At 45.9% G+C, this 71,201-nt stretch overlaps 2 protein-coding genes across 2 annotated transcripts; both read right to left on the bottom strand.

Moving 5' to 3' along the window:
* Positions 1-38,158: 38,158 nt before the first annotated feature.
* Positions 38,159-46,157, bottom strand: GZF1 (GDNF inducible zinc finger protein 1). Its single transcript, XM_054383630.1, has 5 exons — positions 44,806-46,157; positions 43,565-43,659; positions 42,108-42,275; positions 39,756-39,913; positions 38,159-38,736 (listed from the first exon to the last, which is right to left on the bottom strand). The coding sequence occupies exons 1-5, from the start codon at positions 46,155-46,157 to the stop codon at positions 38,401-38,403; spliced, it is 2,109 nt and encodes a 702-aa protein (XP_054239605.1). The 3' UTR covers positions 38,159-38,400.
* Positions 46,158-50,305: 4,148 nt separating this feature from the next.
* Positions 50,306-59,097, bottom strand: LOC128968805 (GDNF-inducible zinc finger protein 1-like). Its single transcript, XM_054383387.1, has 6 exons — positions 57,788-59,097; positions 55,942-56,865; positions 54,257-54,351; positions 53,384-53,551; positions 52,181-52,338; positions 50,306-50,551 (listed from the first exon to the last, which is right to left on the bottom strand). Exons 1-6 carry the CDS (start codon positions 59,095-59,097, stop codon positions 50,306-50,308), a joined length of 2,901 nt encoding a protein of 966 aa, XP_054239362.1.
* Positions 59,098-71,201: the final 12,104 nt, after the last annotated feature.

Here is a 71,201-nt window from a genome sequence, read left to right as displayed (position 1 = left end):
AGGGCAGGTCACACAGGAACAGGTTGAGGTGGGTTTTGAAGATCTCTAGAGAAGGAGGCTCCACAACCTCTCTGGGCAGCCTGCTCCAGGGCTCCAGCACCCTTAAAGTGAGGAATATTCTCCTTGTGTTTAAGTGAAAACTTTGGTCTTATAGTTTGTATCCATTGACTACTGCCCTATCACAGGACACCACTAAAAAGAGCCTGGCCCCTTCCTCTTGACACTCACCCTTTAGGTATTTGTAAACATTAATAAGATCTCCTCACAGTCTTCTCCTTGCTAAACAGCCCCAGATCCCTCAGCCTTTCCGAATCGTAGAATCACAGAACTGTCAAGGTTGGAAGGGACCTCAAGGAGCATTCAGTTCCAACCCTACTGCCGTGGGCAGGGACACCTCACACTACAGCAGGTTGCTTACAGCCACCTCCAGCCTGGCTGCAAAAACCTCCAGGGATGAGGCTTCCACCACCTCCCTGGGCAACCTGTGCCAGTGTCTCACCACCCTCGTGGTGCAAAACTTCTTCCTAACATCCAGTCTGAATTTCCCCACTTCTTGTTTTGCTCCATTCCCCACAGCCCTATTGCTACCTGACGCCCTAAAAAGTCCCTCCCCAGCTTTCTTGTAGCCCCCTTCAGATACTGGAAGGTCACAAGAAGGTCTCCTTGGAGCCTTCTCTTCTCCAGACTGAACAGCCCCAACTCTTCCAGTGTGTCCTCATAGGGGAGGTGCTCCAGCCCTCTGCTCATCCTGGTGGCCCTTCTCTGGACACCTTCCAGCACTTCCAGATCCTCCTTGTAACAGAGGCTCCAGAACTGGATGCAGTACTCCAGGTGTGGTCTCACCAGAGCAGAGTCGAAGGGGAGAATCACCTACCTCAGCCTGCTGGCTATGCTATCAGAGAGATGTTGCAGTCCCTTCATCATCCTCATAACCTCCACAGGACTCTCTCCAGTGTATCTCTGTTCCTCTTGAGCTGAGAAGCTCAGAAATGGACATAGTACTCCAGATGTGGTCTTCCCCTATTTTTAACTTCTGCTGCTTCATTTCTGACTTACCTGCTTGGTCATGTACCAAGTGAGCAGTATCACCCCAGAGATTTATAGCACAAAATACCTCTTTTTTCCTTTATCATTTTTTAAACAGTAGAAGGTAGAACAACATCCCCTATGCTAAGAGTGGTTTAGACCACATAACTTAGTCCTTCTGTCTATGTTTCTTCAAATCCTAAATTTCCTAAGGATCCCCCAGCATAAAAAGGACATCAGTCTGCTTGGAGTGGCTCAAGAGGAGGCCACAAAGATGGTCAGAGGGCTGGAGAACCTCTCCTATGGGGACAAGCTGAAAGAGTTTGAGCTATTCAGCCTGGAGAAGAGAAGGCTCTGGAGAGACCTTATAGCAGCCTTCCAGTGCCTAAAGCTGGGAAGGGGCTTTTGATAAGGGTTTGCAGTGATAGGATGAGAGGGAATGGATTGAAGCTTGAGGAGGGCAGATTGAGATTGGAGGTTAGAAAGAAATTCTTTCCAGGGAGGGTAGTGAGACAGTGGAACAGGAAGGTTGTGGATGCCTCCTCTCTGGAGGTGTTCAAAGCCAGGTTGGATGAGGCCTTGAGCAACCTGAGCTGGTTGAAAGTGTCCCTGCCCATAGCAGGGGCATTGGAACTGGATGATCTTTAAGGTGCCTTCCAATCCAACCCATTCTATGAATCTATGTTTTGTTGCATGTGAAGTACAGCTAACAATCCTCATCTATTTTCAGCTAATGATGGATCTGGGTATTAATGATCCCTAAATAATCAGGACACCCTGTTAAGCACCTCTTTTAAAAAGCTTTATCTATTCTTAGCATAATTGTGGGTTTGGTTTTTTGTTTTAAATTGAAGTTGCTCTCTCTTTGGAATTTCCTCATTTCACCCTCAAAGCAAGCAACCAAACATTCAGAGCACTCCAAAGACCTATGAATATCTCTCCACACAAACTGCTGCTGCTGCTGATGTCCAGGCTAATTTAAATTCTGCCTTTTTTATTTTTTTTCCCCCTCTTAGGAAAACTTCTGAAATTAGAATCTTGTCAGTTGATTGGCAATTGGCATGAAGCCAGGATATAATTCTCTGGTACACGCCATTAAACCTCACAGTGAGGATTAATTAGTACTGCAAAAGCACTTTGGAAATGAAATGTGCTGTATACTAAATAATTATTATTTTTATTATTATAACATTGTCAGAAAATTAGCTAGTGGCTCAGAGATGGCTTACAAGACCTCCCACTGAAAATTACAGTAAATGGCCTATTTCTGAGAGATCATCCAAATAAAAATTGCCCCCTCCTGTAGACGTCTAAAGCTACTTCTGGGAGGGAGCACAGGAGATCAGCACTGGTCATCCAGATGGGTCTGGATGGGACATCAGCAAAAAGACAGAAATTTACAAAATAATTCATCATAGGATCATGGAATGGCTTGAGCTGGACAAGACCTTGGGGATCATCTAACCCAACCTCCCTGCCATGGACAGAGAAGCCTCTCATCTAGCCCAGCTTACTCAAGGCCCTATCCAGCCTGGCCTTGAACATCTCCAGGGAGGGGGCACTCACAACCTCCCTGGACAATCCATTCCAGAGTCTTGCCACCCTTGTAGTGAGGAAGTTCTTCCTAAACTCCAATCTAAACCTATTCTCCTTCAATTTAAATCCATTTCTCCTTGCCCTATCAGTGGACACCCTTATGAAAAGTTCCTCTCCAGCCTTCTTGTAGGTTTCCTTCAGCTATTGGAAGGCAGCTCTAAGGTCCCCCCAGATTCTTCTCTTCTCTAGGCTGAACAACCCCAGTTCTCTTAGCCTATCCTCACAGCAGAGTTGTTCCAGTCCCTGGATCATCTTCCATCACTCACAAGAATCTGCTATAAAATATTGTTTCCCTTTATCTGCTGTAACCTTAGATATGCATAGATCGAGAACAGGTTGTATAAGAAGCAGCTGAGGGAACTGGGGGTGTTCAGCCTGGAGAAAAGGAGGCTGAGGGGAGACCTTCTAGTTCTCTACAATTCCTTGAAAGGAGGTTGGAGTGAGGTGGATTTTTTTTTTTTTTCCCCAAGTAACAAGTGATAGGACAAGAGGAAATAATAGAATCATAGAATGGTGGAAGTTGCACCAGAGGAAGTTTAGGTTGGATATCAGGAAAAATTTCTTTCCTGTAAGAGTGGTCAGGCACTGGAACAGGCTGTCCAGGACAGTCACCATCAGACACCAGATGGAGTCACCATCCCTGAAGTTGTTCAAAAAATGTGTAGACACCACCACCTCCCTGTTCCACTCATTGAGACCCCTTCCAGTCAAGAAGGTTCTTCTAACAGCCAACCTAAACTCTCCCCTGGTGCAACTTGAGGCCATTTCCTCTCATCCTGTCACTTGGTGCTAGGGAAAAGGAACTGACACCCACCTGGCTCCAACATCCTTTCAGGGAGTTGTAGAGCAATGAGGTCTCCTCTCAGACTCCTCTTCCCCAGACTAAACCACCCCAATTTCTGCAGCCATTCCTGCTCAGCCCAGTTCTCCAGACACTTTGCCAGCTTTGTTGCCTTTCTCTGGACACATTCTAGCACCTCAATGCCTTTCTTGGAGACAGGGTCCCAAAACTGAACCCAGTACTCAAGCTGTGGCCTCACCAGTTCTGAATCCAGGGTGGCAATCACTTCCTTGGTCCTGCTTGTCAAGGAGCAGCAGTGCAGTTATTTTCAGCCAGTTCCCTGGTTGAAGAGGAGGAGTTGCACATGCAACAGAAAAGTCTGTGGTAGGAGATAGATGGGAAGCCCATTCAGCACATTTTGTGGAAGAAAATATGGGGCACTCATCCATCAAAAGTCACACAAAACACAGCTCTGGATCTATGACTGTGCAGGAAATCTGTTAGTGGTGATGGATAGTAAGGGAGCACAGGAAAGTTCAGCTGGAATGTCACTTTATATATTATTTCCTTTTAGTTTGGAGGACCAGCAGGCAGGCTGCTGCTCTTTGAAGGCTCCTACTTCTAGTCCACGTTTAACCTTGGTGAGAAATGCACACAGCCTCTGGCTTGCACTTTTCCTGCCCTTGAGAAATGGAAAGATTCCTCACCACTGCCTTTACTTTGAGCTCAACAGAGAGGGCTAGACCCACAAGAGAATTTCTAGAATAATTTGGAGTAGAACAAACTTTCAGCTGGTCATTAATCGCTGAGTTCCTCCATACTGTCAGTGATAATTAACCTAACCACGCCAAAAAGAAGACTCTTAACCTTGCCCATCTCCTCCCTCCTCATTAAAATTGCTTGTTACAGTTAATTTCTATCAATGTTTTATGCAATATTTAGCCTGCATATTTCCTCTATACCTTTAAAACATCTCTTCTTCAACCCTCATTTGCTAATGGGAATAATTGATCCTTGTCCTCTTCTGAGCATTCCTTCATGCATTTGTGACAGCCCTGTTTCTTCCCTGATTATTTGTTTAATTTGAGGTTCAAAGAGCAGAACTGGTGGAATATCCTGACAGGGAACATTAAGTTCAAACACTGTGGAAATCCTGATTGAAAGCTCAGTCCTTACAAGGTGCTGCATGACTTCTACAAAGGAAAAAAAAAAAATTCTCTCAGCTCTTGCAGGAGCCTGGAAAGATTTGAAAATGTTCTGCAACAAAGATGTTTTTGTTACCTTTGGATAGTTTTAATAGTAACATTTAATATTTTTAATTAATAATTTCATTCATTATATATTTATATTTATTTATGTTGATATATTGACATGGTTTAATGTATTTTATTAATATTATTGTATTAATAATTACTAATCATTAATAATATTTATTTTATTAATATTTGTTATTAATATAGTAATATTATATCTTTTCTATGTATTTATATGGATATATTTTTATATTTTTAAAATATTTTAATACATTTATATATTTTTATATTTTTTTAAATATATTTATCTCTGTTTACATATATTTGTACATGTACACATAATAATTCTGTTCTGCATCAGGGTGTGTTTTTTCAGCTTAGCCCTAAATATCTGTCTAGAAAATTTGGAGGGCATGGAATGGTAGAATTGTATTGATTGGAAAAATCCTTTTAAGATCATCAAGTCCAACCATTCTCTTAACTCTACCAAGTCTGGTGCTCAACCACGTCCCTCAGCATCCTTAGCATCTAATAACATCAGAGTACTAGATGCAGATAAATGAATGACACCTGCAATGATTTATAACTCTAATAATGAAATAAAAATAAAACTCTTTTAGCCTCATTAAGCCAGGCAATATTTTCATTTACAAAGCTTTCAAGAAAGGTATTTCCACAGAATCACAGAATATTAGGGACTGGAAGGGACCTCAAAAGCTCATCCAGTCTAATCTCCCTGCCAGAGCAGGATCACCTGGAGCAGATCACACAGGAACACATCCAGGTGGGTTTTGAATATCTCCAGAGGAGGAGACTCCACACAACCATATCCCCAAGCACCACATCCAAACCACCTTTAAACACATCCAGGGTTGGTGACTCCACCACCTCCGTGGGCAACACGTTCCAATTCCTGACCACTCTTGCTGGGAAAAAAATGTTTCCCAATGTCCAATCTCAACCTACCCAGTCGCAGCCTGAGGCCATTCCCTCTTGGTCCATCACTAATTACCTATGAGAAGAGACCAGCAGCAGCCTCTCCACAACCTCCTTTCAGGTAGTTGTAGACAGGAATGAGGTCTCCCCTCAGCCTCCTCTCTTTCACACTAACCATCCCCAGCTCCTTCAGTCTCTCTTCATCAGATTTATTCTCCAGGTCCTTCCTGGCCAGCTTCCTTGCCCTCCTCTGCCCTGGCTCCAGCACCTCCACATCTCTCTTGTCTCGAGGTGCCCAAAACTGGACATAACACTCAAGATGTGGCCTCACCAGAGCTGAGTACAAGGGGACAATCCCCTCCCTGCTCCTGCTGGACACAGCATTTCTAATACAATCCAGGATGGAAATAATGGCAAATGTATCATGCTGATGGTCTGCATCCTTCTAAAATAACAAGGGGTGATGCATCCTTCTAAAATAACAAAGTTTGGTGAGCATGGTGATCTTGGGTTGATGGTTGGACTTGATAATCATAAAATCACAAAATGTTAGGGGTTGGAAGGAAACTCTAGAGATCATCCAGTCCAACCTCCCTGCCAAAGCAGGATCACCTGGGGCAGGTCACACACATCCAGGCAGGTTTTGAATGCTTCCAGAGGAGTCTCCACAACCCTCTGGGCAGACTCACCAGAGTAGAGTAAAGCAGCAGGATCATCAGCAGAATCACTTCTCCCTATCTGCTGGCCACAATTCCTCATGAAGCTGCTTTTTGGGGGTTTTAATAAATAATTGCATTTTCCTGGGGTATCTATTTCCATTATTATTATTACTGTTGAAGGTAAATCACTCCCTATCTACACACCATGACTTATTACCAGGATGCTTAAAGGAAAGAGTCAAAAAGCTGAGCTGCTATGCAATGGATCAAATATATTTCCAATATTTTTCAGTAGATTGATTTTTGCCTGTGGAATTGGACAGCATAATTTAGGAGGGTATGCCTGTTAATCTGACTTTGGAAAGAAGCAGGAAAAAAAATCTCTCATGATTCCCTCCTCCTATAAACTAAATCATAACCATGAATTTCTGAGAGGTGTTGTTTCAAATGATGAATTCTTCTACCAGCCATCTACTTAGGAAATCCTGTGAAATCCTCCTAACAAAGCTAATGTGCAGATTTAATAGGGTAGTAAACTTTACAGGGCAAAAGCATTAAAAAAAATAAAACAAAATTTACAAGACAGATATAATTTGATCTTATTTCTCTCTAACACAGTTAACCACACAGCATCTGTCTTGGCAGCCTGGTTAACAATCTCCAGTCATTGCACCATACATAATAAAACTAAAGATGTGAAAAGCAGCCTAATTAAAAGGCTTGCACTCTTCCTAAGCTGGCTGAGTTCTTCCTTTTCAGCACTGATTTATTTCCCACAAGTTCCCAGGATTGAAAGGAAAGCAAACAGTCCTGGAAATCACCTAAAAGGTCATTCCTTCTGAGGGTAGATTAACAAAAATGATCCATATGAACGAGATTAAGATAAAATTCACATAACTCTCTTTTCCTTGAACCACAGAATCACAGAATTAACCAGGCTGGAAAAGACCTCAGAGATCATCAAGTCCAACCTATCACCCAACACCATCTAATCAACTAACCCATGGCACTAAGTGCCTCATCCAGGCTTCCAGGGACGGTGACTCCACCACCTCCCTGGGCAGCACATTCCAATGGCCAATCTCTCTTTCTGTGAAGAATTTCTTCCTAACATCCAGCCCAAATTTCCCCTGGTGCAGCTTGAGACTTCTGTCACTGCTTGCCTGGGAGAAGAGACCAACCCCCACCTGGCTACAGCCTCCCTTCAGGCAGTTGTAGATGGCACACAGCTTGCACAAGCAAATGGTGTATCCCATCCAGGTGAACCTTGTGTGGTTCAATAAGAGCAAGGGCAAGGTCCTGCACCTGGGCTGGGACAATCCTCACTATAAATACAGGCTAGGGGATGAGGTGATAGAAAGCAGCCCTACAGAAAAAGATTTAAGAGTTCTGGTGGTTGAGAAGATGGACATGAGTCAGCAATGGGCACTTGCAGCCCAGAAGGTAAATGGTATCCTGGGCTGCATCAAAAGAAGCCTGGTAAGCAGGTCAAGAGAGCTGATTCTGCCACTCTGCTCTCATGAGACCTCACCTGGAGTACTGCATCCAGCTCTGGAGCTTTCAACATGGGAAGGACATGGACCTGATGGAGCAGGTCCAGAAGAGGGCCACAGAAATGATCAGGGGGTTGGAGCAGCTCTGCTACAAGGACAGGCTGAGGGAGCTGTGGTTGTTCAGCCTGGAGAAGAGAAGGTTCTGGGGACACCTAATAGCAGCCTTCCAGTACCTGAAGGAGGCTACAAGAAGGCTGCAGAGACTGCTTGCAAAGGCCTGCAGTGATAGGATGAGGGGCAATGGTTCGATCGGATGTTAGGAACAAGTTCTTTAGCTTGAGGGTGGTGGAGCACTGGAACAGGTTGCCCAGGGGAGGTAGTTGAGGCCTCATCCCTGGAGATCTTCAAAATGAGGCTTGACAAGGCCCTGAGCAACCTGATCTAGCAGAGGATGTCTCTGCTGAGAGTATGACCTTTGGGGATCCCTTCCAAGCCAAACCATGCTATGATTCTATGATTTCAAACTCCTTCATACTACTATATAAATTCATTGGAGTGCAAGTCCAGAGAAAAGCCATTTCTCAGAGGTTCAGATGAATATTGGCAGTAAATTGATTACCCTCACACTTCAAGATTTGCCAGCAAAGCAAAAACAAAACAACAGAAAACACCTAGTTGAAGATGCTGACAGGTTTGATGGTTGTTGAGTTTTTGTCTTTTTTTTTCTTTCAGCAGCATTTTGGTCAGCCCTAATCTATACTGTTTGTTTTGCCTAGGACCGAGCTAGCGATTTTGTTATGAGGATGCAGTGATAGATCTGTCCATAATCACAAACTGACAGGGTTATCAGTCACAAAGTTGGACTGAGTCAAAATGAAATACACATCACTGAGCAAGACCTCTTGGAGGTTCCACTTTTGTGGTTTCATCATTCCTGAGATTAATTGACCATTTGTTGAAGTTTGTGTGAAAAACGAAACTCTCTCTGCTTTGCCTCTTTGCTCTCTATGCCAACAGCTTCTACCTTAATGGAACCAGGTAATTGGTGACTTCTATGCTTGGTTTTCTCCCTTCACTAATTTAATATTCTTAGGACATGAGCAAACTCAAGTGGAAGATGAAATCATTCCTGACAAACCTGGTGGAATTCTATGAACAGATGACAACATTAACAGATGAGGAGAGAGCACCTGATGTCATTGACCTGGACCTGAGCAAAGCCTTCCACACTGTCCCACACCACAGCCTGGGCTCCAAGATGGGGACACATGGGTTTGATGGGTGGACCACCAGATGGATAAAGAACTGGCTTGATGGCCACACCCAAAGAGTGGCTGTCAATGGCTCCATGTCCCAGTGGAGGCCAGGGACAAGAGGAGTCCCTCAGGGCTCAGTCCTGGGACCAGGCTTGTTCAACATCTTTGTTGGTGCCATGGACAGAGGCATTGAGTGCACCCTCAGCAAGGTTACTGATGACACCAAGCTGTGTGGTGCAGCAGACAGGCTGGAGGGAAGGGATCCATCCAGAGGGACCTGGACAGGCTGCAGAGGTGAGCACAAGCCAACCTCAGGAGGTTCAACAAGACCAAGGGCAGGGTCCTGCAGCTGGGTGGAGGCAATGCCAAACACAAATCCAGGCTGGGCAGGGACTGGCTGGAGAGCAGCCCTGAGGAGAGGGACTTGGGTGTGCTGGGGGATGAGAAGCTCAACAGGAGCCAGCAGTGAGCACTTGCAGCCCAGAAAGCCAAGCAGAGCCTGGGCTGCATCAGGAGAAGTGTGGCCAGCAGGGCCAGGGAGGTGATTCTCCCCCTCTGCTCAGCTCTGCTGAGACCACACCTGGAGTACTGCATCCAGTTCTGGAGCCTCTGTTACAAGAGGGCTATGGACATGCTGGAAGGTGTCCAGAGAAGGGCCACCAGGATGAGCAGAGGGCTGGAGCACTTCTCCTATGAGGACAGACTGAGAGAGTTGGGGCTGCTTACTCTGGAGAGGAAAAGGCTCCAAGAAGACCTTAATTGTGGCCTTCCAGTATCTGAAGGGGGCCTAAAAGAAGCTGGGGAGGGACTTTTTAGGCTCTCAGGTAGTGACAGGACTGGGGGGAACGGAATGAAGCTGGAAGTGGGGAGATTCAGACAGGACATGAGGAAGAAGTTGTTCCCCATGAGAGTGGTGAGAGCCTGGAATGGGTTGTGCAGGGAGGTGGTTGAGGCTCCATCCCTGGAGGTGTTTGCAGCCAGGCTGGATGAGGCTCTGGCCAGCCTGATGTAGTGTGAGGTGTCCCTGGCCATGGCAGGGGGTTGGAACTGGATGCTCCTTGTGGTCCCTTCCAACCCTGACTGATTTTATGATTCTAAGAGAGTCTAGAGGTCATGGAAAGAGGGGCTGGCCACTTGGGAGGAGTACAAGACAGTTGTCAGAGGATGTAGGGAGGCTACTAAGAAGGCTAAGGCCTCCTTGGAATTCAGCCTTGCAAGGGAGGGCAAGGACAACAAAAAACTGTCCTTCAAATTCTTTGCAGGCAAAATGAATACCAGAGGCACTGTAGGCCCAGTGCTGAACGGGATGGATGCCCTGGGGACAGGGGACACAGAGAAGGTGGAGTTACTGAATGCCTTCTTTGTCTCCATCTGTACTCAGGAGTCCCAGACCCCTGAGGGCACAGAGGAAGACATGACAAAGGGGCAGGTTTCCTTGGTCAGTGTGAACCGGGTTGATGAGGACTGGCTTAGGAAACAGTGAAGTAAACTGAACATCCATAAATCCATGGGTCCTGGTGGCATGCACCCGTGGGTGCTGAGGCAGCTGGCGAAGGTCCTTGCCAGACCACTCTCCATCATCTTGGGTAAGTCATGGCAGACAGGAGAGGTGCCTGGGGACTGCAGGAGGGCAAACTCCCTCCAGTCTTCAAAAAGGGTAAGAAGGAGGACCCAGGTAACTATAGATGGTCAGCCTCACCTCCTGGAAAGGTATTGGAGCAAATTATTCTCAGTGCTGGCCCATCTCGGTGTGTTCCTGTGTGATCTGGTGTAGGTGATCCTGCTCTGGCAGGGGGGTTGGACTGGGTAATCTCTTGAGGTCCCTTCCAGACCCTAACATTCAGTGATTCTTCATGGCTCTGAGGAATACATCCATTTATCACACACACACAAAAAAAAACCCTCCAGCTTTCTATCCCTGCCTTTTGCTAACAGGTCTCCAAGTTAATATGAAATTGCTGTCCAACCTGTTTTCTGACAACAGCAAACTATTAAAGGAGAAACTTTCTGTCTGAACTTGAGGACAATAAAGAAGACAATTATCTCTAATCTAGCCTCTCAAGCTTCTGCTTAGAACTATCTCCAGCCCCTGAGGACTGGTTGTTTTCTATTAACACTTTAAATCATCTGGGCATATCTCTTTAATTCAGAGGTTCTACACCACTTTAAATTGTCAAAAGGAAACTTCAGGTTTGGTTCTAACCCATTCTTAAACCACAATAAGAACCATCTGCCAGCATTTCAAGTACAATGACTATAATGGGGAAAGATGAGGCTGTATTAAAACCCTTCACCTTCACTAGAGTCCAAGGATTCAGATTCAAAACTGTAAACATTAAGAAAGCAAATAACTCAGGACCCTCAGCAGCACTTCTACTCCTCAGTACAAAAAAGGATTGATGCTTGTTTCACTCTAGAGGAAGACCTAACAGCTGCAAGACTGAAATACAGAGCACAGGTAGTTCTGGGAATGAGGGATGCTCACTAGAGTTGATGTCACCATCCCCCTCTACTTGACTACAGGCACAAGAAATATTTTTCTTTGATACTGAATGCAAAATGAAATGCAAAGTAACTATTTACTGCTACTGACTCACTCTTTGAATCAAATTGTGATGATAGGGAAGAGGTCTTAAACTAAACTAATCCTATAAGAAGGGTTATCAAAGACTGGAATAGGCTTCCCAAGGCAGGGGCTGATTCCCCATCCCTGGAGGTATTTGAAAGAGGCAGAGATGTGGTGCTGAGGGACATGGTTCAGCACCAGCCTTGGCAGAGTTGGATAATGGTTGGACTGGATGAGGTTGAAAGAGTGCAGTGCAGAGCCACAAAGATGCTGAAGGGAATGGAAAATCTCCTTTGTGAGGACAGGCTGAGGGAGCTGGGGCTCTGCAGTTTGGAGAAGAGGAGCCTGAGGGGTGACCTCATTCATTTTGATAAAGATGTGCAGGGCAGTGTCAGGAGGACAGAGCCAGGCTGTGCTCAGGGATGTCCAGTGGTAGGACAAGGGACAATGGGGGCAAGCTGGAGCAGAAGAGGTTCTGCAGGAACAGAAGGAAAAGCTTTCTTCACTGTGAGGGTGCCAGAGCCCTGGAGCAGGCTACCCAGAGAGGTTGTGGAGTCTCCTTCTCTGGAGACTTCCAAAACCCACCTGAATGTGTTCCTGTGCAGCCTGCTCTGCAGCCTGCTCATGTGGGATTCAATGATCTTTCAAGGTCCTTTCCAACCCCTAACATTTTGTGATTCTGTCATTCTCTGATCTTAAAGGTCTTTTCCAACCAAAATGATTCTAAAAGCCCCAAAGTGGGTGTTAATCTAGAAATAAAGTGTTCAGTATATATATGTTGATTTTTTTTTTTCAAGTGTCCTTTATGAGATTAGAAACAACCTCTGGTGAGTGCCAAGGAAACTCCATTGTTAATGTGCATGTCACAGGGAGAAAATTCATCATAATCATCATCCCACTTTCCAGCAACTCCTGCTGTGCTCTGGGATGATAGCAGGCAGAAGAAAAAAAGCTGTAAGTGAGAATAATCATGTCTTGAAATGAAGCATGTCAATAATTGGCTGAAAGGTAATAAAATTGAAGCCTTTTTGTTCTGCCTTTCTTGCATTTTGTCACAACACATCAAGCCTGAGCTTTCCACACAACACATCAAGCCAAGACAACAGACTAGCACTGAAAAGAACAAAGTGTACAAGCTTTCCTTAAAAATAATTGTTGTCTTCTATTGATTGTTAAGTAAAATGAGGATCCACCATCAAGGATTAGAGCTTAAACTCAGGGAGTGACCAATAATCACAGAATCACAGAAAGTTAGAGGCTAGAAAGGACCTCAAAATATCATCAAATCCAACCCCCCTGCCAAAAGCAGGATCACCCAGAGCAGTTTGCACAGGTGGGTTTTGAAATTCTCCAGAGAAGAAGACTCCACAACCTCTTCTGGGCAGCCTGCTCCAGGGCTCCATCAGCCTCACAGTAAAGTTTCTTCTCATGTTGAGGTGGAACTTTCTGTGTTCCAGCTTGTACCTGTTGTTCTTTGTCCTTTCACTGGCACCTTCATCTTGACACCCACCCCTCAGATATTGATAGACATTGATCAGATCCCTCTCAGCCTTCTCTTCTCCACACTAAACAGCCCCAGGGCTCTCAGTCTCTCTTCACAGGGAGATGCTCAAGTCCCCTAAGCATCCTCCTGGCTCTCCCTTGGACTCTCTCCAGCAGGTCTCTGTCTCTCTTGAACTGAGGAGCCCAAAACTGGACACAGGATTGCAGCTGTGGTCTCAGCAGGGCAGAGTTACAGGGGGAGGAGAACCTCCCTAGCCCTGCTGGTCACACTTTTCTTGATGCACCCCAGGATGCCATTGGCCCTTTCTGCCACAAGTTATTCATGTTGCCCCATGGAGAACTTACTGTCTTGTTTAAGTGAAACCTCCTTCATTCCAGTTTGTGCCTTGTCATAGAATCATGGAATGGTTTGGGTTGGAAGGGACCTTAAAGATCATATAGTTCCAACCCCCCTGCTATTTGCAGGGACACCTTCTATTAGGCCAGTGTCTTATCACTGGGCACCACTGAAAAGAGCCTGGCTTTACTAGAACATTCTAATCTAATTTTATTAGAGTATTCTAATATAATACCTTGCATCCCATAGACCTCCAAAATATTACCTGGTTTTCTTTGTAGTGAATTCAGAAATCCACACCTTCTGTCCCTTTATGCAGCTTTTTTCATGTTCTGCTTCACATCCCACAGGACTCCTTGAAAATATAAAATCCCCTTTTGAGACTCAGCATCAAAGTCCACCAGTCAGAAAGAGTTCCAACAGCAAATTCCATTTTGAAAATTACAAGGACTTGTTCTAAGAGATTTTTTTTTTTTCTAGAAAGGAAGTGGTTTTTTTATCAACTTTTTCTATCAAGATGCTGGCAATCACTGCACTGAGGTAAACATGACTGTTTAGGCCAGAGGGATTTGCAACCATGCACTTCAATCTTGGTGACAACCTCTACCATAAGCAATTTTTTGGAGACATCCCTCATGAGATGTCAGTCACATATGCCAACGGCTAACCATTTTTATGTGGGGGGAGTGTGTGATTTGTGGCTTGGATTTGCATGATTTTGCTCTTAATCTGTAGTGGAGGTTGTCAAACTGAAGCTGTAACTCAGAATTAGCTGAAGAGCTAAGATTCATTGTAAAAGCTGAGAAATCAATTTAAAGTGCCAGGCTCAGGAAAGCTGAAGTTTATCTTGCTAAATGTGAGTTGGGGAGGGAAATCTCTTCTTCTTCCTCTCTTTTCCTGTAGAAAAAGGGCTGGATGGACTCAAGCAACCAAAATTCTGGGCTGCATTAAAAGCAGCGTGGCCAGCAGATAAATTAAGGTGGTTCTGTCACTCTGCTCTCCTATGGTGGGACCCCAGCTGAAGTATTGTGTCCAGCTCTGAGACCTTCAAGAAAAAAGGAACATGGAGGGTTCAGAGGAGGGCCACAAAAATGATCAGAGGGCTGGAGCACTACAAGGACAGGCTGAGAGAGCTCTTCAGAATCAGAATCTCAGAATTATAGAATCATAGAATCAACCAGGTTGAAAGAGACCTCCAAGATCATCAAGACCAACCAATCACCCAACCCTAACTAATCAACTAGACCATGGCACTAAGTTCCCCATCCAGGCTTTTCTTAAACACCTCCAGGACTAAAGAATGCTCTGGGCAGACTTTAGTGTGGCCTTCCACTCCCTGGAGGGGACCTACAGGAAAGCTGAGGAGAGACTGTTTACAAGGGCTTGTAGTGATAGGACATGGGGCAATGGTTTGAAACTAGAGCAGGGTAGATTTAGACTGGACATCAGGGAGGAATTCTTTACTATGAGGGTGAAGGAACACTGGAACAAGCTGTCCAGGGAGATGGTGGATGCCCCATCCCTGGAGACATTCAAGGTCGAGCTTGATGGGGCTCCAAGGCAACCTGATCTAGGTGGGGATGTCCCTGCTGACTGCAAGGAGTTGGACTAGATGACTATTGTCTGTAGTATCAGGGAATAGAACAAGAGGAAATGGCCTCAAGTTGCACCAGAGAAGGTTTAGGGTGGATATTAGGAAAAATTTCTTCACTGCAAGAGTGGTCAGGCTTTGGCACAGGCTGCCCAGGGAGGTGGTGGAGTCAGCATCCCTGGAGGTGTTCAAGAAACCTGTGGCCTTGGCACTCTGGGACTTGTTTCAATGGCCATGGTGATGTTAGGTTGATGGTTGGATTCAATGATCTTAGAGGTCTTTTCCAACCAAAACAATTCAAAGTTTTTCAAATTTTGAAAAGTGAAACTCTTGTATTTTCCATGAGACTATATCTTAATTAGGAGAAGAATTCCCTTCTGTACTGTCTAACTTGGAAGACATTGCATTGTTTCTAAATAGACTCTGTTTTTATAAAGGTCATCAAAGCCCAACAAAGGACAAGCATGTCACTCTGCTTGGCTCTGTGAATGTTGTTGCTTTCTTCTCCTTTAACTTAATCATCAAACTTATTCATCTCATGAGACAGTAATTTTCCTTCAAGTGCCATTATCTTTCACGGTGTGTCTGTTGATTATGCAGAAACAGAAATAAGTCATCAGAAAATTACCAAAAAGAATTAACCACCACCAACGTGTAAACCCCAAAATTTCAATATGCTGCAGCCACACAATAATTAGATCCCTTCATGTCCACATGGATCCACCAAAGCTTCACAGAAAGCACCTGCATATGTGGACTGGGATGGGAAGCACCTTGCCACCAGGAAAACCAACAGAGGGGCTGATTCTGGTCACATTAACACCACCTACAGGTGAAGTCTAGATTCTGAGTAAGATTAAAACTTCAAGGCCAAGTTCCAGGTCCCCCACCTGGGTCACAACAACTCCATGGTAAGCTACAGGCTTGGGGATGTGTGGTTGGAAAGCTGCCACTTAGAGAGGGACTTGAAGGTATTGGTTGACTGTCAATTAAATATGTCAGCAGTGCCCAGGTGGGCAAGAAAGCCAATGGCGTCCTGGCTGGGATTAGAGACATGGTGGGCAGCAGGCACAGGGAGCTGACCATCTCCCTGTACTCAGCACTGGTGAGGCCACACCTTGAGTGCTTTGTTCAGTTCTGGTCCTTCCACTGCAAGAGGGACACTGAAATGCTTGGAGCATGTCCAGAGAAGGACACTGAGGCTGGTGAAGGGCCTGGAGCACCTGGCCTGTGAGGAGTGTCTGAGGGAGCTGAGGGTGTTCGGTCTGGAGAAGAGAAAGCTGAGGGGAGACCTCATTGCTCTCTACAACTCCTTGAAGGGAGCTTGGAGCAAGAAGGGGGCAGCCTCTTCTTAGTAGTAAGTGACAGGACCAGAGGAAAGGGTTTCAAGCTCTTCCAGGGGAGGTTCAGACTGGATATTAGGAAATATTTCTTCACTGAAAGGATTCTCAAACATTGGAATGGTCTGCCCAGGGCAATGCTGGAATCCCCATCCCTGGAATTGTTTAAGCAGCCTGTGGACGTGGCCCTTAGGGACATGGTTTAGTGTTGACCCTTCAATGCTGGGTGGAGGGTTGGACTGGATGAGCTTTGAGGTCTCTTCCAATCAGATGTTTTCTGTGATTCTGTGAATTTGCCTTATAAAAAGTTGCACAATTCTTTGATGATAGATTTAGGATTATTTAACAGTCCTGATTTTTTCAGCCTCATGATAACTTTAAGGCAGAATAGAGCCTCTTAGAAGTGACTGAGAGCGTTTGTTCTTGTGCATCCAACATACTTCATAGCTACATTGCACCAAAACAAAGGCACATAGAATCACAGAACTGTCAGGGTTGGAAAGAACCTCAAGGATCATCCAGTTTCAGCCCCGCCCCCACCACTAGATCAGGTTGCTCAGTGCCCCAACCAACATGGCCTTAAAAACCTCCAGGGATGGAGCTTCTATCACCTCCCTGGGCAACCTGTTCCAGTCTCTCACCACCCTCATGGTGAAGAACTTCTTCCTAACATCCAATCTGAATCCACCCACTTGTAGTTTTGCTCCATCCCCCCCAGTCCTATCACTCCCTGACACCCTAAAAAGTCCCTCCCCAGATTTCTTGTAGGCCCTGTTATCAATCTACCTTATACTAGCTAGAAAGGAGAAACAAGAAAACTACAAGTACAGCACATTCCAGTGTATAACAAGAATGTAGGAGGAGAAAAAAAAAAAAAAAAAGAAAAAATATAATTTATTTCACTTTAACTGTGTAGGGGTTTTTTTCTGCACTCTGAAATGACTACCAAGTTAGGGGGGAGGATTTAAATAGCATCAGAATTAATTCAAACTTTCAAAATCTAAAAAAAAAAAGTCAATCAAAATGTCAATGCAATCAATCCTCTCATGAACTTCCCTGATCACAAAGCTGCTTTTTCACTATCTGCTGCATCCAAGCACCTCTTTGAGTGAGTCAAATAATCATCAAGCACTAGGAAGATAACCTATATTAAACCTGAAAGGGCATTCAAAACAAATTGCATTTTTCACTGTGATCTAGATAAGGTTTTTCAGATAGGAAAATCAAAGTCTGACTTTTTGCTACTATTTTCTACAGACAAAAGCTCTAGTCTAATCAATTTAAATTAGCAAAATACCCTTGGTTATTATAACTTAATTCATTTGTGAAATCAGTATAAAACCCTTCATATTCTCCTTCCAGTATAAGCCTTGCTACACTTACTGGTGCATCTAATTCTTATTAGTGCTGCATTCTTCTTCTTAGAAGAATCTTCTTGACTGAAAAGTTTATCAAAGACTGGAACAGGCTCCCCAGAGAGGTGGTTGAATCCTCATCCCTGGAGGTGTTCAAAAGATGCAGAGATGTGTTGCTGAGGGACATGGTTTAGCAACAGACTTGGCAGAGACAGATAATGGCTGGACTCAATCATTTTGGAGGTCTTTTCCAAGCAAAATGATTCTATGATTCTGTTAATACAAATATTCTGAGAAAAGATCATAGAATCACAGCATGTTAGGGGTTAGAAGGGACCTCCATAGATCATTGGATCACAACTACCCACCCAAAGCAGGACCACCTAAGACAGGTCACATGAGAATGCATCCAAACAGGTTTTGAAAGGCTCCAGAGAAGGAGACTCCACAACCTCTCTGGGCAGGCTGCTCCAGGGCTCCATCAGCCTCACAGTAAAGAAGTTTCTTCTCATGTTGAGGTGGAACTTCCTGGGTTCCAGCTTGTATCTGTTGTTGCTGGCCCTATCACTGGGCACCATTAAAAAGAGCCTGGCCCCTTCATCTTGACACTCACCCCTCAGATATTTATAGACATCGATAAGGTCCCTTCTCAGCACTAAAGAGCCCCAGGTCTCTCAGGTTTCTGTTTACAGGAGAGATGTTCAAGCCCCTTTAATCATCCTTATAGCTCTCCACTGGACTTTCTCCAGTAGATCCTTGCCTCTCTAGAACTGGCAAATCACTTCAAACCCTTTCCAAAACAGACAATACCAACTTCTGCAGAGCTGTTAATTTTAAAACCCTCAACACATTCTTCTTTGACCTCCCCACCTGTTTGTAGCCTCCTAATGCATCCACCAAGTTGGGTTGGTCAGCAATGATTTCCACTTAGTAAATGCCCATGGGCTGTTTCTAGTCATCTTTTTGTCTTTCCTGCCTTCTGAAATGGTTTCTTAGCAGGATTTGCTGCATAACCATCCCAGGGACTTAGACTGCACAGCCTGTAGTTCCCTGAGGCCTCCTACTCTTGCTTTCTGTAAGTGCAGATGTAGCTTGAGCCCCTGGTTGAGGCTGTTACATATTAATGCAATTAGTCAAAGTTGTAGCACTGTAATTGTAATTATTTTCATATAAGGAAGTTACACAATGGGTGGTATAACTTGGGAACTGATTACATGATATAGGAAGAGGAGAAGGGTTTGGGGTTCTGCTACAGTTCACACTTCCTTTTATACAGCAATGAGGCCACAGCTTGGGTGCTGCGTTCTGTTTTGGGGCCCCTACTCCATGAGCAGGTCCAGAGGAGGGCAAGGAAGTTAGGGAAAGGCCTGGAGAGCAGGTCTGGTGAGGAGCAGCTGAGGGAACTGGTATAGCTTAATCTGGAGAGGAGGAGGATGAGGGAGACCTCATTGTTCTCCAACAGCTCTCTGAAAGGAGGTTGGAGTGAGGTGGGGGTTGGTCTCTTCTCTCTAGTAACAAATGATAGGATGTGAATAAATGGCCTCATGTTGCACCAGGGCAGGTTTAGGTTAGATATGAGAAGAAACTTGTTGACTGAAAGGATTCTCAAAGCCTGGCACAGGCTGCCCAGGGAGGTGGTTGAATTCTCATCCCTAGAGGTGTTTGAAAGGGGCAGAGATGTGGTGCTGAGGGGCATGGTTTAGCCCCAGCCTTGGTAGAGTTAGAGAATGGTTGGCCTTGATTCAATGACTTTCAGTTGGAGCTATACAGGCAGTACACATCAATTAGAATGGGTCCAACATATCCTGACAAAGCTGATCTACCATAGCCTCACTCAACAGAACTGTAAAATCAGAAAGGTTGGAAAAGACCTCTGAGATCATCAAGTCTAACCATAACCCAACTACCATGGCCATTAAACCATGTCCCAAAGTGCCATGTCCAAACATTTCCTGAACAGCTCCAGGGATGGTGACTCCATCACCTCCCTGGGCAGCCTGTTCCAATGCCTGACCACTTTCTGTAAAGGAAATTTCCCTGATTTTCCAATCTAAACCTCTCCTGAGTAGGTTCATTCACTGTTTTATCTGAACCATGCTTCCTTCCTACCTGCTAAAAGTGAGATGCTCTGATATCTTTATTTTATTTTGAGTAATGCAGAGATAGTCCAGCTATGAAAATGACCCACATTTGATTTCTGCTCAGAAACCATCAACAGAATCTCTCATTAAGGGTCTCTCTTCCCACCATATTCACCTAACCCATACCATGTAAAAATGAGCCAATCTGTCTCTGAATTCAGTCACTTATGATTAAGAAACAGAAACAAGGGACAGCTGATTTTCAAACTCACTTTCAACTACTCGTTTTCTCCAGACGAAACAACCCCAGGTCTGTGAGGTGCTCCTCACCAAGCCTGTTCTCCAGACCCTTCACAAGCTTCATTGTCTTTATAGATTTATAGAATACTTTGGGTTGGAAAGGACCTTAAAGATCATCCAGTTCCAACATCCCTGTTATGGTCAGGGACACGTTCCACCAGCCCAGGTTGCTCAAGGCCTTGTCCAACCTGACCTTGAACACCCCCAGGGAGGAGGCATCTGCAACCTCCCTGGACAACCTGTTCCAGTGTCTCACCACCCTCACTGGAAAAAAATCTCTTCCTAATCTCCAGTCTCAATCTCCCCTCTTCCAGCTCAAATCTGTTGCCCCTCATCCTGTCACTACAAGCCCTTGTCAAAAGTCCCTCATCAGCATTCTTGTAGGCCCTATCTATAGGATGGTGCAGAACCTCACAGGCTCACAGGATATCAGGGGTTGGAAGGGACCTCCAGAGAACATCAAGTCCAACCCCCCTGCCAGAGCAGGACCATGGAATCCAACACAGGTCACACAGGAACACAGCCAGATGGGGCTTGAAAGTCTCCAGAGAAGGAGACTCCACAACCTCTCTGGGCAGCCTGCTCCAGTGCTCTGTGACCCTCCCAGTGAAGAAGCTCCTCCTCAGTGAGGCAAAAAGTAGCATTTATTTGAAATTTCTTCCTGAATATCCTCAGAGGCAGTGTACCCACCTCAGCCTATGTCAAGAAGTGTGCAGCAGTTAAATCACTGAATATTTAACTGCATTCCCATTAGCAGCATTTTCAGCATTGGTTTCCTTTGGAATTTTACACATGGAGAATGCATACATAAATAACAATTCCTGTCACACGTGCAACTGCTGCAATTGTAATTTCTTTCAAGTTAGGCCTACATTTTTTTTTAAGGCATTTAATTATTTCTACTCTATTCCTACACTTCTTTTCTAAGAGTTACAGAAACACACAAACTGAAAAGCTTTTTTTTTTTTTTTTTTCTGTCTGTCTGATCTGAACACTTTACTCAGGTCAAAACTCTGCGTTTTTTAACCCTTCAGCAAGTTTTTTTGCAAGAGCTGGAGGATTTGGCTTAAAGGAGTAAAAAAAGGAATTATGCTAATTTCATATTTGCAGGGACAGTCATCTCTGAGAAATAATTTAGCTGAATCAAAATTACTGTTTGTGTGCAAAAGTGATTTAGAACAACCACAGGGAGCCAAAGTAACACAGCTACAATGCTAAAAAACATTATAACTTTACTCCATTCAACTGAAGGGGGCCTACAAAAAAGTTGGGGAGGAATTTTTGACAAGGGCTTGTAGTGATAGAGTGAGAGGGAATGGATTGAAACTTGAGGAGGGCAGATTGAGACTGGAGATGAGGAAGAAATTCTTTGCAGTGAGGGTGGTGAGACAGAGGAACAGGTTACCCATGGAGGTTGTGGATGCCCCCTCCCTGGAGGTGTTTGAGGCCAGGTTGGATGAGGCCTTGAGCAATCTGAGCTAGTGGAAGGTGTCCCTGCCCATGGCAGTGGGGTTGGAACTGGATGAACTTGAAGGTTCCTTCCAATCCAAGGCATTCTATGAATCTGTTAATGACATGGGGTTTAGCTGAAGGGACACACTTGGTGTAGTTTTAGGAAGGGAATGAGCTCAGCAGCATGCAAGGAGAATGCCTGGATGGGATGAGCTGTGCTAGTGAACATTGCAGCTTGGCCAACACGTTCTACCTGGGCCAGGCAACTTCAGCTTTTGGGCTACCTGAAAACTGGGAGTTTCCTCAAAACTCTCCTAAAAACTGCCACCAGCTTCAGGATTCAGCAGGTGCTGAATCCTCAACTCAAGAGAGTTTTGAGCAGAAAGAAAGGAGTACTATGAATCTATGCAGAAAGAAAGGATTATTGTGAATCTATCAATCTAGGAAAAGGCTCAAATTCATCTTATTATAAGGTGACTGAGAAAACACAGCTTTAAAACAGAAACTCAAGGCACTAGAATCCTGCTTTTCAATCTTTGTAGAGGAGTTTAAAGAGGTAGTGTCTTGCATTTGTGAAATCTTTGTGACTTCTGCAGATTTGGGGGATTTTTAATAAAATGAATTGCCCCTTGCTGCTCTTCTCCTAACACACAGACTAAATATGCTTGGCCCACATGCAGGTCAAGCACCTTAAACACCACAATTCCATTTTGACTTGCAGAGGACAATAAGCAGAGGCCTTTGGTCCACAGTCCAAATGCTTGATTTCCCTTTCCATATTGTACCAAGCCCTTATCTATAAAAATACAGGAGTTTTACTTTTCAAAGACAAGTGCCAATGTGCTGGATGTGATAAAAAAGGCACCAAAAAGACACAAACATTCCTCTAACACTCTGAATAGAAAGGATAAGAGGCAGAGAAGTAAAACTGAACTAGAAGTCTTTGTTTGAGGAGAATGCTGCAGTACTTACAGAAAATTACAGGAAGGTTATTAATTAAATTAATAAAATAAACATGTGGAAACTGCTCCACTAATAATGCATCCCAGGGAAAGGATCATTAAAAGTAAAGAAAGTAACATTCTAGCAATGCAAAATAGTTCTTCTGAGAGATTGATCTTATGCATATTGGTTCTCCAAGCAAAGAAAAATATTGATATAGCCCCACAGCTGTTTACCTTCTAATGAAGAAAAATGAGCACCATAATTTTTTATAACAAGTGTGCTCCACAACTGAACACATTTTTTTAACATAAATATTTATCCTGCCCTCTTATTCATATTTAACATTCTTTATTTCTTCTTTTCTTTTGTTTCCTCTCTTTGTGTGTTGTTTTTGTTTCTATCTCTGAATTCTCTTAATCTTTCCAGCTCTTTTTCACACATTCACAGATTGCATCAGGTTGGAAGGGACTCTCAAAACTCATCTTGTCCAAGCCCCCTGCAGGCAGCAGGGACACCTCCAACTGCATCAGGCTGCCCAGGGACACATCAAGGCTGATCCTGAATGTATCCAGGGATGGGACAGCGACCACATCCTTGGGCAACCAGTTCCAGTATTTCACCACTCTCATTGTGCAGAACTTCCTCCTGATGTCCAACCTAAATCTCCCCTGCTCCACTTTCAAACCATTGCCCCTCATCCTATCACTCCAAGCCCTTCTAAACAGTCCATTCCCTTCCTGTAGGTCCCCTTCAGATGTTGCAGCTGTGAAGTTTCCCTAGAACCTTCTCTTCTCCAGGCTGAACAGCCCCAATTCTCTCAGCCTGTCTTCATAGCAGAGGTGCTCCAACCCTCTGATTATCTTTGCAGCCCTCCTCTGCAGATCCATGTCTCTCTTGTGTTTGGGGTCCCAGAGTTGAACACAGTATTCCAGGTGAGGTCTCAACAGAGCAGAGTGGTAGAATCAGCTCTCTTTACCTGCTGTCCACACTTCTTTTATTGCAGCCCAGGATGCCATTGGCTTTTGTGAGCTGCAAGTGTCCATTGCTGGCTCATGACCACCTTCTCACTCACCAGCACCCCCAAGTCCATTTCTGCAGAGTTGCTCTCAATCTCATCATCCCCCAGCCTAAACTGATATTGAAGATGGCCTAAACCTAGTTGTAGGACCCTGCAATTTGCCTTATTGAACCTTGTGAGATTCTCCTCAGCCCACCTCTTCAGCCTGCCCATGTCTCTCTGGATTTCATCCCATGTTTTTGTATTTGTATTTCTCCCTGCCATGTTTTTTCCTGATCTATCCACTTGCTATACCTTCCTTCTCCCTTATTCTCCTTCTCCCTTATTCTCCCTCTCCCTTATTCCCCCTCTCCTGTCATGTTTCCATTCTATTTCCTGATCACTTGATCACATCTTTTCCAATCATACCATCAAGTGTAAGTTATTTCTGTCTACCCTTGCAGTTACTTCACCAAGGATTCCAGTAGTAAAAGATAGCTCAAAAATAACCAGTTGTAAACTAGATGTATACAAAACTGCAACACATCATCTCAACACATCATGTCCCTCCTGACTGGACAATGTGTCCTTTGAGGGTCCCTCCCAACCCAATGAAATCCATGTAAAGACTGAAGTAGGAAAACAAACTGGAAATGATGATAAAGTTCATGTTGTTAGATGTAGTAGGCAAATATCTCCTAGGTGTTTTGGGGATAGTATGTTTATGACCTGTAGTTAATTATGCAATGATTGTATTTTAATTCTAAAACCTCTCTGAACTTTCTAAATCATGGAACTATAGAATGGTTTGGGTTGAAAGGGAACTTAAAGATCTTCTAGTTCCAACCCCCCTGACATGGGGGGCACCTTCCACTAGACAGAAGGAAATCTTCAGTGCTGATGCTCCTTCATGAGCAGTATCTCACCCACGAATAAACAGAGACCTTCTTTTTAATTTTTTTTTTCCTGTGCTGTCAATCTGGCACCTGTCATAAGCTTTGAGTTGCCTTTAAAATACACAAAAAATACAAAGATTTCACTGTCAAAACAGGTTTGACCTGAGAGATGAATTGAGTGAGAGGTTTCAAAGACAGTGATAGTTCACTGCCTTCCAGAAATCTTTCTCTGTGCTGAAACTGAAAGACACTAAAACTGAAAGACACTAAAATATTTAACCAGATATTTCAGCAAAAAAAGAAACAGAAAAGCCTTTTTTTTTTTAATCTCAATCTCTTCCAAATATAAAGAAAGGTAAAATAACCCTACAGTATCCTGAATAGCACATTTTCTTCCAACCAGAGAATGGTGGGGGTGGAAGAGGCCCTCTGGAGATCGTTGAGGCCAAAGTAGGATCACCTAGGGCAGGTCACACAGGAATGCATCCAGGCAGGTCATGAAAGTTTCTGGGAAAGGAGACTCCACAATCTCTCTGGGCAGCCTGCTCCAGCACCTTTACAGAAAAGAAATGTTTCCTCATGTTGAGGTGGAACATCCTGGGCTCCAGTTTGTGTCCATTGCCCCTTGTCCTATCACAGGACACCACTGGAAAGAGCCTGGCCCCTTCTTCTTGACAGCCACCCTTCAGATATTTATAAACATCAATAAGATCTCCTCTCAGTCTTCTCTTCTCCAGGCTAAACAGCCCCAGGGCTCTCAGCCTTTCCTTCACCATCCTCATAGCCTCCATTGGACTCTCTCCAGTATGTTACTGTCCCTCTTGAATGGGGAACCCAGAACTGGACACAATACTTCAGATGTAGTCTTCCCTTAATGTTTAAATTCTACTACTTCATTTCTGTCAGAGTTCCTATACATATACTATACATGTATGAGTTACTCTCCTCAAGTAGAGTAACATCACTGGGGAGAGATTTACAGCACAAAAGAGCCCTTTTTTATTTAGCTTCATTTTTAAAAGCAGCATGGCTGTAATGCTATAAAATGATAAAAAGTTGTTTATTTCTTGTAACCAACCTAAAAGTGACTGAGCTGTGGAAATGCACATGCATGGAAAAGCCCCATTAATGAACCCGAATATCACATTACACATCATACAGCAAATTAGTGCAATGAACTGATGATTTAAGGACTTAACCTCATTATCATCATTTACCAATAGAGGAAAAAAACCATTTTCTTCTGTAGTCTTCTCTCTTGGTCTTTTGAACTCCACATGGGAAGTGTTCCTCTTTAATGAGGAAATCTATAGGCTCTGAATGATTATTAATATAATTTCTGATCTGCCTGGATAGATTAGAAACAGTTCAGCTGGGGTTTTGGCTTTGGTTTTGGTTTTGGTTTTGGGTTTTTTTCGGGTTTTTTTTTGTTTTGTTTTTTTTTTGTTTGTTTGTTTGTTTGTTTGTTTGTTTGTTTTCAGTGATAGGGCTTTAGAGTCTATAGAAAATGTAAATACATCCATTCAGCACAGGACAAAAATTCAGCACAGGTCAACAATTCAGCACAACACATTGCAATCTTGCCAGAAAGGAAGCAGAAGGAAATCTGGGTGTTCTCTTGAGCTCACTTCTGAGCAGCAGCCTGGTATATACCACGCTGACATTATCAGACAAAACCCAAGCAAAGCAGACAAAAAGTTGCATGAGCTCATGGCTGAGGGTTCCTGTTTTGATTCCACTGTTTTGTCAGGGTGCAAAGGAGAAGTGGAATTATAAAACCCTCTGGTAGAGGCTTAGTAACCATGAGAAAACTTCTTAAACCTTTTATTTGGGAGATTTGGACTGGAGATTAGGAAGAAATTCTTTACAGGGAAGCTGGTGAGACACTGGCACAGGTTGCCCAGGGAGGCTGTGGATGTCCCCTCCCTGGTGGTGTTCAAGGCCAAACTGGATAAGGCCTTGAGCAACCTGGTCTAGTGGTGACCCATGGCAAGGGGGTTGGAACTGGATCATCTTTAAGGTCCCTTCCAACCAAAACCATTCTATGATTCTATAATTTAACTTTTCTCTACCACAGTGTCATGAGGTCAGCTTAAAATATTTGGTTTCTTTTCCTCATATTCTAGCAAAACAATTCAAGAAAAGACAGCAAGCACTTCCACCCCAAGGGGTCTGGCCAACTCATGATCACAGTGCAGAGAGAAACAAACTTGCCTTGGCTTTACCTGATCCAAAGGCATGTCTACCAGCACATAACCCTGAGGAGGGCAGAATTTGACTGCATATTAGGAAGAAGTTCTTTACAATGAGGGTGGTGAGATACAGAACAGAGAGGTCATGGATGTCCCCTCCCTGGAGGTGTTCAAGACCAGGCTGGATGAGACCTTGAGCAACATGGGCTGGTGGTGACCCTTCCCATGGCAGGGGGTTGGAACTGGATGATCTTTAAGGTCCCTTCCAACTCAAACCATTCTATGAATCTATGAATATTTGTCATCTTGTACTCCTGCTAGTTGAATTTCTTCTCTTGGTTCACTTGCTTTACAGACACTTGCTGTTGAAATGGAATGAAAACTTGTGCTCAGCAATGTGTCCTCCTTTATTCTCAACTTCCAGCTTCACAATTAGGAATAGCATTTGCAAAATACCATAGGATCATAGAATGGTTTGAGTTGGAAGGGATCATGCAACAAAGTAATTCACATCAATGTCTTTCCATCAGAAGTGAGTGAATTGTTTTCTTTGGATAACCTCCTCACAAAAAAAAAAAAAAAAAAAAAAAAAAAAAAACCACCACCAAGCCATAAAAATAGAGCTGACTTTAAAGTATGCAGTGAAGCTAAAGAACAAACAAAAAGCCTCTTCAGCATTGCAGACCTTATAAGCTTAACTGGGCCTCCTATATACTTGGAGATATATTTAAATACACAAATATTTGGGGTGGGTTGACTTTGGCTGCCTGCCAAAAGACAGAGAGAACAAAAGAAGGTGGAAAAGCTTATGGGTTGAGAAAGGAAGCTGCTGAAGGGTCTGGAGAACAGGTCTGGTGAGGAGCAGCTGAGGGAACTGGGGTTGTTTAGTCTGGAGAAGAGGAGGTTTGAGGGGAGACCTTTTCACTCTCTGCAACTCCCTGAAAGGAGGTTGGAGCCAGGTGGGTGTTGATCTGTTCACTCTAGTGCCAAGTGATAGGAGAAGAGGAAACAGCTTCAAGTTCCACCAGAGGAGGTTTAGGTTGGATATGAGAAGAAACTTCTTATCTGAAAGGGTTTTCAAATATTGGAACATGCTGCCAAGGGAGGTGGTTGAATCCCCATCCTTGGAGGTATTGAAAAAAAACAGAGATGTGGTGCTGAGGGACATGGTTTAGCACCAGACTTGGTAGAGTTACAGAATGGTTGGATTCAATAATCTTAAAAGTCTTTTCCAACCCAAATGATTCTATTCTATTCAATGATCTATAACAAGAGAAAATAATGACTTTGATCTTCAATGATAAGCCTAAATCCTACTCATTACAATCTGAATTACTGCTCCATATTATAAAGCTGATGCAGCTATAACAGCCTTGAGTACTATACAAGATTTGCTTCGTGTCTTTCCCAAAGCTATCATTTTTTTGGAGTAGAAGTCCTGCCACAAAACAGCCAGCATAATTTTTCCCAAGTAGTGGCAAGAAAATAAATGTCAACATGATGAAATCGTTGTCTGACACAGTCAAATTCTGAGGAAACCAAAGACATCTCAATTAGATCAGCAGGGTGCCTCCTGAAGTACCTAGACACTGCTGTGAAACGTTTTCATCGAGTATTTAGACCCTGGGAAATGGTGTGAAATCATCAAGTCCCTTGATTTAGATCCCCAAAAGACATCCATATGGTAGTCACTTCTTCCTGCCACTAGTCTTGTCCAAATATACATTCCTTATGTCTGACTAAGAGACTGGAGTCTTGCAGTGGAAATCACCTTCAGTTAGCAATGTGCAAGAGTCACAGACTCTTCCAAACAAAAAGCCTCTTCAGCATTACAGACCTTATAAGCACAACTGGGCCTTCTATATACTTGCAGATATATTTAAATATGCATCTGGAATATCCATCCATGACCATCTGGAATATTGTGTCCACTTCTGGGCCCCTCAGTTCAAGAAGGACCTCGGAGAACTGCATGAAAGAGTCCAGCACAGAGCCACAAAGATGCTGAAGGCAGTGGAACATCTCCCTGTGAGGACAGGCTGAGGGAGCTGGGGCTCTGCAGCTCGGTGAAGAGGAGCCTGAGGGGTGACCTCATTCCTCTTGATAAAGATGTGCAGGGCAGTGTTGGGAGGGCAGAGCCAGGCCCTGCTCAGGGATTTCCATTGACAGAACAAGGGGCAATGGGAGTAAGATGGAGCAGAGGAGGTTCCACATAAACACCAGGAAAACCTTTTTAACTGTGAGGGTGCCAGAGCCCTGGAGCAGGCTGCCCAGAGAGGTTGTGGAGTCTCCTTCTCTGGAGATTTTCAAAACCCACCTGGATGCATTCCTGTGTGACCTGCTCTAGGTAATCCTGCTCTGGCAGCAGGGTGGGACTGGATGATCTTTCAAGGTGCCTTCCATCCCCTCACATTCTGTGAATGTGTGTGATTCTGTGATTCCAAAACCTTGGCAGGAACAGGACATACCAGCTTCTCTTTTGCTAAACACATTCCATCTGTGACTCCCTATTCTGTGGTGCATGGTAATTCAATTCCAGATGCTAATCACTTCCATGCAGGCTAAATGTAACATTCCTACAACCACCCACTTATAATATTTGTATAAAAATCAACCAGCTTCAGGAATCACTAATAGAATTTAAAACCCAGGGAGAAAAAAAAAAAAGGGGAAGGTTATTAATTTATCAGCTATATTTAAGTCCAACTTTATAGTCAGATCCATGAATTCATCAGCATATTTTTTGTTTCAGATCAGACAGTGCCTAGATGCTGCTATTACAAGAGGTTGACAGAGAGTGCCAGCTCCTAAGTTACTGAACATATTAATATGGGAGCTTTCCTGTTGGGTGGTGGTAAAATTACCCATCATTAAGAATTGAATAATTTATAAACATAATGCACTCTGATTGTATATTTCTTATTTTAATTAGCTGGAGTCATCACTTAACTTATTTCATTACAGCTAGAAACATGCTCACAGTATTGATTACATCATTTCCCTCTGAGGAAATAACTGGGGCCTTCATCAAGCCAAAAAAAAAAAATTAGCTCTGTGTTACTCATAAGCCCAGTATCAAAACCCAGTGACTTAACCCGTTTTGAGTTCTAATAGCGACTAAACCAATCATGATTTAACCCGTTACGAGTTCTAATAGTAACCAAAAATCATTATGAGTTAACCCATTTTGAGTTCTAAGAGTGACTTAACCTGCTATGAGTTCTAATAGTGGCTAAACCCATTATGATTTAATCCATTATGAGTTCTAATAGTGAACAAACCCATTATGAGTTCTGACAGTGACTAAAGCCATTATGACCTAGCCTATTTTGAGTTCTGATAGTGACTTAAGTCATTATGAGTTCCAATAGTGACTGAACCCATTAGGATTTAACCCATTATGAATTCTAATAGTGACTAAATCCATGATGATTTAACCCATTTTAGGTTCCAATAGTGACTTAACCCATTGTGACTTAATGTATTATGGCTTCTAACAGTGACTTAACCCATTATGAGTTCTAATAGTGAATAAACCCATTAGGATTTAATCCATAGTGAGCACTAATAGTCACTTAAGCCATTATGGGTTCTAACAGTGACTAAATCCATTATGAATTAAGCCACTGTGAGTTCTAATAGTGACTAAACTCATTATGGTTTAATCCATTATGAGTTCTAATAGTGAGAGAAAGAGAGAGAGAAAGAGAGAGTGAAAGAAAGAAAGAGAGAGTGAAAGAAAGAAAGAAAGAAAGAAAGAAAGAAAGAAAGAAAGAAAGAAAGAAAGAAAGAAAGAAAGAAAGAAAGAAAGAAAGAAAGAAAGAAAGAAAGAAAGAAAAGAAAGAAGGAAAAGAAAGAAGGAAAAGAAAGAAAGAAAAAGAAAGAGAAAGAAAGAAAGAAAGAAAGAAAGAAAGAAAGAAAGAAAGAAAGAAAGAAAGAAAGAAAGAAAGAAAGAAAGAAAGAAAGAAAGAAAGAAAGAAAGAAAGAAAGAAAGAAAAGAAAGAAAGAAAAGAAAGAAGGAAAAGAAAGAAGGAAAAGAAAGAAAGAAAAAGAAAGAGAAAGAAAGAAAGAAAGAAAGAAAGAAAGAAAGAAAGAAAGAAAGAAAGAAAGAAAGAAAGAAAGAAAGAAAGAAAGAAAGAAAGAAAGAAAGAAAGAAAGAAAGAAAGAAAGAAAGAAAGAAAGAAAGAAAGAAAGAAAGAAAGAAAGAAAGAAAGAAAGAAAGAAAGAAAGAAAGAAAGAAAGAAAGAAAGAAGGAAAGAAAAAGAAAGAAAGAAAAAGTCATTTATGCATCACTGAAAGTTTGATAAAAACACATCAACTGGAAAAATATCTTTTCTTGCATCAAACCTACATGAAATCTTCCATGCTCATTAGTTGATTTAAATGAGCAATCAGAAGTTAGGCAGTGTCAGTTAATTAGCCATTAAAAATAATCATTTGAGGAACTGTGGGTGAATTAGAAAAAAATAAAATGGAGCTGCAAAAAAAAAAAAAAAAAAGAGAGAGGTTAAAAGGAAAAAGTGACATTTTGTGACATTTAGTCCAAGGTACTTTAAGCAGTTCTGCAAGAATGGTAAAAATTATTGATGCTTTCATTTTCCTTGTGCCATGACCAAAACTCAACATGAAAATAGCAATAGTAAAAGCCTTTTGATAATGCACAGCTACAGTCTTGAAGAGGGCCTGCAAGAAAGCCAGGAAGGGACTTTTGACAAGAGCTTGGAGTGATAGGATTAGAGGAGGGCAGATTTAGACTGGAGATGAGGAAGAAATTCTTTCCAGTGAGGGTGGTGAGACACTGGAACAGGTTACCCAGGGAGGTCATGGATGCCCTCTCTCTGGAGGTGTTCAAGGCCAGGTTGGATTAGTCCTTGAGCAGCTTGGACTGGTGGAAGATATCCATGGCAGGGGTGTTGGAACTATATGAACTTTAAGGTCCCTTCCAACCCAAACCATTCTACCAATCTATGAATCTACTCAACCCTTGAGATACACTTTGCTAAAGTAATCACTCCAGGCTAGTCAACAATACACAGCAGCTACACCTCACTGTAACTGTCAACCACAGGAAGTTTTAAAACAGGGAAACAGTCAGAGACCACAAATCAGAAATAACAATGCTTAAAGTGATATGAAAGCAACAAGAATATGCACTTCAAAAGCTCCTCCACAGAGAGGAACTTTTCAATGAAACTAGAAGTTGTATCTTGCATCGTAGTTTGTGAGATGAGAAATCAGAAAAGGAGAATATTTTAGTCACCTGTTTAGCTTGTAAGAGGCACCATACAACTTCCTATAGGAGTAAGAATTCTGTGGCATGCCATGAGGATGATCAGATGGTGTTGGAGCACCTTTCCTATGAAGACAGACTGAGAGAGTTGGGGCTGTTCAGTCTGGAGAAGAAAAGGCTCTGAGGAGACCTTCTTGTAGCGTTCCAGTATCTGAAGGGGGCTACAACAAAGCTGGGGAGGGATTTTTTTCAGGATGTCAGGTAGTGGTAGGACTGGGGGGAATGGGGCAAAACTAGAAGTGGATAGATTCAGACTGGATGTTAGGAAGAAGTTATTCCCCAGGAGGGTGGTGAAAGACTGGAACAGGTTGCCCAGGGAGGGGGTGGAAGACTCATCCCTGGAGGTTTTTTCAGCCAGGCTGGATGTGGCTGTGAGCAACCTGCTGTAGTGTGAGGTGTCCCTGACCATGTCAGGGGGATTGGAACTGGATGATTCTTGAGGTCCCTTCCAACTCTGACAATTCTATGACTCTGTGAAAATTCTCTCCAGGAACATTTATTTTTCCCCTTAACCTTAGGGGAAAAAAAAAAAAGGGGGGGGGGGGGGGGGGGAAGGAAAGAAAAAGAAAAAAAGCCCGGGGCACAGTGTGTCAAGTTTCAGCCAAGAGCAAATATTTATGTCTCCATGCCACTTTAAAACATCTTGAAGTAATCAAGGGTGGATTCGGAAGGGGCTTGGCGCCATCTTGAGGAAATTTTAGTAAAAGCAACGTAAAGCCTGGAGATCGCAGAATCACAGAGTGTTAGAGGTTGGAAGGGACCGCGAAAGATCATCTACCCCAACCCCCCCCCCCCCCGCCAGAGCAGGATCACCTACCCCAGGTCACATCAGGTCCATTAGACAAGCACTCCGCTTGCCAGAAAAAGGGGGACTCGTTCTTCCTTTTTAGCACTTTTTCCCCCCTCATAATTTGGGTTGGAAAGGACCTTAAATATCATCCAGCTCCAATCCCCTGCCATGGGCAGGGACACCTTACCCTTAGCCTAGGTTGCTCAAGACCTCAGCCTACCTGGCCTTGAACACCTCCAGGGAGAGGGCATCTATGTCCTCCCTGTTCCAGTGCCTCACCACCCTCCCTGTCAAGAATTTCTTCCTAATCTCCAGTCTAAATCTGCCCTCCTCAAGCTTCAATCCATTTCCTCTCCTCCTATCACTACAGACCTTCTAGACTTTCTTGTAGGCCCCCTTCAGATACTGGAAGGCTGCTCTAAGGTCTCCCTGGAGCCTTCTCTTCTCCAGGCTGAACAGCCCCAACTCTCTCCGCCTGTCCCCATAGGGGAGGTTCTCCATCCCTCTTACCATCTTCATGGCCCTTCTCTGGACCAGCTCCAGCAACTCAATGGAACAACAGGATGAGCTGGAACACAGGAAGTTCCACCTCATCATGACCAGCATCTTCTTTACTGTGAGAGTGACAGAACCCTGGAGCAGGCTGCCCAGAGAGGTTGTGGAGTCTCCTTCTCTGGAGACATTAAAAACCTACCTGGATGCTTTCCTGTGGGGCCTGCCCTGCTTTGGTAAGGGGGTTGGACTCCATCATCTCTGGAGGTCCCTTCCAACACCTAACTTATAACCTTTCCAAATATTATATAGTTTTCCTTCACTACCATAGAAGAATTATTCACTGCAATATATTTTCACCCTGAACTTGTTTCCTTCCTTAAGAGTACTTTGGGAAGAACTAAAGCCTACTAGTACCAAGCCTACTATCACACCAAAGAAATGTAACTTAAATTCAAAGTGGATCAAAAATCAGCCACCCCAAGATGGTTAACGAGAGTTTGGTTACAAGCATTTAGCTTTTAACTAAACACAGACATTTGGGAGTGTGCCTGCAGTGTTAAAAGTAGAAGACTTCAACCCAAAAGCAAATATCTGATCTATAATATGCTTGACATGATGTGGCTTGTCATAGCTACATTGCCATCTGGAAGGCACATGGATATTACTATGAATTATTGGTTTAATCTACAGGAAAATAAAACTAAATTCTACACAATTAGCTGATGCAAGATGTTTAAAATACTTTCTTCTCAGCAGCATTCCTCAAATATAAACACTGCTCCCAGTTTCAAATGCTATCTTTGTTCAGTGCAATATGTTACTTGTCAGGATTTTGGGTAGTCTGTCATGCTTGAGGAATCCCCAAGGTTTTCACTATTTCACATCTTCTGTCCTCAAAAACCTGAGTCATCTTCACTCACCAGTTGTCCAACAGACTTTCTCGTTCAGAAGTGGCTGACACAATTTAACCAAGCAGAGAAGTCGCTGTCAAATGGCCTGATAAGCTCTCTCTCCTCTGAGAAAATAAGCTGCCACCACAGCATTTCCAACACTTGCTAAGCCAAGAAGTGAAAAAATTGAGGCTTGGAATCAGAAAAGCTTTCCCACACACTGAAAATCAGACTTGGTGTGGCCCTGGGCAGCCTGATCTAGTTGGAGGTGTCCCTGCTGACTGCAGGGGGGTTGGACCTTTGAGGGTCCCTTCCAACCCAACGCTATCTGTGAATCTGTGAATCCAAATCAAATTAAACAGCTAAATATTCCTAGTTGGTAGGCCAGTAACCCTAAAACCTGCTTTCCCCAGCTCCTGCAAAAGACTTTGCTGGCGACATTTTGCTTTAGTTTATGCTGTGTAAAGCCTTCTTACCATTAATGACACTTCAGTGACTGTAAAGTCTTCCACAACTTCAATCTCTTCACCCAAATGAGTTCATGTTTGGAGATAAGGGCCCAGTGGGAAACAAAATTTGCTGCTAGTGTAACGGCAAAGGTGTGAAAGCACAAGTCTGTCATGGCACAGGTAGGAAGAAGGGCTATGTGCATTTCCAGCCCAGAAGGCCAATGGCAGCCTGGGCCACATACAAGCAGCAGTGGCAGCAGACCCAGGGAGGTGTTTCTGCCATTTTCCTCTGATAGGCCTCACCTGCAGTACTGCCTCCAGCTCTGGAGCCCTCAGCACAGGAAGGACATGGAGCTGATGGAGCAGGTCCAGAGGAGGTGATGGTGATGATCAGAGGGCTGGAAGAGGGAGGACAGGCTGAGGGAGCTAGGGGGGGGTTCAGCCTGGAGAAGGGGAGGCTGCGGGGAGGCTGAACAGCAGCCTGCCGGTACCTGAGGGGGGCTGCAGGAAGGCTGCAGAGGGACTGTGTGGGAAGGCTGCAGGGGGAGTGTGTGGGAAGGCTGCAGAGGGGCTGTGTGGGAAGGCTGCAGGGGGACTGTGTGGGAAGGCTGCAGGGGGACTGTGTGGGAAGGCTGCAGGGGGACTGTGTGGGAAGGCTGCAGGGGGACTGTGTGGGAAGGCTGCAGGGGGACTGTGTGGGAAGGCTGCAGGGGGACTGTGTGGGAAGGCTGCAGAGGGACTGTGTGGGAAGGCTGCAGGGGGACGGTGTGGGAAGGCTGCAGGGGGACTGTGTGGGAAGGCTGCAGAGGGACTGTGTGGGAAGGCTGCAGGGGGACTGTGTGGGAAGGCTGCAGGGGGACTGTGTGGGAAGGCTGCAGGGGGACGGTGTGGGAAGGCTGCAGGGGGACTGTGTGGGAAGGCTGCAGAGGGACTGTGTGGGAAGGCTGCAGGGGGACTGTGTGGGAAGGCTGCAGGGGGACTGTGTGGGAAGGCTGCAGGGGGACTGTGTGGGAAGGCTGCAGGGCGACTGTGTGGGAAGGCTGCAGGGCGACTGTGTGGGAAGGCTGCAGAGGGGCTGTGTGTGAAGGCCTGCAGTGACAGGATGAGGGACAATGGTTTGAAATGAGAGCAGAGCAGATCTAGATTGGATGTGAGGAACAACAGGGAGGTGGTTGGGGTCCCATCCCTGGAGGTGTTTAAGGTCAGGCTGGATGAGGCTCTGGCCAGCCTGATGTAGTGTGAGGTGTCCCTGCCCATGGCAGGGGGGTTGGAACTGGATGAGCCTTGTGGTCCCTTCCAACCCTGACTGATTCTATGATTCTAACAGGTTCTTGCCATGATGGTACTGGAACAGGTTGCCCAGGGAGGTGGTGGAGGTTCCTTCTCTGGAGATACTCAAGGTGAGGCTGGACAAGACTCTGGGCAGCCTGTGGAGCATGTTCCTGAGGGCTGCAGGGGGGTTGGGCTAAATGGCCTTTGGAGGTCCCTTCCAACCCGGAACTCACCTTCCCCTTCCAGAAGCTTCTGCATGTCCAGAAAGGAATTCCCTAAACAAAGGTCAACTATAAACTGTTCTGGTCATGTTTAGAAGATACCTAAGTAAGTCACAAGTTACTCTATTGGCTTTTTTTTTTTTTTTAAATATCTAGATGAGAAGGAAAGTGATGCTGGACAAAACCAAAGTTGGATTTGTGGCTCTTTAGATCTTCACTACATGGCATGCGTCTGCTCCTGTGAATCAGTGCTTAGCACCTCAAAGCAAAGGTTTCATTTCCATAAAACATCAAATGCTAGAGGGTTGTTTCTTTGATGAAATTTTTTGCTGCTTCTTTGTGCTCTGCACCATGCCCCTTGTGTACTTTCAAGGGTCAGGTTTCACAACATTCACCTAGCTGAACTATTTAACCCTCAATATTTGTCTCACAAATGATTCTAGACCAGAAATGTGTAGGGGAGAGTTGCCCAGTTCAGCAGCTCAGGCTTTGAATGACAGTGGTCACAATGACAAGGCTGAGAAGCAGCCCAGGAAGAGCAAGGGACAGATAAAAGTGTTTGCATTGCAGGCTAAGTTTCTGCTCCAGGGCTTGATTCAGTCACAACCATCACAAGTCATAGAGTTTCCCAGCATTAATACTTCATCATTTTCATAATCAGGAAGAATATCTCCTACTAAATGTTGCTCTTTCTGCTCCAGGACTTGTTTCAGCCACCACCATCACAAGTCATAGAGTTTCCCAGCATTAATACTTCATCATTTTCATAATCAGGAATATCTCCTACTAAATGTTGCTCAAACTCTCCATTGCTTTGTATTCAGAGTGTTTAGTGTCACAGCAATCCCAGAAAGAGAAACCAACTCGAGTGTCAACCTGTTTTTAGTATGGCAAAAACAACTAAACTCTCCATAAGATCACTTTTTCCTATTGGAAATTGAAACATAAAAAATAAAGTACAATATTTCAAGCATCATACTGTTGCCATTAACAATCATGTAAAAAATTAAATCCCTTTGTGGGTCAAGATGAAGCTTCAGAACTGACTAAGAAACACCTTGAAAAAATATCTACTTCAGCACTGAGCTTCTTTGTCCATTCTGAATCTGCATCTTAATTGACAATACACTTTTTTAATGTCATTTTATGTCCCTTTTCACCCAAAACTGTGACAAAGAAGCCCAACCAGCTACTATTTGATAATGCACATTTCCTGAGCTTATGAAAAACAAAGCACTCCAGTTTATTTATATGACTAAAGATACTTACAGCCCATACAGAAATATTTTTTTTCTTTACGCTTCTGTGACATAAAAGAGTTGAAAATTCACAGCCAGGGAGAAATTCTGCTGCTCACCTGCAACCTGTCCTGACCCTGTTTTTGGGGGGTTTATCATATCAGCTGCCAGGGCACAGCAAGGACCAAGCTGATCTGTGAGGGATAGTGAACCAGGAGCCAAGCAGGGTAACAAGACAGGTGGGAGCAGCTCTTTCCATCACGGAGCCAGGACATGGAGTGGCAAATCTGGGTGGCAACCAGGCTCAAACATCATCCAGTACTCTCCTGAGATGTCCACAATGACACAGGACTCCCATTGGCAAAATCCCCTTGTATTCAGCCAGCTAAATACTTTAACTTTGCCAAGTCATCTCCCAGAAGAGGGATGCACCTCTGGCACTGACATCCCTGAAGGTGTTCAAGGCCAGGTTGTATGAGGCTTTGATCAACCTGGTCTAGTGGAAGGTGTCCCTGCCCACAGCAAGGGGCTGGAACTACATGACCTTTAAGGTTCCTTCCAATCAAAACCATTCTATGAATCTACCCAACACTTCAGGCAGCAGGAACACCACCAACTACATCAGGCTGCCCAGGGACACATCAACTCTGATCTGGAATGTCTTTAGGGATGGGGCCTCAACCACATCTCTGTTCAACCTGTTGCAGTATTTCAGCACTCTCATGGTAAAGAACTTCCTCCTGATGTCCAACCTAAATCTGCCCTGCTCCAGTTCCAAGCCATTGCCCCTCATCCTATCACTCCAAGCCCTTCTAAACAGTCCTTCCCCAGCCTTCCTGTAGGTCCCCTTCAGATATTGAAATGCAGCTCTAAGGTTTCCCTAGAGCCTTCTCTTCTCTAGGATACACAGCCCAAATTCTTTCAGCCTGTCTTTAACAGTTGAGGCTGCCAGTGACCTTCTGGGCTGCAAGTGCCCATTGCTGGCTCATGTCCAGCTTCTCATCCACCAGCACCCCGACTCCTTTTCTGCAGGGCTGCTCTCAATCCTATCAGCTCCCAGCTTGTACTGATAAGGAAGAAATACTGGAAATTCCTTGCTGGAAATGAGTTCTAGAAATCACATCTAGACCTCTTCCTTCTCCTAGCTCCCACCACAGGATGTTGGCATAGGGCTCTACAAAGGGTCTGTAAAGAACCAAATCATTCCATATTGACCAGAGCATGAAGCTGTGGCTGAACAGAGTCAGTCTGAGTGTGCAGCACTGTCAGCTCACTTAGAGTGGTAGCCATGAGGCCTTCCTGTGGCCGTGGTGTCCCATCAGACTTGCAGTCTGTTCCTGTGGCAGAGCTGTCTTCATGCAGGGTGATGACACTCCCTGGGACAATAGCCAAGCCCTGGTAGTGGCCATTCTCTGGGATTTTAGGTGACATATCATACTCTTCATCAGGAAGTTCTGTTTTGTGAGCTTCATCATTCTTAGATGCTCCTTTGACAATGACCAGGAAGGACTTCCAGGGTGTGTTTTTGTCGTGTATCTGAAATAAAGCAGACAAAAACCAGAAGGCTGAAATCATGATGACTGACTGGAACTGGAGAGCTTGGATTCAGCTTATGCCTGATGCTGGTAGAAGGGATCTTCATTTACATCCCACATAACATCCCTCATCTCTGCTCTGGTGAGACAGAATAGAGTTCAGCTTTGGAGTCCTCAGCAGGACCTGTTGGAGCTGGTCCAGAACAGGCCACAAAAATGATCTGAGGGCTGGAATCCCTCTGCTGTGAAGACAGTGTGAGGGTGTTGGGGTTGCTCAGCTGGAGAAGAAAGGCTTTGGGGAAACCTTATCAAGGTCTCTCAGCACTTAAAGGGGCCAAGAAGAAAGATGGAGATAGACCTTTTAGGAGAAGATGTGATGGGACAAGGGGTGATGGTCTGAAATTAAAAGAAATTTAGACTACAGATAAAGTGGAATTTTTTTTTACACTGAGAGTATAAAACAGTGGCCCAGGTCACCCACAGAGGTGGTAGATACCCCATCCCTGGAAGCACTCCAGGTCAGGTTAGACAGAGCTCTGAGCAACCTGCTCTAGTTGTAGGTGTCACTGCTCACTCCAGGGAGGTTGGACCAGATGACCTTTAGAAGTCCTTCCCACCCAAATCATTCCATGACTCTGATTCTGTAGAGGGCAGGGGGGTTGGAACTGGATGATCCTTGAGCTCCCTTCCCACCCTAACAATTCTATGATTCTATGTGGCTCTGAGCAACCTGATGTAGTGCAAGGTGTCCGTGCTCATGGCAGAGGGGTTGGAACTAGATGATCCTTGAGGTCCTTTCCCACCTTAACAACCCTATGAGGCTCTGAGCAACCTGATCCAGTGTGAGGTGTCCCTGCCCGTGGCAGTGGGGTGAGAACCGCATGATGCTTGAGGTCCCTTCCAACCCTAGCAACTCCATGAAACTCCACAAAAACCAGACTGAAGACCCCTTGCAGGCCTGAGAGAGTTACGCCATTGGTAGGAAGGGGGCTGCGGAGCCAGAAGGGGAGAGGATCTCACCGAGGTGTGGCGCCGCAGGGTGGACTTGTCGGTGAAGGTCCTGCCGCAGGCGTTGCACATGAAGGGCTTCTCGCCGGTGTGGATGCGGTGGTGCCGCTGCAGCGCGTTCAGCTGGGTGAACTGCTTCCCGCACTGGTCACAGCAGTACGGACGCTCCCCTGAAACCACAGCAGCACGGGGGCATGCACCAGCCAGCTGAAGCTGCCCCTCTGCTCTGCTCTGCTCCCCCGAGACCCCACCCCGAGAACCGCGCTCAGTTCTGGTGACCCCAGCACAAAGACATGGAGCTGCTGGAGCAGGTCCAGAGGAGGGCCATGAATGTGTATAAATATCTGAGGAGTGGGTGTCAAGTGGGCCAAGCTCTTCTCAGTGGTGCTCAGTAATAAGACAAGAAACAACAGGTTCAAGCTGGAACACTGAAGGTTTTACCTCAAGATGAGGAGAAGTTTCTTTACAGTGAGGGTGATGGAGCACTGGAACAGGCTGCCCAGAGAGGCTGTGGAGCCTCCTTCTCTGGAGGCTTTCAAAACCCAGCTGGATTCATTCCTGTGTGGACTACCCTAAGTGATCCTGCTTTGGCAGAGGGGGTGGACTTGATGATCTCTTTAGGTCCCTTCCAACCTCTAATGTACTGTGATACTGTGATGAAGATGATCAGAGGGCTGAAGAACCTCCCCTATGGGGACAGGCTGAGAGAGTTGGGGCTGTTCAGCCTAGAGTAGAGAAGAGTTTGGGAAGACCTTATAGTGGCCTTCAAGTACCTGAAACAGAGCTTAGAAGAAAGCTGGGGAAGGACTTTTGACAAGGGTTTGAAGTGCTAGGTTGAGAGGGAATGGACTGAAGCTTGAGGAGGGCAGATTGAGACTGGAGATTAGAAAGAAATTCTTTCCAGTGAGAGTGGTGAGACACTGGAACAGGTTGCCCTGGGAGGTCATGGATGTCCTCCCCCATGGAGATCACAGAATCACAGAAACATTCAGGTTGGAAAAGACCCTCAGGATCACCCAGAAGTCCAACCCAGAACCATATCCCCAAGCACCATATCCAAACCACCTTTAAAAACATCCAGGCTTGGGGACTCAACCACTTCCATGGGCAGCACATTCCAATCCCTGACCACTCTTGCCATGAACAAAATGTTTCCTAATGTCCAGTGTAAACCTACCCAGTTGCAGCTTGAGGCCATTTCCTCTTGTTCTATCATGAATTACCTGGGAGAAGTGACCAGCACCAGCATGTTCAGGGCCATGCTGGATGAGGCTTTGAGCAACCTGGGCTAGGGGAAGGTGTCCCTGCCCATGGCAGAGGGGTTGGAACTGGGTGATCTTTAAGGTCCCTTCCAACCCAAACCATTCTATGAATGTGTGAATCTATGTTGGGGTGTTACAGGTGCTGCTCACTGAGGAACCCCAGGTAACTCCTCTGCTTCATGAAACAATGAGGCACACAGAAGCCTCCAAAGAAAAAAAAAGCCAAGATCTTGGAATTCACACAATTTTGAGAGACCTGAAACAAGCAGTTACTGCAGAAATCTGGGCAGCCACTGAAGCCTCCACATTTTTACAATATATTTTCCACTAGCACCCAAAATCCTGTCCCACAGGAGATGTTTTCCCCATTACAAGGTGAGCATGAACCACAAGGTTCTCTCCGAATACATCACAAACTGCCTTGCTGCAGTCAGTGTACTGAGCACTCCTTGAAACAACCACTTGGCTGAGATGGAATCACTTGGGTTGGAAAAGACCCTTAAGATCATATAACCACAGAATGATAGGGGTTGGAAGGGACCTCTTAAGATCACTGAGTCCAACCCCCCTGCCAAAGCAAGATCACCTAGGACAGGTCACACAGGATGGGTCTTGAAAGTCTCTAGAGAAGGAGACTCCATAACCTCTCTGGGCAGTCTGCTCCAGGGCTCAGTCAGCCTCACAGAAAAGAAGTTTTCCATCATGTTGAGGTGGAGCTTCCTGTGTTCCAGTTTGTATCCATTGACCCTTGTCCTATCACAGGACATCCCTGAAAAGAACCTGGCACCATTTCTTGACACCCACCCCCCAGGTACTTATTACATCTCCTCCCAATCTTCTCTTTTCCAAGTTAAATAGCCCCAGGTCTCTCAGCCTTTCCTCCTCAGGCAGATGTTCCAGTCCCTTCATCATCCTCACAGCCCTCCCAGCACAGCACAGCACAGCCAGGTCACCACTACACCACATCCCTCAGCACCACATCTGCACATAACCACAGAATCAATCCCCAAAAGAGACACCCACTGGAGAAATCCCTTGTTTGCATAAATGCAGCTGTGAGATCCACAGCTTTCCAATCATGAAACACAAAAGCACCTCCAACCTGTGTGGACTTTTATGTGCTGGTAAAGGGAGTTCCTCTGTGCAAATGTTCTGAAGCAAACTTCACATTTGAAGGGTTTGGATCCAGTGTGGATTCTGTTGTGGTGTTTCAGATACTCCTTAGAAGCAAAGCTCTTCCCACAGGTTTCACACATAAAAGGTCTTTCCCCTGCAGCAAAGGTGAGGAGAAGAGGAGAAAAATTAACATCACATGAATAGAATCAGAAAATGCACTGGTTTGGAAGGGACCTTTACAGCTCGTCTAGTCCAACCCTCCTGCAGTAAGCAGGGACACCCCAATCAGGTTTTGCTCAGAGCCCTACTAAGCCTGACCTTGATTGGCTCCAGGGATGAGGCCTGCAGTACCCTCACAGTAAAGAACTTCTTCCTAATGTCTTACCTAAATCTATCCTTCTCTAGTTCCAAACCACTGTCTCTTGTCTTATCACAACCAGCCCTTGTAAAACATCCCTCCCCAGCTATCATGTAGGCCCCCTTTAGGTCCTGGAAGGCTGCTCTAAGGTCTTCCCAGAGCCTCCTCTTCTCCAGGCTGAACAACCCAAACTCCCTCAGTCTGTCACCATAGGGGAGGTTCTCCACTCTGATTGTTTTTGTGGTCCTCTGCAAATCCAGACCACTGCTGTGTACAGTGAAAGGCCTCCAGGGGTAATCAGGCAATTTTAGTAAGACACAGGTCAAATAGTGTTCTTTCATTGTCATTTTGATGTGGGTTTTTTTGCCATCCACATTAGGGACAAGTCAGTGCAAGAAGGCAGCAGGTCAATGAAGAGATGTAAAAACGCAACACAGCTCCAAGGTGGTATAAAAGGTCACCTCCAAACACCAGTTTACAGCCTGGACAGAATCAGAGAATCATTTTGGTTGGAAAAGACCTTTAAATATCATCCAACCATTACCTAATCCTGCCAAGTCTGGTGCCAAACCCTTGTCCCTTAGCACCATGTCCAGGGACAGCAATACCACCACCTCCCTGGCCAGCCTGTTCCAGTCCTGAAAACCCTTTCAGTGAAAAAGTTTCTTCTATTATCCAACCTAAACCTGGCTACTGAAGATCATGCAAAGCAGCCTGTTCCTGGATCCCAGACAGCTGGGATCTCCACAGATTCATAGAATAGTTTGGGTTGGAAGGGACCTTAAAGATCATCTAGCTCCCCCTCCTGCCATGGGGCTAGGACACCTTCCACTAGACCAGATTGCTCAAGGCCTCATCCAACCTGGCCTTTCATCAACTCTTTACTCCTTACATTTACTCTTCCCCGCTCTCTGCCTACCCACCTAAAGGAGCCTTTCTCAGTACAACTGTCTAGGAAGGAGAACATCTGATATTATAATTCACACCAAACACCACAAAAATCACTTTCTGGTTGTAAAGAAGATCTCCTGGTTGCAGAGCAGGGTCTCCTCCTCTGGGCAGCACATGCCAAGAGCCAGCCTTACCTGTGTGACAGCGTTTGTGATACACGAGCATGTGATTCTGAGTGAACCTGGCACCACACTCATCACAGACAAAAGGTTTTTCACCAGTGTGGATTCTGCAATGAGAAAGCAGCATTAGAGCACCCAGGAATCTCCCTGTCCTTTGCAGCACAACACAGGTTGTCTTTACTCTGGCTGCTCACAGGTCACTATCCGTGCAAGAATTCAGTGCCCCTAAAAAGACAGAAAAGGCAGTTGAGAGCATTACTGCTGCCTAAACCAGTATCCCAGTTTAAATTCCAGCTGGAATCCTGAGCCCACACAGAGCTTCAGGGACTCTTCTGAAGATTGCTGCAGGAGCACAGCCAACACAGGCCAGCTTTCATGGCAGTACATCAACAGAAGGAGCAGAGATGTCAAAACACATACAGAAAGATGAGCAACTCTCACCACAGACTGGCATGACACACTGGTTAGGACAGCACTGAGCTTCCAGCATACACAACCTGGTGGAACAGTCAGTGGTACACAACAGAGGAGAATCTCATGCCAAAAAATAATAGGAGAATGATAAAGGCAGAGCAAAGCTGTCAATAGCTAGAATTTTTTGCCTTGATAAAGACCTCTTGCCCATGAACCTTCAGGATGGTGCATTTGGGTCTCACCACAACTGATTCCATCAGCTCTGTGTGGGTATCTTCAGAGCTTCACTCACCTCCAGCGCTGTGTCAGCCTGTTTGTAGTCACACAGCAGCTGTTTTCTATGCTTAGCACCCAAATCTGCTGTTCCCCAAGTTAATAAATGGACAAATCTTATTATTTTCACACTTACTGCAAAACGTTTCCAAATCGATTACTGAGAAGCATCAAATGAGCTGAAATAATTACAGCCCTAATCCTGCAAAGAATTCAGCATGGGGGAAGTTGTTTTTCTCATGTGGGACATCCCATGGACTCTTTACCAGGGCTGCCCTCATGGGTAAAGTTGTCTGTGCCCTTCAGCTGCAACACCCACACGCCTCCACTTTGCCTTAAAGAAAATGACAGCAACCCCCTGAACCTGAAAAGCAGGGGGAAAAAAACCCAAACCAACCAAGCTGAGAAAAAGGGGAAAAAAAAAAAAAAAAAAAAAAAAGGAAATATGGACACTTTCTGGTCAGGTGCATTTTACATCCCCACTTCACTTGAAGGCTCAAGGTGTGTTTCAGAGGACTCTGCTTCTCCCCCCAGAATCTAACAAGGCCACTTAAGTCCGTTCATACCTCATGTGTGTCTTAAGTGCAGAAGGCTGAGAAAACTTAGCCTCACACTCTGTGCACCCATAAGGCTTGTCCCCTGTGTGCGTCCTCTCATGGAGCCTCAAGGCAGTTTTGGAGCTCAACCCCTTTCCACACTGCAGGCAGTGATGACGTTCCCCACCACCCTCATGAACCTGGAGAATGTGCCTCTTGACGTCCTTCTTCCTCTTGAACTTCTTCCTGCAGAACTCGCACGGGAAGTGGCGCTCGCTGCTGTGGACGTGCTGCTGGTGGCTTTTGAGGTTGCAGCGGTTGGCAAAGGTCTGGCCGCAGGTGTCGCAGCGGTGGACGATTTCGGCGGCGATGCCGTGGCTGTGCTTGATGTGCTTGAGGAAGCTCTTCTCGTAGAGGAACTCCTTCTCACACGTGCTGCACTTGAAGTTGCTGTCCCGCCTCTTCTCCTCCTCGGATTTCGGCAGGTGCTCTCCCGACTCGAAGCTGTGTTCTTCGCTCTGGGGTTTGATGCTGTTCTCTGCCTGCTCCTCCTCATCCTCCTCCTCCTCCCCCTCCACATCGCACACCTCTTGCTCTTGAGGGCACTTTTTTTCTTCCACAGCAACCTCTCCATCCTTCTGCTGCTCCCTCAGCCGCCTCATGTATTTCTTCTTGGGGATCTCCACAAACACTTTCCTCCCAGCCAGCCTCCCACTCGCCCTTCTGATTTGGGTGTAAGGAGGCTTTGCCATTTCCTTCTTTCTGTCCGTTTTCTCTTTTGGTTTGGCAGCTGGGATCTCAGGAGACATCTCGCTGCTGGGCCTGCCTGCTGGGGAATCTGGAGGAGCCAAAGGACAATCTGCCTGGTCAGCTTCTGGCACAGCAGCTGCTTTGGATTCCAGTGGAGTACTTGGCTGGGTAGAACTCTCTTCCTCAGAGTTCTGTGATTCAGAGAAGTTCTGCAGCTCCAACAGCACTGACTCAAGCATCTGTTTCTTCAACTGAAAGCAGGCTTCTGAGAGGTCTAAGCACTTCAGCTTGTCAGCTATTTCTAGCATACGCTGTACTCTGTCTTCTTCCACCTCTACCTTAGCAGTGTAGACAAACTCCAGAAACGAAGCAAAATCAGCAACCTGGACCTCGTTCAGGAACACGATGGTCCTGGGGCTGTCCATTTCGCTGTCGTTGAGGAACATCTCCTTGAAAAACTTGCTGGTGGCTGCCAAGACAGCCTTGTGGGCCACAAACTCTGCCCTGACACCTTGGTACTCCACACTGACCGTCACGTCGCAGAGGTGGCCCAGGAGACGCAGCTGATGCATTTCATTCAGCAAGTTGATGGGGGAGGACTTGGATTCCAGCAGCACCGCATTACTTTCCATCTTTCTTCTCTCTGTGAAAAGCTGCAAACAACACAGCTGGTTACATATTTGCCTCCAAAGCTAATTAAACTGTGAGACACCAACAGGAGAGAGACAGAGACCTGCTGGAGGAGGGATGTAAAGATGATCAGAGGACTGGAGCACATCTCCTGTGAAGACAGGCTGAATGAATTTGGGCTGGTCAGCCTGAGGAAGAGAAGGCTCTGGGCCGACCTTCATTATCTGAAGGGGACCTACAGGAAGGCTGGGGAGGGACTGTTTAGAGGAGCTTGTAGTGATGAGGGGCAACGGTTTGAAAGTGGAGCAGGAGAGATTTAGGCTGGACATCCGGAGGAAGCTCTTTAAAATGAGAGGTAAAATACTGGAACAGGTTGCCCAGGGATGTGGTTAAGGCCCTGTCCCTGAAAACATTCAAGATGTGACTTGATGTGTCCCTGGGCAGCCTGCTGTAGTTGGAGGTGTCCCTGCTGACTGCAGGCGCATTGGACAAGATGACCTTTAGGGGCCCCTTCCAACCCAATGTGAATCTGTAAACTCAAAGACTTCAGCACCCAGACTCTTAAGAATGCTTCACTTTAGATTTAAGCACTTGAGATGCCTGAGAACAAAACAGCATTGTGAAAGGTGCAGAGATTTCCAAAAGCATCATATCTAAAGCCACACCATCAGTCAGAGATTTCTCCAAAGTTAACTTAAATTTCGACTGTAATTTTACCTGAAACACTACAGACTATTAGAAGCCATAATGGGGACAAAGCAAACAGAGGAAGATCAAAAGAAATGTTCTCATTAAAGCATGTGGAATGAAGGAATTATTCTCCCTCCTATTCAGGCAGCAAGAGACAGGTAAGATTAAGTTCACTGCCAGACCAAATAAACACTTCCTCAAAGAGGCTTTTGAGATAAGACTTTTAAACAAGACAGGGATAAAATCTGAAATGCTTAACCAACCAAAGCCTAGGAGTCTGCACAACCACATTGTAACTGTGACAAAGGCAAACCTAAGAAAGTATAAAACTTCCTCTTGTCAAAAAGAAAAAAATTCATCACTCAGCCTGACAGCCTCTGAATTCTGAGTGCCCTGCATGAGCTTCGTTGTTTCCACCACCATTTAGGTTATGTCGTATTTCCCAGGAATGTTTGCAGGTGTTCCAAAGCTCTCAAAAGAATGGAATTATTTTGGCTAAAACGTTTGATTCCACAGCAAACAGCATTCCTGTAAACTTTGAAGATGCTCTGAGCAGCACCCCCCTGCAACCTACTTGGTTCCACCATGTTCCCAACTCTGTATCAGCATTGATTCATAGAATGGGTTGGATTGGAAGGGACCTTAAAGATCATCCAGTTCCAATCCCCCTGCCATGGGCAGGGACATCTTCCACTACTTCAGGTTGCTGGCTTTGAACACCTCCAGGAAGGGGGCATGCACAACCTCCCTGGGCACCCTGTTCCAGTGTCTCACCACCCTCACTGGAAAGAATTTCTTCCTAATCTCCAATCTAAATCTGCTCTCCTCAAGCTTCAATCCATTCCCTCTCACCCTTGTAAAAAGTCCCTCCCCAGCTTTCTTGTAGATCCCCTTCAGGTACTGGAAAGTTGCTATAAGGTCTCCTTGGAGCTGTCTTTTCACATCCCACTCATCAATATCCACTTTCTGTGGGATGTTCCAACATGTGTTTTGCCTTTTTCTTCTAGTCACTGTTCTCACAGGAGAGGTGTTCCAGACATCTGATCATCTTCATGGCCTCTTCTGGACCTGCTCCAGCAGTTCAATGGGCATCCTGTGCTGGATGCACCAGAACTGGAAGCAGTAACATAGCATCTACAGAATCAAAAGCCACTGTGGGAACACACTGCCTGCCTGCCTGCCACTGGTTTGGAATGTGTTCAGAGGAAGAGCAGGAATTCAACACAAATGATAAGATGTGCTGTGAAGGCTTTTCATGGCCACTCCTGTGACAAGATACCAACCTGCTAAGTGTGGGGACTGGCAGGACATCTTCAATACAAATATGATACATTCATCTTAAAAAATGATGCCTGAAAATCTGCAGACTGAGCCTGCTTGTTAGGACTGGCCTGTAGAATGATATAAAGAAAAGTAGCCCTTGCATAAGGTCACTCACACACTGCATATGTGCTCCCTTCCAGAGACAAAACCAGTTGAAAAGAGATAAAGAGCCAGCTAGATATAACAGATTGTGGATCCACAAGCTTCTCTGTTCTTCTGCACCAATTCCATACATTAATAAAAGATGTTACTGCTAAAAACCAACCTGCTTCTTTCAGGATGCTCCAGCTACTGCAGGTAAAATGGCACTACAACAGGCACAGTCTGCAGTGCGAAGCAGAAGTTAAAACAACAAACTAAAGCTAAAAAACAAATTCAGGTCAGCACGCTGCAGCAAACACCCAGCCCGACTTTTAGATAACAGGCAAGAGAACCCCACAAAGACCCAGCAGCCACTGTAAGCCATCAGGGGCATTTGGAGACATACGCTGACCCCGGACCAGGCCACCAGGTCCCTTGCGTGGAACGATGCGGCGTCCTCACTGCTCACATGAGGCCAGCCGCCCTCACCCTCAGCGGGCCTCTTCCTCGGCGCCACAGCGGCCCGAAGATGGGCCTGGGGGTCGCCTGCAGCAGACGCGCATATAGAACCCAAAAAACAGGCGGCAGCCCTGAGGGGGAACTGCGGAGAGTCTGCCCGCACCTAGAGCAGGCGATGAGGGAGAGCCCACCCATCTCCCCTCCACAAAGAGATGTACTACAGAAAGCACGTCCCGCCGCCTGCCTACGGCAGGGACAGGGAGGAAAACAGCTCCATGCCGACGGCAGAGAGTCGAGGCCCACAGCGGCCACTTGGCTGTGAGGGGAAATGTAGCGGCCGGTAGCTGCGGGAGGCAGCAAGGCCGCAGTGGGGCCGGGGCCAGCCCCGCCCATAGCTGCGCCATGGCCCCCGCGCCCGGCAGCCCGCGGAAGGCCCCTCCCGAACACGCACTCACCGGGCAGCCCTGCAGCCGGCGCGGGCCCGGCTGCTCCTCACCGTGCACGTTGCGGGCGGCGGCCGGAAGTGCTGCCGGACTTAGCCCCGCCCTCCGCAGGCCCTCACAACAGTCGGGGTTGGCGACCGTGCAGGCGCCGCAGCGGCGCACAGGAAGTGACATAGTTTCCACGCGACCGCTGTTGCCAGGCAACGCGGCCCGGCGCGGTACCGCGCGGACTCACAGACGCACCGAATTGTTTCAGCATCATGGAATTGTCAGGGTTGGAAGGGACCTCAAGGCTCAGCCAGTTCCAACCCCCCTGCCATGGGCAGGGACACCTCACACTACAGCAGGTTGCTCACAGCCACATCCAGCCTGGCTGCAAACACCTCCAGGGATGAGACTTCTAAAGACCTCGTAAGGTCATCAAGTCCAACCATCGACCTAACACTACTGCAGCCATAAGTGATAGTAAATTGCTGCTAATTCTCCTTGGGACGTTTTTATTGTCAGTCCCCTAGGAAAATACAGAAGTAATGCCACGGAATGAAACACAAACTAAGGCTGCACTAAGACAAGTGAAGCAGTTTCCAGAACGAAGACCTAAAACTTGTGTATGCAATGAAATTTAACTGCATTCATTTCCTGCAATGACTAATTCAATACAAATTCTTAGTGAATTTTCACTCTGGGATAAAAGGGAACTTGGGGCCACTAGAATTACACCACTACATTTTTTTCAATGCAGGCAAGTAGCCCTAAAAAAGCAAAAACAACTTGGTAAGCCAAGATTAAGACAAAACAGGTGATGAGTGGTTCTACTTCAAGGATCAAACACCAGTGAAAGCATGTATGGTCATGGCAGACTGTATTCACATAGTTGATTGATAACACATTAAAAATGCTGCCTACTTAATGGCATATAGAGGCCAGGCCCTGGGCTTATTTTTAACCAGTTTGAGTTTCATGCAAATCTATGCAAAATAAGAATATGATGGCCAATTACGGTATGAGCACATCTTTATTAAGAAAAAAAAATAATCAAAGTTAGAAATGGACAGCGAAAGTACCACACCAGCGTCCGTACACAGAAATATGTTTTTTTCCAATAATTTACCCTAATTTGACCAGGAAAGGCAGTTTTCTGGCGGTAAACGATGTCAGAAGTATAAAAGGGAGCGGTCGTTGTCTTCTGAGTTGCTACCGCTAGATGGCGCAGGTTCTACTTTTTCAAGACCACCACTATCTGGTTTATGAAGTTTACCTTGGCCAACCGACGAAATTTCGGGAGCAGCGTCTTCATCCATGTGGGCTTCTGAAAAAGTCTCGATTTTGGACCAGTTATGGTCTTTTTTGGTTGTAAGATCTATTAAGAAACTTCTCCAGTGAGCATTCCGGTCATGAATCTAGAGGAAATAAGAAAAAATATAAGGAAAAAATAATCCTAAGTGAGTTTTTCCCTAACAATGGCTTTCATAAGTGAAGGTTTCATCCAGGGCAAAAAAAATCAGACAGCATCAGGTTAACTCTGATATTGCACTTGTACACAAAAGCCCCATCCCTGAAGTTTTTAAGACCAGGCTGCATGGGGCTCTGGGCAACCTGATCTAGTGTGAGGTGTCCCTACCCATGGCAGGGTGGTTGGAACTGGATGATCCTTGAGGTCCCTTCCTACCCTGGCAATTCTATGATTCTAGGAAAAGCTGAACTTTGAAAAGTAAGAACAAGTCCTGTGGACACAATCCTGAGACACCTGCTGTAGGTGAACCTGCTTTAGCAAGGGGTTGGACTAGATGATCCCCAACCAACCCCTACCGTTCTGTGATTACAATTGGTGAGATGCTGGAACAGGCTGCCCAGGGAGGTGGTGGATGCCCCCCATCTGGAACCTTTCAAAGCCAGGTTAGATGAGTCCTTGAGCAGCCTGGTCTAGTGGAAAGCGTCCCTGACCATGGCAGAGAGGTTGGAACTAGATGATCTTTAAGATCCTTTCCAACCCAAACTATTATATGACTATGAATACAAAGATTTTTTTTTTAAACCACCCTATTACAGCCTCTGTGTAAGAAGTGTAAAAGATGGCAGAAGCAATACAAAATGTGACACCATTCCTTTTTGTAGGAAGAAGATTCAACCAGAATTAGGTATTTTAAATATACCGTTAAGATTAAATTTTACTTTTGAAGGCAGTACAACAAATTAGGAGGTGCCTGGTCTGACAGCCAGCAGTATAAGCTGCTTGGCTGCTGGAATAAAATTCTGCACACTTCAGTAACAAAAAAAAGCTGTCTGTGAAAGGCAAATCCCATTCCAGGGGACACCAACATGCTCTTGTAGCCAAGAAGGCCAATGGTATCCTGGGGTGCACTAAGAAGAGTGTGACCAGCAAGTCAAAGGAGATTCTCCTCCCCCTCTACTCTGCCCTGGTATTGTGTCTTGTTCTGAGCTCCCCATCTCAAGAGGGCAGGGTTCTACTAGAGAGTGTACAATGGAGTCTACAAGCATGATGAAGGGACTGGAACATGTGCCTGATGAAGAAAGGCTTAGAGACTTGGGGCTGTTTAGCCTGGAGAAGAGAAGACTGAGAAGAGATTTTATTAATGTTTGCAAATATCTGAAGGGTAGGTGCCAAGAAGGTGGTACCAGTTTCTTTTTAGGATAAGGGGCAATGGGTACAAACTGGAACCCAGGAAGTTCCCCCTCAGCAAGGAAAAACTTCTTTAGTGAAAGGGTGATGGAGCCCTGGAGCAGGCTGCCCCGAGAGGTTGTGAAGCCTCCTTCTCTAGAGGCATTAAAGACCTGTCTGGATGCGTTCCTGTGTGACCTGCCCTAGGTGATCCTGCTTTGGCAGGGACTCGATGATCTTCAGAGGCCCCTTCCAAGCCCTACCATTCTTTGATCAATCCTCCAACCCTAACATCCACTCTTCCGTGTTTCTTTTTAACAAAGATCAGAAGCTAAGCCCCGGTGTGAACCATCATTAAGGCAGGGAATCTGCTCTCAGGAGCCAAGCGCCTGGCAGAGGAGCAGCGTACCAGGACGTGTCTGCGCAAGGTGGACATGTCGGTGAAGGTCCTCTCGCAGGCTCGGCACTTGTAGGGCTTCTCCCCGGAGTGAATGCGCTGGTGGCGGCGGAGGGCACCCTGCTGGGTGAAGGTTTTCCCGCACTGCTCGCAGAAATAGGGACGGGTGGCTAAACACAGAAGTAACCAACCAGGGGTTAGAAGGCAGCCGCTTCTTCTGGCCTTCATTTCATAGGCTCATAAAGGGCTTTTCCAACTGAAATGATTCCAAGATCATTGAGTCCAAGCATTATCCACCTCATCCACTAGCACCACATCTCTGCCTCTTTGAAACACCTCCAGGGACGGGGATTCAACCACCTCCCTGGGAAGCCTGTGCCAGTCTTTGAGAACCCTTTCAGTCCACAGGTTTCTTCTAATTTCTAAGCTAAACCTCCCCTGGGGCAATTTGAAGGCCATTTCTTCTCATCCTATCACTTGTTACTTGGGAGAACAGACCAACCCCCACCTGGCTACAGCCTCCTTTGAGCAGACAATGATCACTACTGATGAAGTGGTGGATGCAGGAGATACAGTCTTGAGGCCCTGGAGTAAGTGATAAAATGTTTCATTGCTGCAAGGAAAGAGCTTCCTGATCTACAAGGTGAATTAGCAGCAACTCCAACATCTCTCTGCTCCTTCAACAGCATGAAACAGGCCTCAGGCTTTGGAGCAAGAATCATCTGATATGATACAAGATAGTATAACCTGAAAGGAAATTGGAGGAAGGTGGGGGTCAGCCTCTTCTCCACATAATAAGTGGTAGGACAAGAGGAAATTGCCTCAAGCTGCACCATGGGAGGTCTAGGTTGGACATGAGGAACAATTTCTTCCCCAAAAAGGTTGTCATGCAGTTAACTGACTGCCCAGGGCAGTGGTGGACTCACCACCTCCGGAACAGTTTTGAGGATGTGTCGACGTGGTGCCGAGTGACACAGCTTTGTGATGACTTGGCATTAACAGTTGGACTTGATGACCTTAAATGTCTTTTCCAACCTAAACAGTTCCACAGTATCATGCACTGCTGAACATGCCAGGATCAGTATGATCCCTGCTTCTCCTCATCACCTCATTTAAGGAGCTAATGAAAGCAGTGGTTTCACCACCCAAACTGGGAAGTACTTCAAGCTTTCAGCACCATTTATTTTCCCAGCCCCTCCAGGTTTGCTATGTTACCTGCATGGACATTACTGTGCTGGGCCAAGGAAGCTCTCAGTCCAAATGTCTTCCCACAGACCTCACACTTGTAGGGCTTGGCACCCATGTGGCACTGCTTGTGGCACTTCAAGTATTCGTTGGTGGCGAAGTGTTTTCCGCACACATCGCACTTAAAAAGGCGCTCTCCTGGGGGGAGGGAAAAAGACATTCTGAATTCAGACAAACTGCTGGAGTGGGTCCAGAAGAGGCCACCAAGATGATGAGGGGGTCAGAGCACCTCCCCTGTGGGAACATGCTGTAAGAGTTGGGGCTGCTCAGCCTGGAGAAGAGAAGGCTCCGGGGAGACCTTACAGCAGTCTTCCAGCACCTGAACAGGGCCTACAAGAAAGCTAGGAAGGGACATTTCACAAGGGCTTGGTGTGATTAGAGAAGAAATAGATTGAAGCTGGAGGAGGGCAAATTTAGAATGGAGATTAGAAAGAGATTCCTTCCAGTGAGGGTGGTGAGACCCTTGACCAGGCTACCCACGGAGGTTGTGGATGCCCCCTCCCATCCAACCCAAGGCCAGGTTGGATGAGACTGTGAGCAGCTGATCTAATGGAAGGTGTCCCTGTCCAGGACAGGGGAGCTGGAACTAGATAATCTTTAAGGTCCCTTCCAACCCAAACCATTTATGAATCTATGAATTCTTTCAGCAGAATTGTGTATCTCAAAGTTGCCTTTCAAACACTTTTCCATCTCTAGCAGCTCCCTCCTGGTACTTGAAGTCTCTTCTGTGAGTTACAAAAATAAATGGGTGCCTCCTTTGAATCCCACCTCACAATTTTTAGTAGTATGAAGGCAGAAGATGAGAGAAACCAGATGGAAGGAATAGAAACAGTCAGTGCCTACCCGTGTGGGTCCTTTTGTGGCCAGTGAGTTTGCCTTTATTAGCAAAGCAAGCCCCACAGTCTTCACAAATATATGGCTTTTCCCCTGTATGGGACCTAAAGTGAAGCAAAACAGAGGTATTAATAAATCAGCTCTTGCAGTGCATTAAAATGATGTATTGGAGATTATATTTTACAGGCAGCACACTTAATTTTTTAAATGAAATTGAAAAATGCATTCTGCTCACTCAGGAAGGTGTTTGAGATGCTACACTACAGCACTAAAACTCCCATTTAAGATTTATCTTTTCCTCACTCGACACAATCTACCTTTCTTTCACGAGTTACAGCTCCTAATATCAGCATCAGAAGGGAGAAAGCAGGGATGTTGTCAAGCTGCTGCTGTGCTAGAGACTGCAAGTGCATCTAGATTGCCCCTTGGGACACTGTGGGTCACATTCTTGGCTTCCTGCCATCACTCACAGCCTCGAGTCCCCTGCCCTGCAAGTTTTTTTTTGGCAGGGTATTCCCATTTTTAAAACAAAAAGCACTGAGGAAAGTCAAGCAAGGAGTGTTTCAGGACATCTGACTTTAAACTAGCTCAAATCAGAGAAAATCTGAGCCTAGCACTGGGTTTTAACGCTGTCCTGACGTCCCTGATTCCAACCCAAAGGGTGCAATGTGCAAAAAACACAGATAATTTTTGAGTTGTCAGGCAAAATGCTGCAAAGATGAGCCAGACAGTTACCCAATCCAAACCATATGAGTCACCGCTGTGTTGCAGTCACACTGCAGCTCTGCTGCAATTCAGCTGACAGATTACGACAAACTTTCAGATGTTCTTCTGGTCCTGAATCAGAAGACCCCAGAAGGTTTTAAATCCCTGTAAGAACGCTTAAGAGGCTGAAGAAAACTGTCTCCATTGTATGGATCCATGGTTTCTAATAATGTGATTCCTCTTGCCTCTGACAGTTAACCTCTTCCTACAAGCTATCTGCTAGGCTCCCTCTTTGGAGAAAGATGGGAAATTCCATGGAATGATTCACTCTCTCCTGGGAGAGGACGCATATCACACAGGCACCACCAGAGTGTGATTCATCCAGTGCCTACAGAGGGAGCCCAGATAACAAGCCCAGCTTTTGTGGTGAGTACAAGACATGAAATCCCACACTAAACAACTTGTTCAGAGCGATAAAGAGTGAGCAGGGCTCAGCATCTGGGTCTCTGAGGTCCCTGACTAATTCTTCAGCCCATGCTACTGCTCGTCAGTGAAGACCATCTAACGTTGAAGGCTGTCTCAAAGGACAGCTTACAACTTGGGACAGAGCATGTTTCAAAATCCTTATTCTAAGTAATGCAATAAGCAGCTGCAGACAGAGCCTTTACGTAAAAGAATTAATCCTTCTCTCCTCTGGAGACTTTCAAGCCCCATCTGGCTGTGTTCCTGTGTGACCTGTGCTAGATTCTATGGTCCTGCTCTGGCAAGGGGGTTGGACTCGATGACCTTCAGGGGTCCCTTCCAACCCCTAACATCCTGTGATCCTGTAATCACAGGCACCACAGAACAAATGGCATCCCAGTGTTCCTGCTATCAGAACATGCAAGGAGAATGACTCAGAAGTGGGAAATGAGATGGGGAAAAAAAAGTGCTGCAGGGCAGCAGGCACGCAGGGAGCAGGAACGGGAGGATCAATCCCGAGGGCTGACCTGGTGTGGATCTTCAGCTGCGAGGGCTGAGCGAACCTGGAGCGACAAAGGGAGCACTCGTAAGGCTTCTCTCCGGTGTGGGTCCGCATGTGGAACACCAGCGCCGTGCGGGAGCTGAGGATCTTCCCGCAGACGGAGCAGAGCGGCCGCTTCACCCTGCCCTCGTGCTTCCGCACGCAGTGGCTCCGCACGTCGCGCTTCCTCTTGAACGTGGCAGAGCAGAGGCTGCAGGCAAACCGCCTCTCCTCGCTGTGCACGCACGCCCGGTGCTCCTTCCAGCTGTTGTAACTGGCAAAGGACTTGCTGCAGATGTCGCACCGATAGGCTTTGCCAGGCAGGCACTGGTGGACATCGCGGCAGTGGTCCACATACCTCTTCCGTGAGACAAACTGCTCCTGACACTTCTCGCACCTTATGACATAGGCAGGTTTCTTACTCGCACCCCTCTTGTTCACCTTCCTTATTTGAAGCTCTTCTTCCAATCCTCCTTCTTGGTGATCCTTCTCATGAGAGCACTCATCATCCTCATTGTCCTCTTCAGCGCAGACCTCTTCGTTATCTCTACTCTCTTCAAATTCTGAACAGTCTGCTTCATTATGTGCCTCCTCTTTGCCCTTCACACTCATTTCACCTCCATCTTCTTTGCCCCCTTCTTCACTTCTTCTTTCAGTTTCCTTCCATTTCTGTTTTTCTTGCTCATTGCTACAGTCTGCTTTGGGCTCAGATGAACTCCCAGGTCCTTCCTCACATCTCGTGGCCTCTTCGTTCCTCCCATGTTTTTGTCTTTCAGGCTCTGCTGTCACACTCCATGTCTCTCTTTCAGGGTCCTTGTCACAGCTTGTCACGTTTGGTCTATGCACAGGTGAAACCACCATCCAATAGACAGGCAGAAGCTCCCTCTCTTGCCTAGACTCATGGATTTTTCTGTTAAAACAAATAAAAAATAGCACAACTTCAATAGGTTTGTTTCAATTCAAATATGTTTGCCTTGGAGGGAGAGTCATTTCCTTTTAAGCATTCATGAACCACAGGCAAATTCCATGAAGACTTTCAAAGACAATTAAAAGGTCTCAATTTATCAAGGAAGGGGCTTCTCAATTATATTTCTCACCTGACTAGTAACATGGGAGGGACTAGACATTTTCCTCCAAGGCCATGCTGGAAGGATAAGAAATTGTGGACGTAAATCAGGGCAAACACCAATTTAATGGGGTCCTGTGATAGGGCAAGGGGCAATAGATACAAACTGGAACACAGGAAGTTCCACTTCAGCATGAGGAAAAACTTCTTTACTGTGAGGGTGACAGAGCCCTGGCGCAGGCTGCCCAGAGAGGTTGTAGAGTCTCCTTCTCTGGAGACTTTCAAGACTTGTCTGGATGTGCTCCTGTGTGGCCTGCCCTAGGTGATCCTGCTTTGTCAGGGGGCTTGGACTCAATGATCTTCAGAGGTCCCTTCCAACCCTCTCCATTCTGTGATTCTGTTGGACCTTCACTGGTATATCCCTGGTCCCTCTTGAACTAGAGAGCCCAGAACTGGACACAATATTCCAGATGTGGTCTCACCAGGGCAGAGTAGAGGGGGAGAAACTCCACTGTGCTGCTGGCCAAACTCTTCTTAATGCACCCCAGGATACCATTGGCCTTCTTGGCCACAAGGGCACACTGCTGTCCTGTGGATAACTTATTGTCCACCAGGATGCCAAGGTCCTTCTCCTTGGAGCTGCTTTCCAGCACATCAACCCCTAATCTGTACTGGTGCATGCTTCTGATCAGATCCAAGAAATTATGGAACTAAAATAGCAAGGACTTTGGGAAGGCTTTTATCCCAGATGGAGGGAATGCTGTACCTCATATGAGTGTTATAAGCAGACCTCTGAGCAAAGCTGGCAGGGCAGTGCTGGCATTGGTAGGGTTTCTCCCCAGTGTGGGTTCGGATGTGGACCATCAGGCCACACTTAGAACTGATGAGCTTGTCACAGTAGGGGCAGGCCTGAGGATCCCTTTTCTTCTCATGCACCCTGCAGTTGTGCTTATCAATGTCCTTCTGGCTCTTACACCTCTTGTTGCAGAAAAGGCAGAGGAAGCCCTGCTCATCACTGTGAGCAGCAAGGAGATGCTGGTGAAGGTTGTGGTTTGTGGAGAAGAGCTGTTGACAGGTGTTGCAGCAGTACTGGACAGCCAGACTGACGTGGTGCTCAAGCTCCAAGTGGGCCTGGTACTGCTTGATAAGCTGGAAGGATTCGCTGCACTTCTCGCAGGCAATCTGTGGCAGACCTTCGGCCATGCGCTGTGGTGATTTCCTGCGTTCTGTTTGTCTGGCAAATTTGGACATTAAACTCTTTTCATCTTCCCACTGCTCAAGCAGAGTGTTCTTAGTTACTACACAGGCTTCCTCTGACTCCATCTGACATAGGAGAGAACAACTAGTCTCGTTTTCCAGACTAACAAGATCCACACTGAGCCTGGTTCTGGTGGTATCTGTCTTGCTGCACTTGAGCAGCTTTGCTGTCCTGGATTTTGGGGCTGGGAAAGCAGTGTCCTCTTGTTCCAGGCTTGCTGGCTGGCCTTCAATGAGCTCATAGTCAGACAACAACTCGTTATGCTTCTGCCTATCCCAGAGTTTCCTCTGCACAGGTACTGCCACAGCTTGGGAAGAGTTACTCTGTTTGTGGTTCCCCTCTTGCTGGATGTGAGCCCACGGTGCCCCTCCATTTTCGCACAGCTGCCCTTTCAGATGGAGGCTCAAATCCAAACCCTTCCTGCCCTCTGCTTTCACTTCTTCACAAATGTCAAGTAAATCCTTGCATTCAAGTCTTTCAGCTATTTCTTTCATCCGCTGCAGCTTTTCCACTTCAATCTCCACTTCCGCAGTGTAAATGAACTCCAGGAAGGAGGTGAACTCCTCCGTGTAAATATCTTGCAGAGTCACAGTGCAATTCTTGGTGTCCAGCATCTCATTGTGCAGGAAAAGTCCCTTGAAATAGTTGCTGGAAGCTGCCAAGACAGCTTTGTGAACCAGAAATTCCTCCTGGATTCCCAGATGTTGTGTGTGAACGGTCACATCACAGAGGTGACCGAATTGGTACAGAGAATGCAGTGCCCTCAGGAGGTTGGGAGCAGCTACCTTGGATTTCATCCGAATTTTCTTCTTCTCCATCCTGCCAGAAAAACAGACAAATGTTTGAGCACTTGCTCTCCCTTTCTCAGAGTGGTAGAATACTGGAACAGGCTGCCCAGGGATGCAGCTGAGGCTTCGTCCCTGCAGACATTCAAGATCAGACTTGATGTGGCCCTGGGCAGCCTGATCTAATTGAAGGTGTCCCTGCTCACTGCAGGGGTGTTGGGCAAGATAACCTTTGAAGGTCCCTTCCAAACCAATGCAACCTGCGAATCTGAACAGTCTCAATTCTTTCAGCCTGCCTGTGTTTTCAGTCTCCATTCCCTGTGCCAAAGCAGGGGAGAAATCTTTGGATCTGGTTCTATTTTGCTGCTGGTTTGTTTTGTTGTTTTTTTTTTTTTCTCTCCATGTAAGCAACGAGATTTAGGGGTCAATAATGATAGTTAGCAAGCCTCTACTGTCTTTGGTGATTTACTACCCAGCCTAGCTGTTACTGCAGTAAACAGTACCAAAGAATGCTGTGGCTTTCCTGTCTCAATCCGCACAGAACGCCGATTCCACTGGAACAGGCCTCCCCTTATCCTTGTTCATAAAGCACAAACGATGTTGCCAACCTTCCTGAGCCCCTTGGATGCTCTGATCTGATCCTCTAAGCTGATCCTCCTGATTTAGCATGGTTTTTAAAGGTCTGTTACTCAGCACATGCTTACAAGAGCTTTGTAACCAAGGGAAGAACATTAGGCCAAAACAAACAGCCGAAGCAGCTTGTTATCACTGAAAGGCTCCGTTCGAGCTTGGCTTTGCTGTGCTTCCCTCTGACAGCAATAATGGCTGCCAGAAAATGACACCAAAACAAGCTTTCACTTCTCAACTCAATTGTGTTTGACATTATATTAAATATATTCCTGGCAGATATAAACTGGCTGATTAAAGAAACAAATGCACCTTCAACATAAAGCAGCGGGAAGTGGAACACAAGGCACAGGCTGGACAGAATAGGCTCGAACAGCCAGCTCAAGAGATAGCTTTGAGAATTCTCTTCCTGTTACAAGCTACTGCAGATAATCATCATCTAATCTGCAAGGCACAAGTCACTCAACCCTTGTGACACCCCAAAAAAATGTTTTTAAAACTGCATTTAAAGGGTTGAAACTGATTTTCTGGCCACCCCACTGAGTGTGGCTGGAATGTGTTTATAGCTAGGAAACAACAAGACCTCTAAGAGATATAAAATGACTGCCAAGGAGTTATGCAGAACTTCAAATATTTGTACTTTGTTGGGAGGTCGATGCTAGGTACTCGATGAGCAAGTTCCACTGCAACCAATGGAGCTGTTTGTATCTTTACAAGAAGGGTGGTCAGACACTGGAGCAGGTTGCCCAGGAAGGCTGTGGATTTCCCCTCCCTGGAAGTGTTCAAGGCCAGGATGGACCAGATCTAGTGGAAGGTGTCCCTGCCAGCGGCAGGGGGGTTGGAACTGGATGATCTTTAGAGGTCCCTTCCCATCTAAACAATTCTATGAATCTCAGAGCTTCCTGCTACCAGCAAGGGCAAGGTTGTTTACTCAGAGAAAACAAAAATATTGCTACAGGAAAAATAGGAAAAGTGACTAGAAAAAAAAGATAAAGCAGGTATTGAAACATCCCACAGAAGGTGGAAATTGAGGAGTGGGATGTGAAAAGATGGCTCCAAGGAGACCCTATAGCATCGTTCCAGCATCTGAAGGGGCCTACAAGAAAGCTGGGGAGGGACTTTTGACAAAGGCTTGCAGTGACAGGATGAGAGGGAATGGATTGAAGCTTGAGGAGGGCAGATTTAGACTGGAGATTACGAAGAAATTCTTGACAGGGAGGGTGGAGAGACACTGGCACAGGTTGCCCAGGGAGGTTGTGGATGCCCCCTCCTTGGAGGTGTTCATGTCCAGGTTGGATGAGGCCTTGAGCAACCTGAGCTAGTGGGAGGTGTCCCTGCCCATGACAGAAGGGTTGGAACTGGATGAGCTTTAAGGTCCCTTCCAACCCAAACCATTCTATGAATCTATACAAATAATGTTGTCTCAATTAGATTAGAAAAGGGCTGCTCATATCCAGACTCCTACATAACTATCAGTCTCTGCTTTACAAATTGTAGCCACCAGGCATAACTGAAAGCTTCCAACTCAACCTCTGTCAACCATTGGCTACCAATGATCACCAACGCTGCTGAGACATAATCCTAATAGCAAGAAACAGCACACACCTGGAGGTTAATTCCTATATTCAGTCCCAAAATTCCCAAAAGCTTTCACCAAATCTGTCCCCTGGCCTTTCCAAAAGGATATTCCTGTTCAGGGCTGACCTCCAGGCTGCACAGCTTGCTGATCAGGAGCACGTAAAGAAATCAATGAGGAGAGCATGGGCTAATTTCCTCCCAGTCCTCCCTGAGATTCCCATCACTGATAAACTCTTGATACACACTCCCATGCGAGCTCTAACACTGCTATCTGATACCATGTCAAACAGAGAGGCACATTCCAACATCATCTCTTTAGATCATCCAGTTCTAGATTAAATTGACCCAGAAACGCTTTGCTGAAATCTCTTTCCAATGAAAACACCACAAATTAATTACTCTCAGCAACTTTTTTCTGAAAAAAACACAGAACTGTGCTTTTTGTTACCATTTGGGGAGGAAACTGATCTTTAGTTTTCTAAAGTACTGCTGACTACATTTTGTTTTCCTGTTCTACACAGAATTACAGAATGGCAGGGGTTGGAAGGGACCTCTGGGGATGATCTAGTCCAACCACCCCAGCCAGAGCAGGTTCACCTAAAGCAGGCTGCACAAGACAGCATCCAGATAGTTTTGAATGATTCCAGTGACAGAGACTCCACAACCTCTCTAGGCAGCCTGGTCCAGGGCTCCATCATCCTCAAAGTAAAGAAGTTCCTCCTCATGTTTAGAATGAACTTCTTATGTTCAAGTTCGTGCCTGTTACCTCATCCTGTCACTGGGCACCACAGACTGGCCCCATCCTTCTGACACCCATCCTTTAGTATTTATTACAATCAGAAGGAATCTACCTCAGTCTTTTCTTCTCTAGGCTAAAAGTATGTATGTATTCCTTTTTTTTTTTTCCCTAAAAAAAGTTCACGTAATAGAAGCTTTCCAAGTATTCTGCTTCATTTTCAGGCTAAGGAAGCAGCTTCTTATTCCAAATGGATTAAGAAAAGCTATTTCCCCTTACACTTCATTAACAACGACAAAAGAAGACCCTTGAGGAATTCCCATCCACATAGACACAAGACAGAAGTAAGGATGACAAATGTTGCAATAAATCACCCAGTCAAAATACATCTTGCATTTTGTTCTAATTGAAGGTTAATGTTGGCTTGAAATAACCACTAAGTTATCAAACAAGAGTTGCCCAAAACCAGATGGAATGAGGCCTTGAGAAAGTGGTCTAGTGGAAGGTGACCCAGCCAGTGCCAGGGAGGATTGGAACTGAATGATCTTTAAGGTCCCTTCCAACCCACCCCATTCTCTGAGTCCATGAATCATTAACAGCTTTCACTGTATCCATCAGTTTATGAACACACAGCACTTTGGTCTCTATAGTCCTAACTTTTGCTCCCAGCTGCATCCATAAACTGAGCATTCCTAGGTTTAACAGCCCAAATAAGCATCAAACTGCTGTACCTTGAAGATTCTGAAAGCAGCAAGTTGCTGGTTTCCAAGACACCAACTTCAATGAAAATATTTGGGGGTTGGAACTAGATGATCCTTGTGGTCCCTTCCAACCCTGACTGATTTTATGATTCTATTTCAGTGAAAACAGCATTTAAGGCATATTGTTTGTTAACTTCTTTCAGCTTTTTGCACAGTAACAAGGAAATAAATACTTTAAAGAACTTGCACCTCTGCAAGACTGACAAAACCCCATAATTTAACAGAACCACTGCAAAAGCCAAAATGTATTTTGGTCCAATGACAGCCCATGATAAGGCTCACTGGGATAAGTACAACTCTTTTAAGGCTAAACAGCAGCTTCCAAACTCCAAGAAGAGATGTAGACTTGCTCTGTGATATAGAACTGCTTTTTATGGTCAACAGCAGAATAATTAACACAGAAAATGAGGATGTTTGCAAGAAGGACAGTAAATATTTCTAAACTGTTGTTTCTTGGACTTCCACATCTACTTTGCAACTTCTCCAAGCCAGACCCTTAACAGGTATAATACTATAAAGCCCCTTTGAGGGGATGACAGTGAAGTCTATACACCCAAGCATCAGGGAAGAAAAACTCAAGAGGTCAAAGAAATTAATTTGCATAGTTCAAAAACTCTAACTTTGCATAAGCATTCCTTGAGATTGTTACTTCACATAAACATGCCCTGCTTTTTGCAAAGTATAGATAGTCCTTGATTGCTTGATCTTCCCCAAGCCCTTTCAATTAAATCTTCAGAGAAACGAAGAGGAAATTCTGCACCCACTTAATTTTCCCAGAAAGGATTCATTTAAACTTTCAACAGCTGCATGTACTGTACACCAAATCCTGATGGATAAAACTCTGGGACCACTCCAGAGATCAGACTGAATAACCAGCGCTGGAGAATAAAAGGCAGAATATTTAAAAGCACACAAACCAACCTAAGTAAAGGGCACTAAGTCTCATTGACACAGATGTGCAAGACCAATCTTTACTTCTCAGACAAGCCATACCTCTGCTATCGTTTTAGATTTTTGCCTTTTTTTCTTTTCCTCCTGTAAAATGAGGTAATGTTTGCCTGTCTTAAAGATGGATTGTGATAATAAAAATACATTAATATCAATGAGATAACAGCTAACACAGGTGAAGAAGAGCATTATGAAGACAAAAATAACAGCTGGAACTACTCAAGTGTATTAATCATCTGGAAAATGAAGTTTATTTACAACAATCCCCACATGACGCAGGTAATATAAAGCTGTCAGGATGCTGAGTGAACAGTAACAACTGCACCTCCCTTGCCACAGTTTCTGGGCTGTGAGCACTGCTGGACAAATTCCACAAAGTCATTTAAAGATGTTTGGGGTTTGTTTGTTTGTTTGCTTGCTTGCTTGTTGTTGATTTCTGCCTTGCTAAAAAAGCAAGCACGTTGCCTTTCAGATACCATTAGAAACGCTCTTTCACAGGAGAGATTATCAAGGCTGACCACACGTTACAGGTGGAAGAGGCCCAACGCTCACAACCCTATCCAAAAGATGCCTCACAGCCTCAAGCCACTACAAAGCACAGCTGTGATCATCTTCTGGCTTTCATCGTTTGTGTGACCAACAGATCTCTAGGTGTGTAAAGGCCTGCAGCACCCACAAAGCCCCACAGACCCTGCCAGGAGATAAGAAACCAAAGCCATTTTTGCCTGTGTTTGGCAATAGCGTGTCTCCTCACGGCATGGCAGGTGCCCAAAGCTACGTCCAACACCGGGGCTGGGACACGGGACAGGCCAGATGTCACCCCTCAAGGCCTGTTCAGAGACGATGCCTCGCCACTGCCACGCCTGCCCGTGAGGCGTCGAGGCCCGCGTTGTGCCCCGAGGACAGTGGGCACACTCCCGCTCGGCAGGGCAGGGCAGGGCGAGCAGCAGCCAGGTTCCCATCCCACCCTCCTCAGGGTCCTCCCCAGCAGCTCCCGGGCGCTCCTCCCCGGTACCCGCTCCCTCAGCGTCCCCGCCCAACCTTACCCTGCCAGGCGGGCCGGGCCAGGCCGCCCCGCTCCCGCCTCAGCCGCGCTCCTCCCGCCTGAGAGCCCGCCCTGGGAGAAGCCACCCCTGCCTCTCCCCTCCTGTCTCTTCAGCCGAATGGTGCAGCCTGGCAGGGCCCCGCTGCCCGACAGCAACATGGCCCCCACAGCCTCAACACATCAGACTGCTTGGTGGTAGCTGCCATCTTGAGTGAGGGAGAGGGCGGGCCGGAAGCCAGCTGCCATGCTGGGAGCGGGCAGGGTGTCCCCGCCCGCCCTGAGGAGAGGCGCGGAGGGCAGCATCTCTTGCTAAGTCCCTCACAGTTCTTCAAAATCGCAGGCAGATGCGAGGTTTACCCCATTCATTGGAGTGCCTCCCGCTGCGGTGATCGTTATTTTCTCTGAAGAAACTGCAGCAACTCCCTTGTTAAGTCAGGAATACCACACGGTGCCAGGCCTTGCTTATTCCTATTTAGACAGATTTATTTTGAGGCAGAAGAAAATGCTACATCTCTGTACAGGTTCTTCTTGCTCCAAGGAGAAGGCAAGGCAGCTTTGCTCCCAGTCTCACAGCAGATGAGGTTGCAGAGCTGAAAACCCATTCAACCTGACTGCCAGGACTCAATTCACTCAGCTGCAAAATAAACAGTTCCTGTGGGAATCACAGAATGTTAGGGGCTGGAAGGGACCTCCAGAGATCATCCAGTCCAAACCCCTGCCAGAGCAGGAGCACCTAGAGTAGGTCACATAGAAACACATCCAGGCAGGTCTTGAATATCTCCAGAGAGGGAGACTCCACAACCCCCCTGGGCAGCCTGTTCCCGGACTCTGTCACCCTCACAGGGGAAAAAGAATACTTCCTCCTGTTTCCATGGAACTTCCTATGCCTCAGCTTCCACCATTGCCCCTTGTGCTGGCATTGGGCATCACCCAGCAGAGCCTGGCTCCAGCCTCTGGGCACTCACCCTGCACATCTTTATCACTGTGAACAAAGTCACCTCTCAGGCTCCTCCTTTCCAAGCTACAGAGCCCTCAGCTCCTACAGTCTCTCCTCCTAAGGAAGATGTTCCACTCTCTTCATCTTTGTGGCTCTGTGCTGGAATCTTACAAGCAGCTCCCTGAGGTCCTTCTTGAACTGAGGGGCCCAGAACTGGACACAATATTCCAGATGTGGAATGAAGGCATGGAGTGTGTCAGCAGGGAGTTTGCAGATGACACCAAGTTGGGTGGCAGTGTTGATCTGCACCAGGGTAGGGAGGCTCTGCAGAGGGACTTGGATAGATTGGATCCATGGCCAATGTTACCAGGAGGAGCTTCAACAAGGCCAAGTGCCAGGTCTTGCACTTGGGGCACAACAACCCCAAGCAGTGCTGCAGGCTTGGGGCAGTGTGGCTGGAAAGCTGCTGGCAGAAAGGGACCTGGGGGTGCTAATGGACAAGCAGCTGAAGAGGAGCCAGCAGTGTGCCAGGTGGCCAAGAAAGCCAAAGGCAGCCTGGCTGGGATCAGCAATGCTGTGTCCAGCAGGAGCAGGGCGGGGATTGTCCCCTGGGACTCAGCTCTGGTGAGGCCACTCCTTGAGTGTTGTGTCCAGTTTTGGGCACCTCAATCCAAGAGAGATGTGGAGGTGCTGGAGCCAGGGCAGAGGAGGGCAAGGAAGCTGGGAAGAACCTAGAGAATAAATCTGATGAAGAGAGACTGAGGGAGCTGGAAAAGAGGAGGCCGAGGGGCAACCTCATTGCTCTCTACCTTTCAGGCTCTACCTGAAAGGACATTGCAGAAAGGGTGGTGCTGGTCTCTTCTCATAGGTAATTAGTGATTGAACAAGAAGGAATGGCCTCAAGCTACAACTGGGTAGGTTTAGACTGGACATTAGGAAAACAATTTTCACAGGGAGAGTGGTCAGGGATTGGAATGTGCTGCCCAGAGAGGTGGTGGAGTCACCAAGCCTGGCTGTGTTTCAAGGTGGTTTGAATGTGGTGCTTGGGGCTCTGGTTTAAGGGTGACCCTTGTAAAGTAGGGTTCTGGGTTGGACTTGGTGATCCTGAGGGGCTTTTCCAGCCTGGATGTTTCTGTGATTCTGTGATGCTCAGGTGCAAAAGAGGAGCATCAGAGTCCCACATCTGTCTTGGCTGTCCAGCCAATACATTCCCTAAAGGAGTTTCTTGCTGGGAATATTCTGGATATTTAAAGGATGACTGATAAAAAGCTAAAAACTAAGATGTGAAATGCCACTTTTTTTAAAGTATACAAGATCATTGCTGGCTTCTAGAAAAGAGTGATAATTTCTGCAAGGACATGTAGGACTGAACTGGCACACCTGCTCTGCTTACAGTGTGTCCATCCTGATTTCTTCTGACTGAAAGAACACAGGTTACAGGAAGTCAGATGTATACAGAATTAGGCATTTTGTACAGTTGTGGGTGAAGGGATGGCTGGAGTGTATCCAATTGGGCATTAGGAAAAGCTTCTAGATGAAAAGAGTGGTGGGGTGTTGGAGCAGGCTGCCCAGGGAGGTGGTGGAGTCACCAACCCTGGATGTGTTCGAGAGGTCTGTAGATGTGGCACTTCAGGACACAGCTTAGTGGTCGTGGTAGTTGGGCTATGGTTGGACTCAAGGGTACAAAAGGTCTTTTCCAGCCTTAATGGTGCTGTGATTCTACAGGGCTACTTTTCCCACTCATTCCCAGTTATGCTTACTTCAGCCTCCAATACAATCACTTCTTGAGATCACAGAATCAGCCAGGTTGGAAAAGACCTTTGAGATCCTCAAGTCCAACCTATCACCCAGCACCATCTAATCAACTAAACCATGGCACTAAGTGCCTCATCCAGATCTTCCCCTACTCAAATTTGGATCTGATGCCCATGCACTAAGACCAGAGAACTGCTCCTGGTAGACCAGTGCAGCTCTCCTGCTGGAAGAAGCCTCTCTTCTCTTTACTTTCCTTTGTACCTGCTGCACTTGTGCCTGTAGAACAAAGGGTTTGCATCTCATACTCCTATTGTCTCCACACTCACATAGGAGAGAGCACAGGCTTCCCTGTGGCATGGACTGTTCCTGTCTAGCTGTAGGAGAGTTCAACTCTGCCAGCTAACCCCCTTGGCTCCTCTTCAGCCCAGCAGTGTCCTGGCTTCACACAGCCTGCTCTCAGATGCAAGCCCCCTCCCCCCACACAGATGGGTGGGAAAATGACCCCAAAAAACCCCTCTGGGTTGAGATAAAGACTTTGCTGAGATGATCACAGAATCAACCAGGTTGGGAAAGACCTCAGAGATCATCAAGTCCAACCTAAATGATAATACTATACAGTCCAAACTAAATGATAGCACTATACAGTTACCTTAGCAGAAGCTGTTTGTTTATTGAACTTAATATTGGCCCATCAAAATCATGCCTGAGTTTGTCAATAAGTTATCTAATGTCCAAGAGGAGTGGAACATCCTGAAAGGAGCCAGATTAAGCATCTATCAACCACTACAAGTCAATAATTCCTATTTGAATATTATCTTAATCTCCATTCTTTCTCAACAACACTGGTTTCACACTCTTTGCCACGCCACCTGCCTCATTTTCCCCCTCAAATCCCAGAGCACCTGGGCTCTATTGCAGTCTCCTCCCACCCCAGGTGTGGCCACTTTGCCCTCCCCACCCACTCCCCTATTTAATCCTTGCCAGGAGAAGCAGGAGCCCCAAGCTGAGCCCATCTGGGCTGAGGATCCTCTCCTCCCTGGTGAGTACCTCTGGTGCACACTGGGTGATGGTGATCCCAAAAGGCCAGGGGGGCCTGGTGGCCCCCCCCCCGGTCAGGTAGGAATAGGGCAAATGACTACTCCAATATCATCCATTGCACCTCCTTACTGGGGCTGAGGTCCTCTGTGTGGTATCTATGATCTAGTTCCAACTTCCTTGCCATGGGCTGGGACACCTTCCCCCAGACCAATTCAGTATTTTTAAGGGCATCTTTTCTGCTTTTTTCACTGTACATAGAAATCAAAGCATAATATAGTAGCTATGATCAGCTGATGGATTTTTGGATTTGAAGCTAACTTATTTTGAAAATAAGGTCTTCTGTATGTTGACATAAGAAATGAAATGATTCCATGAAATTCAGGAGTGAATAAAAATTACTGGCATAAGAACCATGTAAAATCCCAACAAATTTGTGGAAAGGGTTTGGCTATTTCAGTACTATTGCTCAGCAAAAAATTAGTCTTTGTCTGAAGTGTAGGTAGTGGAAACACAAAAGTAAATCCATAACTCAAAGTTGTCCTACCAATATAGTGAATTATGTCTTTCTTCTCTCATATCTTCACTGGCTAGAGCCAGTTGAAAGAAATCTCTGAATTCTCCCAACTTGTGCTTAATTGTTTCCTCAAAGACTGAGATCTCCAAGTTAAATTAGTTTTCACATTTGCAAAGCAGTGTTTAATTGCATTAGGTTGTGCCTGTTGCCAATGGTTGTCTGTGGTGGGTTTGTTCCTTGGGTGCATTAAATGTCTTTTATCATAGAAGCATAGAATGGCCTGGGATGGAAGGGACCTCCAAAGGTCATCTAGTCCAACCCCCTCTCTAGGTCCCTTCTCTCAGTTAGATCCAGGTTCTCACCATCTCACAGTATGGACAACAGCAGATTATTTCCAGTGTTAAGAAAAAGGTTGTAGGCAGTAACTTAAGGCTCTGAACTCTGGTGGGGTACAGAAGCAGCACAAATGGGGTATCGTATCTCCCAGAACTGCTGTTGCTGCAGAACAAGCTGCTGTTTCTCAGCACTGACCCCCATATTGCTGTCATTTTTCACATGGAATGATGTTAAACAGCCGATGGATGGGACAAGTCACTGTGGCCTGCCAAGAATTTTCACCCCACAAGTCTAGTTTCTGAGACAAATGACAGATAAATTCCTCCTTGGAAGCTTCCCCCCCCACACACACACTTAACTGCAGGTTTTAATCTTCAACTTTTAACAGCTTGCAAAAATGTTGGGTGATGATTGTAATTCCTTGAGGTAATGTAAAAATAAATGCCTTGACTTAAAAAAAAAAAAAGAGATAGACGTCACAGATTGCATTGGGTTAAAAGGGAGCCTCAAGGTCATCTTGTCCAAACCCTGTGCAGTCAGCAGGAAAACCTCCAACTCCATCAGGCTGCCCAGGGATACATCAAGTCTGATCTGGAATGTCTCCAGGGATGGAGCCTCAACCATGTTCCTGGACAACCTTTTCCAGTATTTCACCACTGTCATTGTAAAGAACTTCCTCCTGGTGTCCAACCTAAATCTATCCTTCTCCAGTTTCAAACTATTGCCCCTGAAGATAAATACTTCATCCAGTATACACAAATTAGTAGATATTGTTGAATTCTTAAGTAACTCAAAAGGGAAGAGTGCCAAGAGCATCCTGGGGTGGATTAGAAGGACTCTGGTTAGTAGGTTGAGAGAGGTTCTCCTCCCCTTCTACTCTGCCCTGCTGAGGCCACATCTGAAATACTGTGTCCTGTTCTGGGCCCCTCAGTTCAAAAAGGACCCTAAGGAGCTGCTTGAGAGAGTCCAGCCCACAGACACAAAGCTACTGCAGGCAGTGGAACATCTCCCTGTGAGGACAGGCTGAGGGAGCTGGGGCTCTCTGGCTTGGAGAAAAGGAGCCTGAGGGGTGACCTCATTACTGATTATAAAGATGTGCAGGGCAGTGGGGGGTGGTTGGAGCCAGGCTCGGCTCAGTGATGCCCCATGACAGGACAAGGGGTGATGGGGGCAAGCTGGAGCAGAGGAGGTTCCATGGGAACGTAGGGAAAAATTTCTTTTCTGTGAGAGTGACAACCCTTGAGCAGGCTGCCCAGAGAGGTTGTGGAGTCTCCTTCCCTGGAGACATTCAAAACCCACCTGGATGCATTCCTGTGTGACCTGCTTTGGCAGGGAGGTTGGGCTGGATGATCTTTGGAGGTCCCTTCCAACCCCTAACATTCTGTGATTGCATGATCACTGCTACAAAGTCAGCTTGCTTAGACCTGTGCAGGCCAAGAGGCAAACCTAGCCTGACAGATAGCTCCCACTGAGGCATTCATTCTTCCACCCTGAATTTGGTTTTCAACCCTGATTATTTTGTTTGTTCTCAGGGAATGTTTCTATTGTCAAGGCACAGCTCTAGGAGGGGAGAGAACGAGCAGCACTCACATGGAGTGATCCATGCTGAAATGTCAGGATAATATTCCTGTATCTTAGCAGAAGGGAATGGTGTTTGCTTTTACTTTATCAGAAACCTGGGCTGCTCGGTGCTTCTCACCCAGAGGAGTTGGGAGAGAAGATGAAGTGCAGGCTGCTGGCCAATTTACTCTGCTTTCAGAAGGAGTGAGTGAATTGCTGATGAGGTTGGCAGCAGTGGGTTGTCAATCTTCATGGAGGTGCCCAGAAAAGATTCTCCCAACACTTCTTTGCCATGCCTCAGG

This window comes from Indicator indicator, chromosome 9, assembly GCF_027791375.1.
Source record: "Indicator indicator isolate 239-I01 chromosome 9, UM_Iind_1.1, whole genome shotgun sequence".
NCBI lineage: Eukaryota > Metazoa > Chordata > Aves > Piciformes > Indicatoridae > Indicator > Indicator indicator.
The sequence above is the reverse complement of the archived record's forward strand: the minus strand, read 5'-3'. Positions and strand labels throughout refer to the sequence as shown.

Coding starts and splice junctions, on each gene's coding strand:
- GZF1 (XM_054383630.1), bottom strand. CDS start 46,157: ATGGAAAGTAATGCGGTGCTGCTGGAATCCAAGTCCTCCCCCATCAAC. Junction 43,660..44,805: donor GCACTTAAGACACACATGAG/GTATGAACGGAC, acceptor TTCTCATTGCAG/AATCCACACTGGTGAAAAAC. Junction 38,737..39,755: donor CCCTGCGGCGCCACACCTCG/GTGAGATCCTCT, acceptor GCTTTATTTCAG/ATACACGACAAAAACACACC.
- LOC128968805 (XM_054383387.1), bottom strand. CDS start 59,097: ATGGAGAAGAAGAAAATTCGGATGAAATCCAAGGTAGCTGCTCCCAAC. Junction 56,866..57,787: donor GCTTATAACACTCATATGAG/GTACAGCATTCC, acceptor TTGTTTTAACAG/AAAAATCCATGAGTCTAGGC. Junction 50,552..52,180: donor CCTTGCGCAGACACGTCCTG/GTACGCTGCTCC, acceptor TATTTCCTCTAG/ATTCATGACCGGAATGCTCA.